The sequence below is a fragment of the Callospermophilus lateralis genome, unplaced genomic scaffold (assembly GCF_048772815.1).
Source record: "Callospermophilus lateralis isolate mCalLat2 unplaced genomic scaffold, mCalLat2.hap1 Scaffold_101, whole genome shotgun sequence".
NCBI classification, from domain to species: Eukaryota; Metazoa; Chordata; class Mammalia; order Rodentia; family Sciuridae; genus Callospermophilus; species Callospermophilus lateralis.
Window position 1 is genome coordinate 3,232,643 of NW_027510272.1, and position 72,089 is coordinate 3,304,731.

A 72,089-nucleotide genomic window follows, 5' to 3' on the forward strand; every position below is an offset into this window, starting at 1 on the left:
TAGCCAATACAGACTGCCAGATCATGAAGGACATACCATCTTATAAGGAAGCAGAAGAAATTGCCGAAAAGCAAGAGAAACCAAAGCAAGAATTTGTAAATGAAGGTGAAGGACTCAAAGAAGGCAAAGACATAAAGAAGCAAAAATCCTCAGAACCATCCATCCCTCCACCCCGAATAGCCTTGGGGGGCAGAGGAAATGCAGCCAAAGCTTTATTGGAAAACTTTGGTTTTGAATTAGTCATCCAGTATAACGAAAACAGGCAGAAGGTACAGAAGAATAACAAGAGTGGCGAAGGGGAAAACACTGACAAACTGGAATGTGGAACATGTGGTAAATTGTTTTCCAATGTTCTCATCCTGAAGAGTCACCAAGAGCATGTACATGGGCAATTTTTTCCCTACGGAGCACTAGAAAAATTTGCTCCTCAGTACAGGGAGGCCTATGACAAGCTTTATCCAAATTCTCCATCTTCCCCTGAAATGCCACCGCCACCTCTACCTCCACCTCCGCCTCCTCCCCTGCCACCAGCTCCCCCACAGCCTTCTCCCATGGGTCCCATGAAAATCCCAAGCACGGTTTCTACCCCTCTGCAAGCTCCACCACCCACTCCCCTGCCCCCTCCGCCACCACCTCCTCCTCCTCCCCCTCCCCCTCCACCCCCACCTTCTGCTACCCCCCAGGTCCAGCTGCCTGTTTCTCTGGACCTTCCACTCTTTTCTTCCATCATGATGCAACCAGTGCAACACCCCACACTCCCCCTACAGCTTGCCCTGCAGCTGCCACAGATGGACACTCTCTCAGCAGATCTCACTCAACTTTGCCAGCAGCAGCTCAGGTTAGATCCAAACTTCTTAAGGCATTCTCAGTTCAAACGCCCCCGGACAAGAATTACAGATGATCAACTAAAAATCCTGAGGGCTTATTTTGACATCAATAATTCTCCAAGTGAAGAACAGATCCAAGAAATGGCAGAGAAATCTGACCTTTCTCAAAAAGTTATCAAACACTGGTTTTGAAATACCCTTTTTAAGGAACGACAGAGAAATAAGGATTCACCATACAACTTCAGTAACCCTCCAGTCACTGTTTTGGAAGATATCCGAATTGACCCACAGCCCACCTCTTTAGAACATTACAAGTCAGATGCCTCCTTCAGCAAAAGGTCTTCGAGGACCAGGTTTACCAACTACCAGCTGAGGGTTCTACAAGACTTTTTTGACACCAATGCTTACCCAAAAGATGATGAAATAGAACAACTCTCTACCATTCTTAATCTACCCACTCCGGTTTTTGTTGTATGGTTCCAGAATGCCAGGCAGAAAGCACAAAAGAGCTATGAGAACCAAGCAAAAACTAAAGACAATGAAAAGAGAGAACTCACGAACGAATGCTACATTCGAACGAGCAACATGCAGTACCAATATAAAAAGTGCAATGTGGTTTTCCCCAGGATCTTTGACTTGATTACACATCAGATGACGATGCCCAAGATGAAAGCCAGATGGAAGACTCCATGGATGCCACAGATCAGGTGGTTTACAAGCATTGTGTGGTGTCTGGACAAACGGATGCAGCCAAAACCTCCACTGTCCCTGCAGCAAGTTCTGGCTCGGGGACTAGCACGCCCTTGATTTCGTCACCCAAACCAGAACCTGAGAAGGCTTCTCCAAAATCTGACTATCCCACAGAAAAGCCAAAGCAGAGTGACCCTTCACCCCCTTCTCAAGGCACCAAACCAGCCCCATCGTTAGCATCGACTTCAACAGACCCACCGCAGGCGCCCACCGCCCAGCCACAGCCGCAGCCACCCAAACAACCCCAACTTATTGGAAGACCTCCCTCGGCCTCTCAAAACCCAGTCCCTTCCAGTCCACTGCAAATTTCCATGACTTCTCTCCAGAACAGTCTACCTCCACAGTTACTCCAGTACCAATGTGATCAGTGTACCGTTGTCTTCCCAAGGCTGGAACTTTGGCAGGAGCACCAGCACATGCACTTCCTCGCTGCTCAAAACCAGTTCCTTCACTCTCCATTCTTGGAAAGGCCCTTGGACATGCCCTACATGATATTCGATCCCAACAACCCTCTGATGACTGGACAGCTGCTGGGTAGCTCTCTCACACAAATGCCACCTCAGACCAGTTCGTGCCACGACGCTACCACCCCATGCACTGTTGCTGCTTCCCTTAAAAGGAAACTGGATGACAAAGAAGATAATAATTGCAGCGAAAAGGAGGGTGGGAATAGCGGTGAAGACCAACACTGTGATAAGTGCTTGAGAACCACAATCACCCCCGAACAACTGGAAATACTCTATGAGTATTTGCTAGACTCCAATCCTACCCGCAAAATGCTCGATCATATTGCACGTGAAGTCGGGCTGAAAAAAAGAGTCGTGCAAGTCTGGTTCCAAAATACACGTGCACGAGAAAGGAAAGGCCAGTTCCGGGCAGTGGGTCCAGCACAGTCTCATAAACGGTGTCCATTCTGCCGAGCCCTGTTTAAGGCAAAGTCAGCTTTAGAAAGCCACATTTGCTCTCGGCACTGGAATGAAGGAAAGCAGGCAGGTTACAGCTTGCCACCAAGCCCTTTAATATCCACAGAGGATGGAGGAGAAAGCCCACAGAAATACAATTATTTTGATTATCCATCTTTGCCATTAACTAAAATTGATCTATCGAGTGAGAATGAATTGGCTTCTACAGTGTCAACACCTGTTAGTAAAACAGCAGAGCTGTCACCAAAGAATCTTTTAAGCCCTTCTTCTATTAAAGCAGAATGTCCTGAGGATGTAGAGAATTTAAACGCCCCTCCTGTCTGGATATGATCAAACTAAAGCTGAATTTGATGAGACTTCGTCCATCAATACAGCTATCAGCGATGGCACCACTGGAGATGAGGGAAACACTGAGATGGAAAGTACCACAGGAAGTTCTGCAGATGTGAAACCAGCACTCTCTCCTAAAGAGCCAAAAACTCTGGATGCTTTGCCAAAACCAGCAACCACACCCACAACTGAGGTCTGCGATGACAAATTTCTCTTTTCACTTACCAGTCCATCAATCCATTTCAATGAGAAAGATGGTGACCGCGACCAAAGCTTTTATATCACAGATGACCCTGATGACAACGCTGATCGCAGTGAAACCTCCAGCATAGCTGATCCCAGCTCACCGAATCCATTTGGGTCTAGCAACCCTTTTAAATCCAAAAGTAATGATCGGCCAGGTCATAAGCGTTTCAGGACCCAGATGAGCAATCTTCAACTCAATGTTCTCAAGGCTAGCTTCAGTGACTACCGAACGCCAACCATGAAAGAATGTGAAATGCTGGGCAATGAGATTGGTCTGCCCAAACGGGTGGTCCAGGTGTGGTTTCAAAATGCAAGGGTAAAAGAAAAGAAATTTAAAATCAACATAGGGAAGCCTTTCATGATCAATCAAAGTGGAACGGGAGGCACCAAACCAGAGTGTACTCTCTGCGGGGTGAAATACTCTGCCCGCTTGTCCATCAGAGATCATATTTTCTCCAAACAGCACATTTCAAAAGTGAGAGAGACCGTGGGCAGTCAGCTGGATAGGAAGAAAGATTATTTAGCTCCAACTACTGTTCGGCAGTTGATGGCACAGCAAGAATTTGATCGAATAAAGAAAGCTTCAGATGTTCTGGGTTTAACTGTACAGCAGCCAGGCATTATGGACAGCAGCTCCCTCCATGGTATCAGTTTGCCAGCAGCCTATCTGGGACTCCCTGGCCTTCCTCCAGTGCTTCTCCCCGGAATGAACAGTCCATCCTCCTTGCCCGGATTTCCACAAAATTCAAACAGTAAATCATTTAAAGGAAAGTCAGTTTAGTTAATAGATGGCACTAAGCAGTCAATCACAAGTGACCACGAATAGGGTAAATTTGGATTTCTTTTAATTTCAGTAAGTGAAACCAAATAAATTATAAATTATTTCTCACACACACACACACACACACACACACACATATATATATCTATATATCTATATATATATATATATATATATATATATAGAGAGAGAGAGAGAGAGAGAGAGAGAGAGAGAGAGAGAGGAGAGGAGAGAGAGAGTGCTCTAATAACCAAGAAGTACATCAACCTGCACATGAAGAAAAATAAAGACTAGATAGATCATAGCAGATTCTTAGCAATGTATTGATTAATTTATCATATTTTTACCTTAGAAATATTATTTGTATATATCAATTTCAAAACTCATTTCAAATGACCTTCCAACACAAACATGTTGCATAATATTTGATATACCTATTAAGAATGCAAAACATTAAATATTATATTCATCAGTCTTTTAACTTATGTTCTTTCCAAGGGGCAGAATTTTTGTTTTCTTTTTCTTTTTCAATTTGTCTGCCCGATAAGTGCAATTAAGATCAAAAGTTGAGGGCCCTCTAGCCATAGAAATCTACCTGTGTTGCACTTAGCACATAATAAAGTTCATACCTAAAGTTTAATAACTTTTAATAACTTTTAATAAGTCATTATTTAAAGTTTATGACTTCTATAATAATTGTACTTCAGTAGTACTATGAAATTTTGAATTTTGTAGCATCCATTGCTATTGGTTACTGTTATCCCATGCCTTGCTACTCATCTGACCTGCCATAGCTTAGTTTTATAATTAAGGCAAAACAAACTGGGCTGTTAAAACAAGTTAAAATTAGACCCTAGTATATAACTTAGTCATCCCATAAACCAGTTTACTATTATTAGGATCAAACAGGTGAGCTTCTATTTTGTGTGTTTATTCACACAATTATTAAAAAAGTATTTTAAAAATTAATTTTAGAATATTGTCAAAAGAAAGATATACAAAATTATTTGGAAGATTTAAAGAAAGTCAAAAACACATTTCATTACCAGTAACAGTCTTTAACTTATTCTGAATCAATCTAGTCCTCTGGGCAAATTTATTATCCAGGGTTCATTTGACAATATCTGGAGAAAATTTTGGTTGTCATGATTGGGTATGGGAGAGTAACTTTTTATTGGTATTTTGTGAATGAAAGTAAAGGATTCTGCTAAATATCGCACATGTTACAGGATAGTTGACCACAAGAAAAGTATGTAACCTGAAATGTCGTAGCCTACAGTTGAGAAATAGTGATCTACATAATAAGGAATGCCTTTCAAACAGGGAAATATCCAAGTTCCAGAAAAAATGCCATTTTTATATCTATGTTCACATTATCAGCACAATTAAAATATATTTTCATCACCTGTTGATGAGAGTCCTACACATATGACCTTTGGAAGCAGATGAATAATGATTACAGTTACAGATTCCCTTTGTATCTTAGTGGTTGTGAATTAGTATGGAAGTTTTGGATGGAAGTAACAGAATTCTGACTCAAATTGTATTAAACAATAAGGAAGATTAGTACTTTACGTGGAGGAATTGCAGTGGTAGTTTGAAACCAGAATTAGTTGATTTAGTATCAACAAGAACCACTTTGTTCCACACTCTTTATGGTTTGCCATCTACAATGAGAAAGCATTCTAAAACCTGTTCTCTTTTCAATCACGACATCCAGGATCTTTCTTTTGGCCTGAAAGCTAAAAGTTGTATGCTTTTATTATAAGCAACATGATGAGTTAAGTGGAATGATTATATTGCATTACCTAATATATTTATTGATTTTGTTCTAAAAGCATTTAAAACCTCTTTGCATTTTCAAGAATGCAATATGTTGTCAATAAGTGTAGTTGCCACGCAAAAAAATAAATCAATAAAAGATATCATGAACTTATTCCCCTTACCCAACTGTAATTACATATTGCCTGAGCAACTTTTCTCCACCCCAGCTCCTAGTAGCCAGTGTTACACACTCAATTTCTATGAGGTCGACTTCTTTAGATGAATTAGATAATTTTTTCTTAATTTTTAATTGTTTTCATTAGTACATTATATCTATACATAATAATGACACTCATTGTGACATATTCATAGATGACATAACATAATATGCTCCATTTTATCTCCACTAATCCCCTTTTCCTTTCCTCTTTTCTCCTCCTTATCCCCTTCTTATACTCTACAGGTCTCCCTTCTATTAATTTTTTTTTAATTTGTACATTATAAATACAAATAAAAATGGGATTCATTGTGATATCTTCATTCATGCACATTACATGATTTGAACAATTTAATTCCCCAGAACCTCCTCTGACAGTCCCCTCCTATCTCCCCCTTCTCTGCTGTACTATAACACCTTGTTTCCTGAGACTACCCCCATTGTTTTTTTTTTTTTAATTCTCTTTTCTCTCTAACTTTTGCATATGAGAGAAAACCTCCAACCCTTGAATTTCTGACATAGGCTTATTTCACTTAGCTTGGTGTTCTCCAGTTTCATCCATTTGCCAGAAAATGCAATAATTTAATTCTTCTTTATGACTAAGTGAAACACCATTGTGTTTATGTACTATGTTTTATTTACCCATTAATCTATTGATGGACACCTAAGCTAGCCTGGCTTATTTCACTTACCATAATATCCCCCAGATTCATCTATGTTGTCACAAATGACAAAAATTTCCTTCATTGTATGACTGTACAAAACTCTAGTGATATACATAATATATATATTAGAGGAAGAGAAATGCTTGGTGAACCAAAACCAATTCCATAGTCAAACTTTGTACACACTAACCCCAAAATCCAACTGTCCTTTTTTTTTTTTTTGTATAAACCAATGTAGTTAAAGTTTTGTCAGTTGTTATGAGTTATTATTCTTTCATAGATAATTACCTTGAATAACCATTCTGGTAGTTGGAACAGTGGTAAAATATTTCAGTATTTTTATTCAGTTTGTTATTATTATTTGTAGATCCATACTTGGAATATAATTATTATGTTAGCTTTTAATAAATAATGTTACTACAAAAATGAGTTTATAAGGTCCATTATTTTCTCATTCCTATGAAAATATTTATAGAAGAATTTGTCTATTTGTCTTCACAGCAGTCACTGAAATGTTAACAGGTATTTTATATTTTTTCCTAGTATGTATTTTAAATCATTGATCTTAATACTTTCACTGATCTAATCAAACATTTGTCTTATATGTTCTTTTTTTCTCAGAATATATAATTGTTGAAGTGTTTCCAGTTATTCTGTAACGGACATGTGAATCAGATGATTGGATGTTCTGGGACACAGTAATTGCCTGTCCTGATTTCACTTGAAAGTTGTGCAAAGTCTAGTTCTGAGAAATACCTTTTATAAAGGTAAAGATTAAATTGATTTTCTATATATTTTAAGATACTATTATTCATTTGCTGTCCATTTGTAACAGTTTGGTATGTACTTTTGTGTGGTTGTCATAGTGTTGACTCACCAATTCTGCTTTATGGAGTAGAAGAACAGATTTTAAAAGGTTTATTCACCTAAAGGTCAGAATTCTTGGTATCTTTTTTGTTCCTGGACAAATTTCTAATGCAAAGATAATTTTACACTGAGCAGAGACCTTCTTTCTGTCACACTCAACCTCTCTTAACCTTTACTTTCCATATACTGTAAAGAGTAGTTCTGAGCCAGAGAGTTTCAGAAGAGCTTTCGTTGCTCTGTGCCTCTTTGCTACTCAAATATATGCTAAATGAAAACATAAAAATGAGCCTGGTTCTGAAACTTTGAAGGGATTTGATTTTGAGTGTGTATTGGGATATTAAAATAAAAAGCATGAACATTATAATTACCAGGATTCTTGGTTCCAGACCTTCTATTATAAATAAATACCATACTATAGTTTTAGTTTACTTTTTTCCCTTTACTGACTGTTCTTTTTGTTAAATTTTGTAACAGCTTTTAAAATGTTCAAAAATCTGTAAACATGCCCCTTGTTATTTAAGTCACAGGTTGACAAATTGTGTCCCTCAGGGAAAATATGGCTTCTTGCCTGTTTTGGAAATAGAGTTTTATTGGAATGGAGTCATGCCATTTGTTAATGGTTCTTACCTCACTACAATAGCAGAATTTAGTAGTTGCAAAATAAACTGTATGGCTTATAAAACATAAAATATTTACTATTTGCTCCTATTCAGAGGAAAAAAACTGGTCAAAATATACTCCAGAATTACTGTCTCATTTCTGCAGGTGGCATGATGTTTTTATTTTTTCAGAAGCCATTTTGTTTTGTAACTTAAACACTGACTCCTTAATATACATGTTTGCATTAAAGAATTTATCAGAGAATTACTACCAGTAAGAAATCAGAAGCAAAATAAATACAATAGTGCTCCATTTTTATTTATGTTTTAAAGTCTTCAAGGTCAATAAAATTATATGTAAGATTGATTAATGCAGCTTAATCAGTTAATTAATATGGAAAATAAGTTTCTTAAAAATTAAAAAGTCTGTTCATTTATTCAGTGTTCTGAAAGATAAATTATATTTTACTCTAAGTTTTCCATGTTTATTTAAAACTCTAAAGCATTTATTGACTATAAAAAGGCAGAAGATTTTCAGAAATAGCATCAATATTTTCTAAGTATTATATTCATTATTTTCCAACTAGATTTTATATTGTCATAAGATGCATTTTTGAAATTTTAATGATGATTAATGGGAAAATGTTATTGGTTTTGCATATGAGAGTTTACAAATGCAAATAATATTTATGGAAAGGCCAAGCTGAATAATAAATAGCTGTCTATACAGATTTTTATTAATTGAGAAATTTTTTGTTAAAGTCCATGACTAGATTTAAATTAATGTTTATTAAAAGTTTAATCCAAATTCATTTGTATAATAGAAATAAACTACTTGTTTCCTCATACTATGTCTTCAGATTATATTCGGACTTAGATTATTTCTAGATTTTCTAAAATATATTATTACTACACAAATTTTGACATGAAGGCATATTCTTTGATTGATTTTTAATAAAATAGATATTGTTACTCAAAATTACTCAAATGAGCTAAACACTGTTATTCAAAATAGAATGATTATGACATTATTTGCATTATATGAAAAGGCAAATCCTAATTAATCTAGTCATAACTCAATTTTTCTTGATTGTTTTCTGTTAGAAAACTTGAAGCACTTTAAAAGTTACATTTCAATTCTTTGACATTACATATTTCTCATGATTATTGTAGGTTAAAGTATAACATTATTTCCTCTGTCTTTTCCAATATGTCATCAATATGGGCTTTTTTTTGTCCTGAATATCATCAGGTTCCCCATCACTTTCTATTCTCAGTGTGTATATCAACTAATTGACATACATATTCAGAAATTTTTGATAATCCAATTTCTGGTTTAGAGTTTAAAACTCATTATAAATTTATGTTTTTTAACATGAAAAATAAAATTGAATGACATGCAAACAAGATAATATTTTTGTTTCTATTTCACAATTAAAATATGTAAATTGCCAATAAACAAATCATTCATGTTGGTTTAAATTGATATATTGATGCACTCTCTTCTGATTGAATGCTCTTACTCAATATGATACTATTATTTATTTATTTTTTTATAGAGGGCTTTTATGCTTGAATTGTCCAAATAGAACTTTATAGCAATTAGGTGATAAATGGAGTTTTATTCTATGTAAAATTTCTAAGAAGCAGTCATTCACTCTGTGGTTAATTCCCCATGTTCTTTAGTAATAAGGGAAGTATACATTCTTAGTAACAGGCAAAATTCCCACATAGGTCCCTGAACCATCTGAGCCATGCAATGCTCAGATGCATAATGCTGGAAAGCACTAAGTGAAAGCTACATTGCTTTCCTAGGGGAACTGTAGAAATGGTTTATGAAGTGCTCAGTTCTCAGTGTTCATGCCTCTACAAATTCATATCTTGAAACTTAATCCAGAATGCCATAGAATGGAGAAATGGACCTTTAGTGCATGGTTGGCACATGAGAATTTCACTTTCATTAATAGACTTTTGTCCTCACAAAGGAGGACCAAAGGGTGTTGTTTTCTCCTTTTGCAATATGAAGATGTAGCAAGAAGGCAACATCAGTGAAGCAGGGGCCTCTCACCAAACCCAAATCTTCTCTTATATCGATTTGGACTTCTTAACCATAAGAACTAAGAGAAATAAAATTCTTATGTTTATAAATTACCCAGTCTAAGACTTGTTAATATGGTAGTTTGCACTGAAACAGAAGGAAATAATAGGGAGGGAGTGATTTTGACCACTATTCCCATTTTTGTTATGATTAGCCTGTGCAAAGAGTAGGTGAACCTTGAATAATTATGTACATTGATGCCAACTTCATTGGTCTACATTCCACTAAAGTTTCAGAACTGATATATTTAATGAAGCAAAACAATACCATTCTAGGTGTCTTATATACAGTTACTTACTTGGCAATGACTTCTATTTCTCTATACCTATTTATAAAAGAACACCAGAAGCAATCTTCTTGTACCTGGTAAGGTCAGCAATATACTTTTATGGGATTGTTTCTGCTCTTCTGTTCTCTGCCAAAAGGCAGTCTATGGTTAGTTGTTATTGTTTTTATTGTACTGGGTATTGAACCCAGGGACATTCCAGCACTGAGCCATTTTTATTTTTAAGTTTGAGACAGTGTCTTTCTAAGTTGCCCAGGCTGGTCTCAACCTTGTGAATCACTTTTCTGAGTCTTTTGACTCACTTGGATTATAAGCATGTGCCACCATGCCCAGAGGTCTATAGATATCTTAATTGTCTTTACAACTCACAATGTCATACTGTTCTATAATATTGATAATATTTTGATGATTAGACCTGTAGAGCAGAGAGTATCCTGGATGTCTTATTAAGGCACACAAAATAGGAAATGAGAGCCAAGAGGCTCAGAGAATGACATTTTACAAGTTTTGGGGAACTAACTTGCTTAAAATATATCCTCACCAAATAAGCTACAAATTTATATAAATTATGTCACATCCTATTAAGTCTTGGGTCTGATATTTGAAGAGAACATATAGCATTGTTGAAGTGTTACTAAAAACCATTCATTGAATAATGTTTAAGGCTGTCATGATGGAGGATTAAAGTTATATGCCAAAGTGTTCTGCATGAGTTTTGCAACCTTGAAGCTCTAATAATATTAACAGAATCTGTGGCAAGTAAAGATGTTTTATGCAGCATCAGAAAAACCCAAATTAGAGATTAGTGTCACCTCCTGCCAGGATTTAGAGAAAAGCCTTGAACTCTTTTACAAAAAGCCATCCTGTTTTGAAACAAATCTTGATTTCTTATTGGTCTCAATAAAGGCACTACACCTGACTATAGGATATCATGGGATCATACAATCTGAACTTCCCATGATAAAATGAATATTATCACATCTCTCTCAAATTTTCTTTCTCTCACATATAACCCTTTTGATTATGGGAGATGGCTTTTCAAAATAAGGAAAAAATGTTTGTAAGTATGAAGAATAGTAACACACACACACACACACACACACACACACACATCTTTCAGAACTGCTCAAGGTAATTTTTTAATTATTCCTGACCAATATATTGTTCTTACATGTATGTTATGTGTCTATTGACATTCATTTTCATAAATAGGAAATCTTTCTTGAGCACTTCTTAAAGTCAAACAATTCATATAAGCAGATAATGTTTAATTTTCTCCACATATCCTCTTCCTAAATCTGTACATATCGTCTCATAGGAATTTCATAATAACTTACCTGAAAAGGAATTTTTACTCAAGCAGATTTATAATTAGTATATAAAATATGCTAATTATATTGTTATGCATTATTGTAGGATTTCATTCCCAATATTAAATATTTCTGAAAAACACTAAAAAAGGGACACTCCTTCATAAGAAGACTTTATTAAGGATGTTGACTTGTTGAACTTGTAACCTTAAAAATTGCTGGAAGCATGAATTTCTCTTCATTTATGAGAAATCACCATTAGTTGATCTAATTTTTAGAAAACTGGAAAGAATAAAATTGGATTAAGAATGGTGGCAAGAAGAACTAGTCAGTGAGGTATGGATGGACCACATATACAAAGATATTTGTCTCAGGTAGAAGTTCACTAAAAGGCATTTACTAAAAATTAAGCTCTTCATAATCATATGCACAAGGAGATATGTTGTATGCATTTCAGTCAACCACTTCCTCAGATCCCCCTTTTTTTTCTCTAAGGGATTATGAACAAAATGTTCATCTCATAGTTCTAGTGATCATTATGTTCTCCATGAAATCAATTGCCCCTGAACATGATGGATCTACTTGCTACTCTTATGGTGTATCTATCTACCAAATGTATAGACCAGTGGTAAACATTCAAAATGACTTCACATGATGGAGGGGTCAGAACTAAGTGCTGGCAGGTTAATTATATTGGGACCCTTTCATTCATTTTCTCCTTTGAACAGAAAAAGGCAACTGACATATATTTTGTCATCTTGGCTTGACTTCTGCCATCATATGAGTCCATGGAGTCATAAACAAATTCATCACCAATAAAAATTCTTCAGACCAACTCACTTCATATATAAGAAATATTGCTATGAATTTATGTATACAGAAAGATTGGTCTTTCAAGAACCCCATTATCCCAACTCCATAGAATTATTAAACAATCTTTGAAAACATGGACTTGTAGTGTCAATTTGACAGCACCCTGAAAGGGTATCATCTAGCTTATCAAAGCAGGCAGTCATCATATATTCTTTTAATCACTGACCTACATATGTTGATATTTTTCCCGCGGCCAGAGTATGGAGGTCAAGGTGATAAAAATGGCAACGACTGTTCTCTCTACTCTATCTACAAATAACAAATAACTCTCTCATACTTATGAATCTTCTGTTTATTAAGACATCCATTTCCTCATATCTTGGTTATTTGTTGATTTAGGAATTTTGTTAGCTATGATAAAAGCATCATTACATATGGCTTTTCTTATTTAAGTTTTATCAATTTTGATAAAGACACAGCTGGTTTTTTCTTCTTTCTTTTTTTTTCCCTTATTACTTCTTCCCTTTACCATCTACCTAAACCCATTTCTTATTTCATTTTTTGTCCTTCTTGTACTTTACTTTTTCATAAACAGTGATTATTATATGAATAATAAATATTATATAGTATATATTAATAAATAATATTTATTTATTAATTATTAAATGTTTCAAATAATGTTTCAGAAAATCTAGGGTTGTATTTTTTTCTCTCACATGTGGAAACTAGATAATTGTAATTATCAAGAATGCTTTTGATATTTACTTGTCAAGTTGTTTCAATTACCATTTTAGAATTAAATAAAAAGTAAAGCAAAATAAATATATAGTTTTGCAAGATGAAATTACTTTTATCCTAAAACATAAAGCTAAATATTCTTAATAATCTTATGCTTAACTTTTTTAATATAAGAAAATTATTCATAAGTTGCTTTTCTCTATTACAATGAAAGAGTTTTGTTTTTTAATAAGATAATGCACTTTTGACTCTTCAACCATAACAATTGCAAATTATTTTAACATCACTTTTGTCAGGAATTGTAATGTTGAAGCAATTTTGCACTACATTTTATTATTCAATAAAAATCTTCAAACATTCAAATAAGGTCATAAAAATATTTTCTCTAGAACTACATTGAAACAGAAGCAGTCATTTGAGTCAGATTTTGAACTATACATTCCATCTAAAAGCCTTTTTCTTGTTTCACAAAAACTACTCCAAAAAGTTATTACTCAAGTTTCCTCCATGGAAATGTTCTTAAATTAGTCATTTGGCCATCAGAACATTGCTGAGAATCATCCAGGGAGATGCCATAATGATTTTTGTTAGGCTTCAACTGAATACAGTGATTGAGAAACATTCGCTACCAAATTATTTGCTTTAAATTAAGTCAAAGGTAAATTTCTTTTTAAATTGACTAAATGATGGAACTGTAAATCTGTATTAGGCTGTTTTTCTATCCAGTTATCAGTTTCTTGAAAGTGGCTTATCTTTTTGAGTTTATTGAATTACTTCCCTTTCCACTTATCTTTTGTTATGTGCAAGTTACTATTTTAAACACTTATAAATATTAGGACATTAAATAAACATACTATGTATAGGATAATTAGATGCAACACTTTTACAGATTAGGAAATTGAGGATTATACAGCTATTGTACCTTATCTAAGCTGGTAAGTGAAAGGAAGTGATAGATAATAGGTGGTAGAGTGAATCCAAGCTTAACCCTGAAGACTGTTCTCCTACCTCACATGATATGCTTTGTCAGTGAAATATAAAATTAAAACTTAATTCAATTTACTTTACTGTTTTATTTTTGGTAATATTTTATTAGTAGATATGTATGTTTGTTTATACATACAAACATGCACACAAATAAATACATACATACATATATATGAAGATATATATATATATATATATATATATATATATATAATAAATTATTCTGAAGTATTAGATAACACAACCAAAAAACCCTCTAAAAATTTTCTTTAAAGTACCTTCTGCAGCTGATGCCACTAGTGATTATTGTACAGTGTTTAATCATACTTAATTCAGCTTGAATTATTTTGATAATAACAGAGTTGCTATAGGAAATTCTGTTGCATTTCCTAAAGAAAATATGGTATAGTGCCAAGCATTTTGACTTATTTCACATCATTGACTAATTTGTAACCAAGCAGAATTTCTCAATTACATCCTTTTACTTCACCAGGATTTTGTAACTGCATTTTCCTGTTGCAAGATGCTTTTTATTAAGAGAATATACTTCTAGAAGTTATGCAAAAATTCAATCATTTGCATTATCAGTGGTGAGAGTTTGGACTGAAGCAATTACTCAGTTGAATTGCACGATGATTTCTTCTACATACATTTAATAGTATAAGCAATGATAAAACCTGACATTCACAGAGTGTTTTCTATGTTTTAGGCACTGTTCTCAGAGATTTTTCTTGGATGAACTCATATATATATATATATATATATATATATATATATATATATATATATATAATCATTTTGATGCTCAATATTATTAGTAAGTACTATTATTATCTGTTTCTCAAAAATTAATGAGTAAGGCAAGTCTTACAACTAGAAAATAAGGGCAATTATCTGTTCTCATGGATAGATTAAACTCAAATTAATCTGTTATCAACTGTTGAAAAAAAACTATTTTCATGCTATTAATTCAGTTTCATTTATTTCATTCATCCATTTAATATATAAATATTATGTGCCAAATACTAGAATACAGGATTCTAGTGGGGGGTACAACAACCAATCAATCAATTTTAAAAATTCTCTTCTCTCATGAACTTAATATTCTGAGGTTAAAAATAAATACCAAGCAAATAAATATATACTATGTCTGGTAGTCCTAAATGCTATGAAGAAACCAGTGTTAGGTTAAAATACAGAAAAATACATTTGGAGATTGTCTCTTATATGAGTAGGTCAGAAAAAGTACGAGATTCTCTCTAACTAGTCGACACATGTGCAGAGAATGGAGAGAGGCAGGAAAGGGAGCCAGGAGTCAACAGAATGTAAATACTCCAAGCAGAGGAAAAACTCATCCAATCCTGACATGGCATCATGTCTGACATGTTTGAAGAATAGCAAGGAGGCATGTAAGGAAGGAGGAGTTGGTTGAAGACATCAGGATATAGCCACTGTTCAGAGCTTGTGGCTGTATAGTTCATCAGATCAGTAGGGCACTAAATGACTTTGAATTTTACTCTGAGTGACATGTAAGGCACAAGAACATTTTCATCAGATCAATGTTTTTACTTGACTTTTATTTCAAATGGATTGCACTAGTTACTTTGTGGAGAATGGAATATAAAGGAATAAGAATGAAAACAAGGACATAAATTAGGCTACTATACTATCCCAGGGGGACCATATGGTGAGACTGGACCAGGAAGATATGATTGGAAGTAGTTAAATGGTATAGGTTTGTCTATGTTTTGATGATAGACACAGCATCATTTGTCGATGAAGGAGTGCAAGAAAGAGTGAATTACAGTGAATCACAGGTCTGAACAAACAGATGAATGAAAATTCATTCACTGAGATGGGAATAATTCTAGTAAAATAAGTTGTGAAAGAAAAAATTAATTATATCAGACATGCTACATTTAAGATATCTATTTAACATCCAAGTGCAGATGACACACAAGCAGTTAGACATATTAGTCCAAATCTGAACTGTACATAGAAAATTTTGAATTGAATTATTTCATCAAAACCTAATGAGAACACAGAATAACTGAGTGTAGATAAGAAAAAGAAGAAATCCAAGAACTTAAGATGAGAAGGGGTCCAGAGAGACTGAAATAATTTCCATTATGGAAGAAAAAGATGAAAGAGAGAATGGAACATTTTTTATGAAACTTTGAAAAGTAACTTTAAAAAGAAGAAATGATGTATTGATATAATAAAATTACTAAAAAAAGTGCCATTGGATTAATCTATATTGAGATCTTGGTGAATCTGATAGAAGGGGTCCCAGTAGAGAAGAGAACTCATTGAGGTGAAGTGAAAGTATAGACAGCAAGTTCAGATAACTGTATTTTTTTAGCAACTTTATCAATATGTTTTCTTTCATAAAATAGACAATAATTTTTAATTTTACTATAAAAAAGTGGTGCAGAATTGGAAAAGGACCTGAAACAGAGTATATATTGAAGAGAGGTGGGTTTTCAAAAACCAGTCAATTAATTATTATTTTTTAATATAAGAGATTTTGCACTATGTGCATATGAAAGCAATTGTGTAAGACATGTTTGCAAAAATGAAAACATTTAAGCCTCTAGAAGAGATAGCATACAAGGTAGAAGTTGAGAGGTTAGCTTTAGCCAAAAGGAAAGGTAATGTTTCTCTAATATTAAGAGAGAAGTTAGCATGCATAGAGAAGCAAGTAGGTTGTTACATTGGCTAGTGACATTTTATAAAGTCTACTGATTGGTTTCAGTTTTCTCAGTAAAGTCTACAAGAGGTCATCAACTAGCAATGCAAAGATAGGGGAGGATCTTTAAAAGTCTCACCTGAGGGGAACAATATGGAATAGTCCTTGGGAGAATGAACAGATTAGAAATTATGGTTTGGCTGCATAAAAGACCCATATGAAGTTAAAGGTAACACATTCAGAATAATACTAATCAGCATGATTGGCAATTTTTTAATGACAAAAGGAGGTATTAAAACAAATTCAGAGTGAATACTGAGTTGGATATAACCAAGTATTAATCGAGGGAGACTTTGCCAAGGTATGCCACAGGACCGGGGACAGCAGAGAAATTGAGGGCATTCTATGAAGTGAAATAAGCCAGACATAGAAAGACAAGTAAGATCTCACAGAGTAGAGAGTAGAATGGTGGTGCCATAGGCTGTTGTGGGTAGGTGCTGGTGAGAAGTTGGTCAAAAGAGACAAAGTTACAGTTGGAGATATAAATTCAAGAGATCTATTTCACAGCAAGGTGACTCTAATTAATGATGATATATTGTATGTGTGCAAAATGTTAAGAGAGAAATGTTGAATATTCTCACCACAAAAAAAGATACTTAAATGAAATCATGCCTCTTTTACTTAGCTCATTTAACCACTCGACAGTGTTGTATGTATACAATGAATATGTGCAATTTTATCTGCCAGTTAAAAATAAATACTTAATATTTTTTGAAAGAAGTAAAAAAGAAAGAAACCTTGAATGTCTACTAAGGAGTGAGTAAAGTGGTGATGTTATGAGGACTGTGAGCTCAGTAAGAATGGATGGAGATTCTACATCAGGGGAGGAACAGTGAATGCTGGGAGTAGCCATGTATAACTCAGAGATTCTGATAGGGTAAAATTATTTTATAATGGCCTTTATAAGTAGGGAAAATGTCACTTGCTGGCTTTTAGTTCAGACTCAAATGTACCTTTCTCTTTTGAAAATTTCTTTCTCCTAATATCTATGAGTACATAGATTTCAGTGATTAGTATTAAAATTACGAAATTTTAAAAAGTATTTTTAAAAATAGGTAAACATTAGGTATAAATTCTATTTCAATGTTACTTGGGGTGAATGAATCTGTTTAGGTTGTAGACAAGCAATCGGGTTTTGTGTGTGTGTTTATACATATATATGAGTATATACATATGCATGTTACATATACACAAAGAAACATGCATACATATGCATACATATACACATACATATATCAGTAAAAAATAAACAGACTTGGGAAAGCAGTAGGGTAACATGGAATTCAATGCAATTATTTTTAGTAGTTTCAAGTACCAGATTCAGAATTTATGCAGAGGAAACTTTTAGCTTGAATGAGTTAAAGCTTTTGGATTTGAAAACCTGTTTCTTAATATAATCAGATATGTGAGTCTCTGTAAACTTTCTTTGCTTTCAAAGGCAAACATAATTAATAATTTCTGTAAAGGTCTTTAATCGTTCCAACATCTGTTCTTGGTTTACTATAAAAACCATGTCTCTGATCTCATGTGTTGAACTACTGTATGTTTGCCACTGTCTATTTCCTGTGAAAAAATATATCAAACAATAATAGCTTTTGTTCCTAATGTTCCAACCACTAAAACAGCTGAACAAATAACATCCATGCTTTCATTTAGAATAATTTATTCCATGTACATGTTTATGCAGAGTCATTTGGCTTATTGGAAGTTTCATCATTTAAAAATCAAATCTCAGAATTTTAGACTACTGAAAACTCTGCTCTAATAGTTTCCTCATGCTTATAGTAATTCTCTTAATGGCATTTCCTTCCTAATTCATCATCTTATTTTGTGTATGATTTGGTATATATAAGTAGAAGTGGTTAAAAATCTCCTTTATTAACAAAGTTAGCGGAAATTTCCATTGGAGGCCACACATTTTGCAAATAACATTTAAAGATTAAATAATTTGGCATTTAAACCATAAAAAGTAACTATGTTTGCTCTTTTGTTGCCTAAAGAAATAATAACTATAGATTAGTAATGATCTAAATTATAATACATTTTTCTGAGCTCAACACACTCCAGATGACTTAATGGTAGGCCAGGCAACACACAGCTAGCCTAACTTCCATTCTGAAAAATATCTTATTACATGAACTTTGCTAGCCAGACATGGAATAAGCTGTGTGCTGATTAAATAAGACAAATACAAACACTTTTTTAAAATCAAGAAAACCAGTTACTTAAAAATCAGTTCTAAATCATGTGCAGTGGCAACAGTTTGAAATATTTTTTAGCATGCAGAACTCTTCCACTCTTTTTTAAAAAATTAAGAATTATTTTTAAAATCTTGGTCACCACAAATTCCGTTGGAAACCAAACCCTGCAGTCAGTCATTCAGCTAACCAGTAGACCCAGTGTCTAATAGACCATCTGAAAAGCTCAGGACACCTAACGTTTTCAGTTTAATTCAGATATTGTAATCTGTGAGTAAAGTGATATCAACTGTCAGTTTTAAGGTTTGAGTTTGGAACAAGGTCAATATTCCATCAGAATTCAGCTACTTTGAGGAGTAACCACTTTGTTGATTGTAGTATATTCTAATATAGGATATAATGAGCTGTTTGTTTCTAGGGTTGCTATAACAAAATACCACAAACTGAGTATCTTAGAAGATTAGCAATGTATTATCTCACCATTCCCTAGGTCAGAAGTTTGAAATCAAGGTGTCAGCCAGGCCATAATTATCCGAGGAAAAATTTATTTTGGCTTTCCTAGCTTTGGCGAGTTCCTTGACTTCTAGTAGCAATGACTACTGTCTTCACGTAGCATTCTCTTGTGTGCATGTCTCACTGTACCCAAAATGTTCCCTTCTCATAAGGACAGAACGTATAAAAAATTAGGACTTCATTTTAACTGAATTGCCTCTGTAGACATAATCTCCAAATAAGATGAAATTCTACAATACTAGTGGTTAGGTATCTTTTTGGGAGTAGGGGATTTTTGGGCAGGAGAATTTAACTCATAACAAAGTCTTTTTGTGTTGCCAGCCAGTTTTCTCATAGGTATGAGATAGGTGTGTTTTATGGCTCAAATTTTTTCAGCAATGTTACACTAAAATTTTATATGTTTGTGATTGGTAACATGTAATTAGTGTTTTTTAATAACCTTATATAAAAATGTTATTAACAACTAGAGTATTTCATAAAGAAAATTATGGCTTGGTAACTATTTCACAAATCTAGGGTTGTTTAGCTTGGAAGCTCTCAGAAGATACCACTTGTCTCACATCCAAGGGTGTGAATGGAATTCCTTCCACTCACCCTGACTCTCTGCTTGAGTCAAACCCTCAACCATAGTGGTGAGCACAGCTCTGGTTATTTATATCATTGTGACATCAAAAACTCTGATAGCTGCAAACAGCAATGTTTGATAGCTTCTCTGAAAGTGTGTACTTAAGTTAATTTCTTATCTTCTTTATAACTTGTCGAAGACCAAGAAGGACCTCAAATATTCAACGTGGTTTCATAATATCACATATTCTTTTTCCATTCTTTTCTCTACAATCAAAAGCTGGTTTTTACAAATACATTACTAATTTATTTTAAAACAGTCCACCAGAGATAGTTTAACTAACTGATGGCTTATATTCATTTAATTTGAAAATAATTGCTATGTTTACTTGCTACCAATTTCTCTAATTTTTTTCTAATTCTTAACTTTGTTCAGACACAGCTTTCTTTAAAACAATGACTTGCTCTATCATGTTCATTTTCAAGAACAATTTTTTTTTTACAAAAAGCTCTTTCATCTTCATGGAGGCATGTAACAAAAATGTATATATTTGCATTATGTAAACATGCTGTGAGACAACTTACACATTACTAAAAGATTATGCAAACTTAGATATTTAACAGATCCACCATTTCACATGGTTTGTTTTGTATTTAGGTGAGATAAGTTCACATCTGCACAGAAAAATTCAAATATGTAATTTGTATTGTTCACAAGATTCACCATAAAGTACACTAAAACTCCAAAAGGTATTTATACTGTATAATTAAAACATTGTACTCTTTGTTGAATACCTTTGACAGCCACTGTTTTATTCACTGAGTTCAACTTTTTTGGATTCCACCTGTAAGAGAGATCATACCATATTTGCCTTTTTGTACTTGACTTATTTTGCTTAGCTTAATCTCTGCCAGATTCATTCACATTCCTGCAAGTGACCAAAGAATTTTGTTCTTTTTTAAGTTGACTAGTAGAACATTTTCTTTATCCACTTGTCTGTCAATGGGCACTAAGGTTTATCCCATGTCTTTGCTATTGTGAATAATGCTGCACAGAACCTGCAAGTACAGATATCTTTTTGACAAATTTATTTCATTTTGTTTGCATATATGTACTCAGAAGAAAAATTGAATTTCAACATTTTTTTCATATTAAAGACTCTCAATAAATTAAGTGTAGGAGGAATATATGTTAACATAATAAAAATCATATGTGATATACCCACAGTAACATCATACTCAATGGTGAAAAGCTTAAAGCTTTTCTTCTAAGATCAGGAACAGGACAAGGATACCCAACTTCATCACTTTAATTCAATATAGTTCTGGAAGTCTTAGCTTAGCTAGAGCAATTAGACAAGAATCAAAATAAGCATCAAAATCATAAAGGAAATAAAATAGTTTGTTAATGACATGATCTAATGTATAGAAAATCCTAAACATACTATTAAAAAATGGTTAAGGATAATAAAGGTACTCAGTGAAATTAGAGGATATGCAATTAACATTAAAAATCTGTTATGTTTCTAAACACTAGTAACAAACCATATGAAAAATAAATTAATAAAATATCCCAATTATTATGCCATGAAAAAGTAAAATATTTAGAGTTGGGTGCATTCACACAGGCCTGTAATTTCAGAGGCTTGGGAGGCTGAGGCAGGAGGATTGCAAGTTCATAGCCAGCTGCAGCAACTTGGGGAGACCCTGTCTCTAAAAATAAGTCAGGGGTTGGGGATGTGGCTTAGTGATTAAGCACCCCTGGGCTCATTCCCTAATACCAAAGTAAAATAAAAAATTTAGGAATAAATTAAACAAAGGGGATGAAAGATCTATACAATAAATACCATAAAATATTGATAAAAGAAATTACATCAGATACAAATTAATGGATAGATCCTGTGTTCATGGATTGGAAGAATTAATATTGTTGAAATGTTTACACTATGCTAATGGGTCTTCAGATTCAATGCAATCCCTATCAAAATTCTAATATAATTTTTTATGTTAATAAGAAAATAATACTAAAATTTTATGGAGCCATAAAAGATATAGAATAGACAAGGCGATCATGAATGAAAAGAACAAAGCTAGATGGACAAAATTAAATGTAATAAAATACAATAAAACACTGTGCTGTTCTGTAAGGGATGTCAGAATGCCATATGTAAAACAATCAGTCTTTAAAGTGCTTGTCAGTGCATTCTGATATTTTCTATTCTTTTTCCAGCTTATGCATTTCTAATTTCTTTTAGATTGTGGTAGTCTCCCCTAATCTATGAACCATATGTTCCAATGACAGAAACTGTGGGTTGTACTGAACCTTTTGCATACTATGTTTTTACCTGTATGTACACACCTGTGATAAGCTTAATTCATGGTTCTAACACCATAAGAGATTATAGCAATAATAAAATAAAGCGATTAATTTAACAATATAAGTTATATAATGTGCTCTCTCTCTCTCTCTCTCTCTCTCTCTCTCTCTCTCTCTCTCTCTCTCTCAAATTATCTTACAGTTCTTTCAGCTTTAGCTGCACCCCCAGCTCTTTTTATCTTTTATTTTGAGACAGGGTCTCACTAAGTTGCATAGGACCTTGCTAAGTTTCTGAGGCTGACTTTGAACTTGTGATCCTTCTGCCTGGGCTTCCTGATCTGCTGGGATTACATGTGTTCACTACCACACCTGATGGGTTTATTCTTAAGTGTTACATGAACCCAAGTACTGTGATACTGCTACCATTAGTCTGATGACCAAGACAGCTATGAAGTGATTAACTGGATACCCTGTAAGTAATGGATACGCTGAAGGGATGATTCATATCCTGGGTGGGATGGTGTGTGACAGAGAGAGATTTCATTGCAATGCTCAGAATGGTCTGCATTTGAAAATATATGAATTGTTTCTTGCTTGAATTTTCCATTTCATATTTGACCATGGCTAACTGAAAATTGAAAAGCAAAATTGCAGGTAAGGGGAAATTACTCTATTTTGATTTCTTAAAAGTTCTAGACATGATGTATTAATGATAGTTTATAAATCACCACTGAGCAACTACTCATGGATTGAAAACCACACGATTAAATTATATGCTCTGAGAATGTTGGATTTGGTGACGTTATACACACACACACACACACACACACACACAAACACTGTGTTAGAGATACTGCTGTTCACCTGGTACTCTACTGGTCAGGAATGCACATTTGCTATTGTGCCTCATTACTTCTGCAACATAGTTCAGCATGGTTCTAGATTAATATTGCTTTCCTAGTGAAAAATATCCCCTTTGTGGAATAATGCATTCTATCTATGATCCTCAAAAGCATCTTGGAGAAGGGCTGAAATTCAGCTTCTCCATATTTTTCTCTCGACCATATTTCATTTCATTGACTCAAGAAATATTCATGGAACACTTTGTATATGCAGGATGCTATGCTAAACATTGACATTTCATCAGAAAGTCAATGCAGACTTGAGCTGTACCCTCACTGAGATTATAATTAGGTGAGGGAAATAAAAATATGTATTTACATTAAATAATGTAGAATTGTAGCATTTCATGGCATGGATAACAGAGATACTCTGGTTTCCAAAATTCCTCTCCCTGCTGTTTTCCCCTCCTCCCACCTTCCTTTTCCCACTATATGTTCTCTGTGTTAAAGTACCACAAGTGTACTGCCTACCACAGCTCCCCTCCAAAAAAAGGAAAAAAAAATCAATGTTCATCCCACAATATATACAGGCACACAGATAAAATATTACATTGTCTTTTGGTAGGGGGTAAGGTAGGAATGTAGGAATATTGGAAGAATGGAAGGAAGGAAGGAAGGAAGGAAGGAAGAAAGAAAGGAAGGAAGGAAGAAATTAGGAAGGAAGGAAGGAAGGAAGGAAGGAAGGAAGGAAGAAAAATTCTGACTTATTCCCTGCAAACTCATTTCCAAATACAGACTTGCAATATAATTAATTTGAATTTGAGGATTTCCAGCAATGCTATTTGATAAAGCAAAAGAACAGCCCCACAATTTTCATGAAATCAATTTTCTTTGATACATGAATTTTGTCACGGAGGGCAGAGATCTGCACCTTTACTTTTCCTGAGGCAGGTAGAGCCATGCAGATTCATAGGACAAAACAAATTTGCAACCTTTGTTCTTTCATTTGAACTGATTATTCCTTATTGAAATAGATTCTCTTTAAGTTTCACTCAGGCTTCCAGTCAGGGATGGTTTTCTTGAACAGTATTGGCAGGAGGCTTTTACTTTCATTTGGATTTTCAGCTTTAGTGTCAGGTTGAGTACAGAGTTGATTAAATTATTCTATTTCATTTCTAAGATACCATTTTTAAATGTCAAATCATTGCTAGATGCTAGACCTTTCTTTGTATTTTAAAAGTGTATTTCAGCCTGCTTTTAAAGAAAAAAATACCCCCTAAAATATTGAATCAATAGGGTCTAAATGATGGACGTTTATGCAGTTGCATCAGTTGTCTGAAAATAAAACCTATGATACAGATGTGTCTTGCAAGCTGTGAACCAGTGGTAAAAGGAAGGGAAGAGGAGGAGGAAACAGTGGTTACCATTTTATTTTTTTTAGCAGGTGCCATATGAATATCACCAGTAATTCTGATTTGCAGTGGTAATATCTTCAAAATGAGTTCTTAGGAGGAAAAGTGCATTTAGTGTTAGAGGTATAGATAGTTTGTAAAAACTAAAAGTTAGCCTAGTATCACATTTAATATATTGCTCTGAAGAGAGCACCCTGCCTAAATGGAAATAGAATCCAATGTATATTTTATTTCATATATATGTTTTTCAAATCAGTCAACAACAGTTTGATTACAGGGTTTCTTCTCTCCTTTAATTCATAAATTGTCTCCAAACAATTAGAAAATGTAAGATTAGGAGTTAAAACAAGACATTTTATACTCATTTTTATTATATTAACATAAAAGCTTTACTTAGGTACAAGGTTATATGGCATTAAACCTGTATGTAAACTGTTACTATTACTTACAGTTTTATACAGGATAGAAAAGATCTGGATTAGGTAATTGCAAATAAATTATTATTGGCACATAAATAACAAGGGTAACAACTGATAACTCATCAGTTAAACTTGTCAAATAATTACAGAATAATTGCAGCTCTCATCAGCAACTGTTATAAGCTGATGAAATTTGTTTCAATAGAACATGTATAAATTTGCACTTTGTTGAAACATCTGCAAACTGTGGTAAACACTTTTAGTGCATAGGGCTAGAGGCATTTTTGAAGTGACTTTGAAAATGTTCAAGCCAGTAGTTTTTTTCCTTCACATTTTGTTTCCAATAAACTTTTCCTTTTTGATTCTTCTCTCCTTTTTCTCTTTCTCTTCTCCTTATTTTTCCTCTTACTCTTCCAATCTATTTTTATAAGAATTTTAAACACAGTACATGTGGTTCACATCTTTAAACTCTGAACCTAAAGCTCTTATATCTTTGAATGTAGTTTTTATAATGCAATTGATTTTATACTTATGTAGTAAAAATGAATTCCCAAATCAAATCCAAATATGTAATGATGTTTTCTATTTGAACAGTTCTCTCATCTAAGATTCAGACATTCATCGACAAATATTTGTTGAACATAAGCTATATACAAAATACATGAGCTGTAGAATTGAAAAAGAGGTCAATTTGTATCCAGAAATAATTTAATTAGATGGACTGTGTTCAAACTCCAAGTGATTTAGTTAAATTTTTCATAGTTCTAGGTTATACTAATGGCATAACTAATACTTTATAATTGGATTAAGAATGCATAAGAAGAATAGAGATTTGGAATAGAAACCAACCTTGAAACCTGCCTTTTTCATAAACTCCTTAGGTAATCCCTGGCAAAATTTTCTTGGCTCTAAACTCTGAACAAATTATTCTTTCTTCCATCTCAACTTCTACCATGTGAGTTAAGGTGCTTTTATCCAGATGCTACCTCACAGCCTCCTTAACACAGTAGCTTCTGCCTCAGCCTCTGCCCATTACACTCCATTAAGCACAAAGTCAGAGTAATTTTTCAAAAAAACGCACAAGTCAGATTACATTGCAATCTTAAAACTCTCCAATGGTTAATGCACTGACAGTGAATGCTGAGCTCTCTACCTGTGAGGCTGCTATCTAATCTTCCAAATTCACATTATTGAACTCAAATTGAGCTTCACTAGTCCTTTATTTTGCTTGTGCAAATCCAATTATTTTGCAATTTAAACTCTATACATTTTCATTTTTATCTGTCTAAATGATATTTCACTAACTCCCTGTGCATTTGATTTCGTACCTGGGGTCAACTTCTTAGCTCTAGACTTAAGTTCTATCTCATCAGAGAACTCTGTCTTTTCCACACAGTCTATGATCATTCTTCATAAACTCAACAAATATTTATTGAGTACCTGTGAACTGAGTCCTGGCCAGTTAATATATATCATATCACTAAGCTATTAATTCCTTTATACATAAGATAATTGTTATTTATCTCATCTATGTATTTATTTACTTATGTATTCTGTCGTTTCACAAGTTTTAACACCCAAGAGGCAAATTTTTGTTGGTCTTATCCATAGACATGTCTACAGGGCTAAACATAGGATCTGGCATTTTATAAGCACTTAACAAATATTTTAAATAAATGAATGATTTCAGAATATTTTTTGAGAGGCATTATGTGTCAATCATTCAGAGTTGCTTAGCACACAGTTTTTGCCATCAAGATTGAAGGGAAGCAAATAAAAAAAGAATTTATTCATTCAAGAAATATTTTTTAAACATCAAATAAGCATCCTCTATGTCCTATGTGAGATACTAGCTGAGAAGTTATGAATAAAACATAACTTCAGTCACAAGAAATTGACATCAAGGAGAACAAAAATTTTTATGGGCATGCACTTAAAATAGGTAAGAGGGTAAATTTTATATTGTGTGTTTTTTGACAAAATTAAAATATTAAAAGATTTGTTACATTAATTATATTTGAGGCACATTCTTTGATAAAGAAATACAAGTGTCTATGAAATTGCTTAATAGAAAGATTTGAGAAGAAAAAAGAAACAGTGGAAATTTATTGTTTCACTGTTCTGGAAAACAGAAGGTTCAAAGGAGAGTTTTGTTGAAAAAGTTACCTTTATATGGGAAATGAAAGACAGGAATTGCCTGATTTAAGACAAGCATAAAAGTTCTAGGCATAGTTTCAGACTTTTAAAAATGGAGTCAGAGCAAAGGGCACATTAGAAGACTAAGATGAGTCTGAAGGAGTCACTAGTGATGGGATTGCATGATGCTTCAGGGTGGGGGATTCTGAAGACACAGTAAATTTAATTTGGGGTTTTAAAGGATTTTCTGAAGGAAAAGTTACAAAATCTGAGTTGAGCACTGAGTGTGATTAGGGAAGGTGAACAAAATTTACTTAATATTATCCCTGCCAATCCTCTGGAAGAAAAACATGCTTTAAAAAGTGTTTCAAAAATGGAGTTTAGTTGGAAGTAAAAACAAGGAAGGGAATTACTGTCAGAGAGAATCAATGGAATAAATACAGGTCTTTTAAAAAATCTAATAGTACACATTTCCTTCTTTCACTTAAATGAAAATAGCAATGAAAAACATGATGGACATATAATCATCAAATAAGATGGTGCATGTATCAGCTGACAATGTCTATCATAATCACAAACTGGATGGCTCAATCAGTGGAAATTTATCATTTTACTCTTCTGGAAAACACAAGTCCAAACTTCCAGGGTTGTTTCCTTCTGAGCATTGTAAGGAGAGAAAATGTTCCAGCATACTCCTTGGTGTGTAGGTTGACATTGTCTTCTTGTGTCTCTTTATATCATCTCCCAATGTCAATTTTTGTGTCTACAAGTTTTCCCTTCTTATAAGGACCCAAGACATATTGGAAAAGGTCCTACCTTAATGATCTTACTTTAAATTTATTATCTTCTTAAAGATCCTGTCTTCAAATAATATTTCATTCTAGAGGAGGAGCATGGGAGGATTAGATGAACTCTAGATAGGGCAAAGGGGTGGGAGGGGAAAGAAGGGGGTATGGGGGTAAAAAAGAAGATGGAATGAGATGGATATCATTACCCTAAGTACATGTATGAAGACACTAATGGTGTGAATGTATTTTGAGATATGAAAAATAGTGCTCTATATGTGTAATATGAATTGTATTGCATTCTGTTATTATGTATAACAAATTAGAATAAAATAACTTAAAAGAAAAAACTGTAAAAAAAAAAGTCAGATTGCATTCTAAGTTACTGGGAATTGGGATTTCAATATATAAATTACAGGGGAATACAGTCAGCTTATAACAGTTTGTCAAAGTGTTTTTGTGAACAGTAAACTATCAAAAACAAATCAGCATTCACAATACTACATATTCCACTGGGTAACTGCAAGGATCCAAAGGTATTGCTTATGAATACATAATTTCAAGGAAAAAAATGTATTCTTAAGACACTTAGGAATGTGAAAATACATTCATAGGTATGGATTAAGATTCTTAAAAGTTTTCAAAAGACATTGATCAGGTGCTCACTTTGGCAGCACATATACTAAAACTGGAATGATACAGAGAAGATTAGCATGGCCCCTATGCAAGGATGACATGCAAATTCATGAAGTATTCCATAATTTTTATCAGAGGAATTAAAATCAAGAAACAATGAATGGGATGGATTCAAACTCAAAATCTTCTTCTCAGCAAAAGAAATAATCAGTGAAGTGAATAGAGAGCCTACAGAATGGGAACAAATTTCTAGAACATGCACATGAGATAGCGCACTACTCTCTAGGTATTTAAAGAACTCAAAAATCTTAACACCAAAAAACAAACAAACAAACAAACATACAAAAAACTCAAATAAGTCAATCAATAAATGGGCCAAGGAAATGAAATACACTTCTCAGAAGATGATATACAATCAATCAACAAATATATGAAAAAATGCTCAATATCTCAAGCAATTAGAGAAATGCAAATCAAAACTAATCTAAGATTTTATCTCACTCCTGTCAGAATGGCAGCTATTAAGAATACAAACAACAATAAGTGTTGGCAAGGATGTGAGGAGAAGGGCACACTCATACATTGCTGGTGGGACTGCAAATTGTTGCAGTCAATATGGAAAGCAGTATGGAGATTCCTCAGAAAATTTGGAATGGAACCACCATTTGACCCAGTTATTCCACCCCTTGTTTTATACCCAAAGGACTTAAAAACAGTGTGCTACAGGGACACTACAACATCAGTGTTTATGGCAGCACAATTCACAATAACTAAATTGTGGAACCAACCTAGATGCCCTTAAGTAGATTAATGGATAAAGAAAATGTGGTATATATACACAATGGAATATTACTCAGCATTAAAAGAGAATATAATCATGACCTTTGCAGGTAAATGAATGGAGTTGGAGAATATAATGCTAATTGAAAAAAATCAAAAAATCAAATTCCAAATGTCTTCTCTGATACAAGGATCTGTAAACAAGTCAAGATGGCTCCTGGCATTTTGCCAGAGGGAGTGGTTTGTGAAGTAATGCCAGTGAGCTATTAAGTGTGGAGATTCCTTATTGGTTGACTGCTGTATCTAGTTTATCTTAATTAAGATAAGCTGTGTGTAATGTATATATACCCTTCCTGTCCTACAATAAATGGCTCCCACTCCAGCTGTATCAATCTACACAAGTTGCTCTTCATCCCCCCTGTTATTTTGCTGCAGCCAGACTGCAGCACTGAATCATAATGGTGATGGGTGGGGGGCAGAGCATGGGAGAAACAGAGGAACTTTAAATAGGGCAAAGGGGAGAGGAAGGAGAGGAAGGCATGGGGGTAAGAAAGATGGTAGAATGAGATGAACATCGTTACCTTAAATACTTGTATGAAAACATGAATGGCATGACTTTACTTTGTGTACAACCAAAGACATAAGAAATTGTGCTCTATTTGTGTAATATGAATTGAATTTCATTCTGCTGTCACATATATCAAATTAAAATAAATAAATTTAAAAAGAGGAAAAAAAGCCATTGATTAGGAAGTAAGAAACATTTATGGCTCTTGCCTAAATTTCAAAAAAAGAAATTGTATAATTAAAAGAGATAGCAAAAAGAAGACTCATATTTGAGTATAGGCTAAATATGTTTTATTTGAAATGTTTGAGAGCCTAAATGTGTTAGATGGTTTTGGATTTAGGAATATTCACAAAAACATTATGAGATGTCATGGAGGTGAGACCCAAGTTAAAATATGAAATTCATTTGTGTTTCACATGTCTTAAACACATAACCTGAAGATATTTTGTACAACCTTTTTTAATGCACCTGCATTTTGACTACAACCTATTACATGAGGCCAAGTGTGGCATTTCCCACTTGTGACATCTTACTGGCAATCAAAGAGTTTCAGATTTGGGTAAATGTCAGATTTCAGGTTTTTTTTTAATTAGGCATGTGCAAACTGAAGTACATGGAGGACAGCTGGAGTGAAAGATACAGAAGACTAGAATTAGAAGACAGAACCTAGGAAAAGATATGTCTAATGTGGAGAATACTATATTGTATTTTGTATATTGTACTATATTGTATTAGTACGTATAAAAATAATTTATTTTGTGTTATGTTGCCCCACTTTGTTCCTGAGCAAAATTAATGCCCAAAATCTTCATTTTGTTTTCAGTATAGACAAATTTTGGAAAGTTAGACTTATTAATCAGGATTTTCCAGGGAAACAGGCCAGTGATATAGAAGAGACAGAGAAATAATAGAGAATGAAACTTCTTATAAGGAATTGACCCACATGGTTATGGAAGCAGAGAGGTTTCATGATCTGCCATCTACTACCTGGAGACACAGGAAAACATTTTCATAGTTCAAAGGTTTGAGAACTAGAAAACTGATGGTGTAGACTCCAGTTCGAACCTAAAACCTGAGAACCAGGAGCACAGAGGGTAGGAGAAGACTGACATCCTAGCTAGAGCAGTTAAGAAAAGAGTGAATTTAATTTTCTTTGACCTTTTTATTCAGTTTGGGCCCTCAAGGAATCAGATGGGGAGGGCCATTTGTTTTCCTCAGTTCAATTCCTGTGATGAGCTCTGTCAGAAACACTATCACAGACCCATCTCCAAATAATACTCAACCACTTTTCTGGGTATTCCATGGTCTAATTAAGTTGAGGCAGAAGATTAATCATCATAGCTGGTGAAAGTGCTAAATAGTTCAACATCATTATGAAGATGTTCAGTGTTATAAGATAAAAAGTGAAGTTCCTAGCCATGGGCCATGGAGATAAATTTAAAAACAAAATATCTGCTCATTTCTATTAAAATTGAGCTATCAGAGTTGTACACCAACTAAGAATTATACACTGTAACTTTTGAGTTATCACTTTTCCCCCAGATAGTTATCAGTGTCAAAAACAATTATAGTCAATTTTCTAAAGACTCTAAATTTTAGGTTTGGGTCTTAAAAATATGTATGATTGCCTCTTCATTTCACCAAATTTAGTTTTGCCTAATATTTCTTTCAGCTCAAATTCCTTTCTTTCTATTTTCTTAACCCTCTAAAATAGACCCTTGTCCACTCAAACTATTTTTCTTATGTCTTAGCTTTTCACTATGCCTGTATTCTGTTTTAAAATAATTCATCTCTTTCATTGTGAAAAGCTGCATTCACTTTTAAATGTTTTTCAAGTAATTAATAGTATAGCAGGGCTCACAATTAAAACAAACAAACAAAAACTGATATTTCTTTGCATGTGGAAAAATAAACAGGTAACCATTAGTTCTCTCAACAAATATTTGTCATTTTATAAAGGCAGTCACTTGCTAATGATTAATATTTTAATTCTCCTACATTAAGCTTTATAGTGCTATTTTTTTAAATTTAATAACTATGTTTTAATTGAAATCTTGAAAAATTAAGTACTTAGCTTATTTTACCAACTCCCTCCTATTTCTTTTCTCATTTATTTCTGGTAGAGCTGGCTGTATTTTCATGTCTTAATTGGAAAACATTGTATTTAAATAATATGCACGGTATAGTCATTTTTGTATTTCTTCAACAGTTGACATTACCATTTGATTCTCAACTTTGAAGTATACAATAGCAATATCTACTTTTCTCTCCTTCATTGCTTAAAAAAACTAAATTCAATCTTATTTGCATGTACCTTTACATCTTCAGTATTTATTTTGTTACTAAAATTACCCAGGTTTATACATTCATTCAAAAAGCTGAAGATCAATAAATGTATTTGTTTTATTATAACTATTCAGTATTTCAAAATACTGCAATTCATTTTCTTTAATGTAATTTTTAAAAATTTTCCTGTGGTTCCTGTTGCATTATTTCTACATTCTCTCATCTTCTCTGGAACTTTTAAGGATCTTTCCTTTATTATTCTCTTTATTATATGAGAAATAAAGGATCACAAATTTGAATTGGCTAACACTGAAAACCACGAGAAGTTAAGTGGCTGCTGCCCTGTACAAGCTGAAATATAAAGGGAGCTTAAATGACAATAGAGGCAGTAGGATCAGTTCAAATCCATCATTATTATGAGTAAAACAGAAGTATATGCCCTCCACAGAGTGTGTCAGTAGCATTATTTTGCATAGAAAGTATTGCATAATAACATATTTTCTATCATGCAATTTCAAAGTTTAGAGATCATAAACCACTTTAAGTCACAGATATTTTACAGTTGACAAATGTGGTAAGCACACACACATAAACACACCTATATACACACTAATTCAATAGTTGTGAGTGTTGTGTCTCATTTCTATTGTATTTTTCATAGCTACACTAAGATTTTTTACTAGATTTTTAAAAAAGTTGTGGGGATTAAAAACTCACTGAATTATAGGAAAGTGAGTGCTTTTCATAGTACGTATACTTAATAGACAATAACTAATTGGGGCATGTATGTGTTGAGGATGTAGTGGTTAGTATTTGTATAGGATGACCTTGACATGGTTTGTGAGGCTTCCAAAGCAATTACTGGAGAAACTGAGATGGAAAACAATGGCAAAGGCAGGGAGAACTGCTTGAATTAGTCCAAATCACATTGCTCAGCAGCATTTGATGACAGTTAACTTTTAATGAGGGAAGACACAAGGTAAATAAATCTTGACATACAATTATGAAAGAAAATATCAGGTAACAATCTTGCTATGCAATATAAAAGAAGAAAAGACATTTTTTTTCTCAAAACTTGCCTGATGCTCTGTCATCTGAAACTATTCTTTATGAGTGCAGGGTGAAGGTCAAGGAGGTATCCCAACTCCATCAATCCTTTGGACAGTTACAAATGACCTTTCGCTTTCCATAAGACATTCAATATTCTGAATTGCAGGGATACATTTTTCTGTGTTTAGAAAATGGCAAAATTGAAACCTTTCCTATTGCAGGAGGCTCACTTTTGTTGACTCTTGGACCTTCTGTTCATTCCCAAAGCTTGTTGAGGTTATGATCTCATTTGCATTAACTATATATACTGGAGAATAATGCCGATTTTATACTGTGTGTCAGAAAGAACTTGTATGATAACTGAATAACTTTTACTCCGGCTCTGTTATTATTATTATTAGAGAGTGTTAATACTTCTTCTAAAATACTCTTATGATGTTTAACTTATGAGAAGTAATCCATGAGTTTTGCATTTACATTAACAGCTTATGTGGAAGATGCTAGCAAGATTTTAATTCCCGACTTTCTCTTGTTTGATATTCCTTAAAATAGTTATTTTTAGTAATAATTAAAATACAGGAGAAAACAGTCAATTCAGAACTAAGATGTTTCTTTGCTGTAACAAATGACAATTTTTACTTTTTCTTAGTTTTCCATATAAAAGGGCATGGTAATCAAGTTGTCACCAACTTATGAAATATGTAGCGAAACTGGTACTGGCTAAAATTACACTTATAGTTACGATAAGACAAGATGTATACCATATTTATGAATAAATGCATTGTGATATGTATTTGCAAAGCTTATAAGCATTAAAAATGCATCTGGCCCCAGTTCAAAGAGTAAGAAATTATCTTTTTCTCTTATTTATTTAATATGAAAACATTGAGTCTCTGTTATGTGTTAGAGAGTACTCTATACACTGAGAATACAATCTGGGAACAAGTTGGAAAATATCCTTGTCTTTGTGAATTTTCCACGGGGGATAGATAAATAATCATGCAAGTAAATAAATAAATAAATATTAATAGTTGTTAATCCCTTGGAAAAATGAGAGAGTGATGGCATAAGTAGTGATATGTTGGAGCAGCGAGTACATTTTCTAGTGTGGAAAGGCAAACTTTGAATAAAGTGTGTATTTTTGCCTATGAGGCAACCAGAATTGAGAAACAAATATATGTCATTTAGTGAGTAATTGATTGAGGTTTTGGTCAGTGATTGCATTCTTCCCAAAGCCATTTCCCCAGCTGTAGCAATCATACTGATTTTTACTTCATTTCATTATTTATTCTTCTAAAAAGGAAAGGTAGTAAGTATTGCATCAAAAACAAATCTTGCAGAGATTACAGTATATACTTACCACTTTAAATTTGTTATAATGACTGCAATACAACTATAAATAAATCATTATTTTCCTTGGGATAATTTTCTAAGCTTAATTTTGAAAGAAATTAATATTATATATAAGCCATTTTCATTTCCTAAAAGTTGACTTTATGTTTTTTGAGCACTATAAAATCTGGTACAAAATTATTATAAAATTATTCAAAATTCTATCATATATTGTTCAAAGAATCTTATGGTTTGGAAGTAAGGTATCCACCAGAAGCTCACATGTAAGACAATGCAAGAAGGTTTAGAGGATAAATGATTGGGTTGTGAGAGTCTTAACCCAATCATGGAGTTAATCCCCTGATGGATTAACTGAGTGGTAGTCAGTTAAGTGGTAGGGTGTGGCTGGAAGTTGTAATTGGGTTGTGGCTTTGGGGGTATATATTTGTATCTGGAAAGTGGAGACCTCTCTCTCTCCTTCTGATCCATGGGAGCTGCTTCTCTCTGCCACACCCTTCCACCATGATGTCCTGCCTCACCTTGAGCCTGTAGTAATGGAGGCAGCCACTTATGGACTGAGACCTCTGAAACTGTGAGCCCCTAAATAAACCTTTCCTCCTCTAAAATTGTTCTAATCAGATCTTTTGGTTGCAAAAGTGAAAAAGCTGACTAAAACAAAGGAGCATGAATGACTTTTAAAAGTGCTCTTTTTTTTAACATTACGTGATAGTTGTATCCTCACTCTTGCATTTCTATTGTGTTATAAACTCATTTCCATCAGGTAGAGAATAATTTTTGTTGGCCAATAAACAGATAGGAAAAAACAAGAACTAATGGTAATATATTACTTAGAAGATAAAAAATAGTTTTGAAACTTAAGGTAGAAAAAATGAGTTTATCATACGATAAGTTATGATAGAGTACAGTTGCTTTTATACTAGTTAGCCTGAAGGTTTTGTGGGAATGTGAATGCACTATTGTTTGTCTCATCAAAAGCAAAGTTTCAATGGCAACTTAAATCTGGTTAATAAAATAATAAACTTGAGGAAATAAATCTAGTTGCAGCAAGATCCTCTATTATTAACAGAAAAAATCAATTTACTCTTTAAACTTAAAAATTCTACTAGCAAAGTTAATTGACTTCCAAACTATGTATAATGATTTTGATATTGCACTCCATGATCTGAGATGTTATATATCCTATTGTCAAATCAGACTCATGAGGTGAAGAGATGTGAGTGAATATCAAGTTTTCCCATTAGGTTTAAGGATAAACATCATGAGGTTCAAGAAAAGCAGAAAGAGGTCTGGGATCTCCAGTGTCTCTCTGTGGGTTTTGTTTAGCCATTATCAATACACTCTGACCTGAATTGACCTGTGAGATTTTAATGATGTTGGAGGCTACATTACTTAACACAGACGGAACCTTTTTGGGCATGAAATATCCCCATTTTTCACTAAGTCACATAATTATGTATTTATGGAACATTTTTCAGGATCCATGCAGATTCATGCTCCACCATTCCATAGCTCATGGTTTGTTCATCAGCAACAAATCTGGTCAAGCAGGTGTGCCTCATTATATCCACAGAAAGGATTCTCCTGTTAGAAAATTACATCAGAGCTCTATCATCAGCTTATTTGAAGATTTGACTGTGTTAATTTCTATTTCTGAAACATCATCCTCCCTCACTCTCTTGTCATGAAGAAAATAGGCAAAAGAGCTCCTGGTTAACCAATCACTTCTCATAAGCAAAAATGTTAAAATCACTTCAAATTATTCATTTCACATTCACATATATTGATAGAGAAACCATTCTCACCTGGAGTATTTCCACCACAAACACTTAGGAGAGGCTGGTGATAACTTTATCCTACCACCCTTTGCGGGGCTGGTAAACAGAAAATCCTAACTCTGTCTCAAAATAACAAGGATTGTTTACAACAGATCATTGTCACTAAATCATTAAGATAAACCACAGAAACTATAGTTTTATTGCTACCTTCGCATGTCCAGCTTGAAATTAATGAAAAGTAAATAGTTGAATAAAATCTAAGAGTGCATATTTATTGAGGATTCAACTCCACAGTCACACTGTTCATATGATCTGATTTTACACTTAACACTTCTGAGATATTGGAAAAATTATTCAATCTCTGCCTTCCTTCTTTCTAGTATAAATTGGGGCTTATAATTACACTTTCTTCATAATATTGTTGTAAGTATTAATAAAAACTTTTAGAAGTAGCTGATCTCAGAAAGAGCATCATCTTAAATTGTCTTCTGAATTATTACTATGCTGTAACAGTGAGATTTTCTGCTTTAATGCATAATTATGAAGATATAAATATACTCAGTTAACATATTTTTATGGTACTTGCAAACTACTATTTATGTTCTTAAAATATTTTTGAGTTCCTATAATGCTGAAGTATAGCAACAATTAAAACTAAGGTATTGACTGACATCATTAATTGATACATAACACTAGTGATGGCAACACTAATAGCAATACCAAAATTTAGAATAACAGTATAAAGTTCAATGAGAACAGACTTTAGAAAAACCGTAGATTATGAATGTTTGTAATGCATTTGTAGTGAACATAACACTAACTATTTTGAACAAATAGCTGGAAGAGGAAAAATTCTCATAGAAAATATAAAATATTGTATGTTACTAAATGAGTAGTTAATTCCAGTGTTCAGTATGTTTTGGGCAAAACTCTCTTTACTTTGTTTAATCTTCATCTTCAAAGTTCTCTTTCTGGTAAACTGAGACAAAATAATTGAAAATTTTTTTTTCTATATTGAATTAATATCATCCAAAAAGGGACAAAAGACACCAACACTGTAGAACTACTGCTGAAAATTACACATCTTGTTGCAAAGACAGAATCATTATTTCTAAGAAGCTTGTAAAACTGTGCAAAATGAATGACAAGTATGCTCAGAGTCAGGAGTATTTGTTATTGGCAAATTCCCTTTATCGAGTACTATGGTTGAATGTCCTCTTTCAACTTGGGTTGAAATTCAATTACCATTTTCATAATATTAAAAGGTGGGACCTTTAATAGGTGATTCTGTCTTCATGAATTTGCTATTACAAATGGATTAGTGCCATAATTGCTCTTGTGGATTGTTTTTAATTATATGAGTGGCTCCTGATGAAAGGACTAAATTCAGCACCCAACTTTTGTCTTGCTTATGCTCTCTTGCCACATGATGCTGTTTTGTGATTCAATAAGAAGGTCTTCACCAGATGTGATGAACCCTTGATCTTGAACTTCCTAGCCTCCAGAACAGTGAGCTAAATAAATACCTTTTCTTTATAAATTGTCCAGTCTGGTTTTCCATTATACCAGCAGAAAATGGACTCAGACATCAAATAAAAGAGTTGGGCACTGTAAAATACACATAGTGTAACAGCAGAAGGGAACCATTGAGTAGATAGGATGGCAGATATTTATCTTCACAGTTGGATGAGTCCACTGACAAACAGAATATAAATCTCTCTTTGCAAAAGTGTATGAGAGAAAAATAGGAAAGATAATTTGTTCTATATAAATGAAAAGTCATGATCTAAAACAGCTTTGCCATTTTATTTTGGTATTTAATTATTAATAATGATATTTTATTTCTGAATTCATGATGCTGACTGAGAAAAGTGCTTGAAATAAGTTCTAATGATTTTTTCAGCCATCACTGGAAAAGGACCTGCCTCTAAGTGGATTTTCCAAATTGCCCTACATCTGAAAGACGCTAGTAGAACTTTAAGCTTGATTTTAGTGTTAAAAAAATTAGTAAAGATAGTGTATAAGAAATGGACTAACCTCTAGTTAAGATAAAAATAGTATATATTTCAGCTTCTGTTGAGTTCAAAATGTTGCTTTCCTGTTCTGAAGTATATGTCCAGTGAAAAATTCTTATGCTGGTTTGTAAAACAGATAAAATGTAAACATCTTATTATGGCATTGATATTGACATGAAATTCCATTTCTATGACATTACATCAAAATAACATGATTTAGTAATACATTATCTTAAAATGCCTGAATCTATTATTTGGTGGTCAATATATTATGATTTTAATGTTGGCAATTATACATCAAAGTTTATTAGGAGATAAGCAAATAAATGGTTTGATCAATGACAATTTTCCCAATACATTGATTCTACTTCCCACTCTCTGGGAAAAAAAATACTCTGACATACATGTATCCGTTATCTATTATAACTGTATAAGAGATTACAAATATATAGCCCCTTTAAATAACATTCATTTCTTATCTCCAAGATTCTGTACATCAGAATTCTAGGCAATGCTTAGCTGGCATTTCTGCTTAGGGTTTCATAGGGTGGCAATCAAGTCCCCTGCCAACCTTTTTTTCCTATAGGGAGGCTTTTTTGAGGGAGAATCTAATTCAGGTTATTAGAAGAATTTATTTTCTTGCAGATATATGATTGAGGTCTCAGTTTTGTTTCCTTCCTTCCTTCCTTCTTTCTTTCTTTCTCTTTCTTTCTTTCTTTCTTTCTTTCTTTCTTTCTTTCTTTCTTTCTTTTTTCTTTCTTTCTATCATGCAGGGTATTGAACTCAGGGGCACTCTACTATGGAGCCACATTCCCAGCCCTATTTTATATTTTATTCAGAGACAGGGTCTCACTGAGTTGTTTAGCACCTTGCTTTTGCTGAGGCTGGCTTTGAACTTGCAATCCTCCTGCCCTAACCTCCTGAGCCACAGGGATTACAGGTGTGTACCACTGCACCCAGCTGTGGTCTCAGTTTTCTTGCTTGCTGTCATTCAGGAACTGATCTCAGCTTTTGGAGCCCACAATCAGGCCTTCGGCATGTTCTCTCCTTCATAGGTAATCTCACAAACGGAGCTCACTGTTTAAAGGATATAAGGAGAATCTCTCTTTTAATTATCTTCAAATCTACTTATCATGGGCTTTAGTTATATTTTTAGTAATATTTTTAAAACCCCTCCCCTTATAATATAACAGAATATAATCATAAGTGATACCGTGACCATCTTTTTCATATGCTGTTAGATCTCAGATTCTGCCTTGACTCAAAGGGAGATTACACAAAAGTGTGGATAGTGAGGTGGGAGCTATTAAAATTTAATCTACCCATACATCACTTGGTATTTGAAAGCCATACGTTTTAATATTTCAAAGTCATGAATTCAGGACATAGTATTATCATCTCGGTATGTCTCCATAGTTTCAGGACCCACTTTCCTTCTCAATATCTTTGCTCTTTGGCAGAATTATTAATGGTGAACTGCTGCTATGTTTTGTTGTGACATAAAATTGTAAATTGGAATTTCTAACTCTAATATCAGAGAATATGGTTAATAATGAGCAAGTTAGAATAAGGTAGCACTAAAGTTTATCAACTTTCCAACCTAGCAAGGTTGAAAGATATCAAAAACATTCAAAAGTTTTAAAACAGAAAATGATAAACATATTTAAAAACACATAGAGAAAATAAACATCCATAAGTAGATAAGTGGCTTTTTCCCCAGGTACATTTTCTATAAACACAAGAAAATGTGTTTATATTCTTAAAATTTTTAAAAAATTGGTATTATAATTGTTTTTTTCAGATTTGATTATGACAAATCTATACTCACAGACTAATAGCCCATCTTTTATTTACTTTTTTATTGTCATTTGTCTACACATTTTCATGGACTTTTTCTTGAGCATCATAAAATTTTCAATTTTAAAATCATTAAATTTATGTGCATAATTTAAGAAATAATACCAGTTAAACAAAGTTAATGACCCTGAATCAGATCTCACACATCACCGTTAATGAATGGAAAAAATATTGTAAGAAAACAAAACATGAAATAATATTTTTCAATAAAAGATGTTGGGAAAATTAGCCATTTGGAAAATAAAAGTCAAGAAATATTTGCAACTTATTCCATGCAATAAAACATTTCTCATAAAAGGGGAACTAAGCACTTAAAATTAAGCACTAAAGAAAAATCTAGGAATAATTATTTACCTACAGAAACTTCTGAAGAACAAAAATGATGCAAATAGGTATATAAAGGATCAACAAATTTGACTAAATAAAAAAATTAAAGTTTCCTGAGTTCAAAATGCAGTACTTATGGAATTAAAATAACAATAAAAAGATGAGCTAATTGCCTTCATATGTCTAGATTTCTTGTACTATTACAAAAACATTTTTAATAGTACTATAAAATTGTAGTAAAGATCACAGATGTTCAAATTGTTTGTCACTAAATTTCTGTAATTTTTTCACATGTCAGATAAGTTACTATTTTTCCCCAGCATTTATTTTTTGTTTTATCCATTTATTTGTCAGCAATAAAATAAACAAGATTTTGGGGAAGTAATATCCTTAATATATATTTTTATTTCTTCCAACTTTTTTCTGTGGTCTTCTTAAGTAATGAATAAAACCTTCCATTTTAGGTTAATTTTCATATTTATTAGCACAATACCAAACAATTAATGCTCTTTTAATTCATTTACTAACTTTTGTGACTAGTATTCTCTTTTAAATGATAATTTGTTAAATATAAAGTTGTTCCTTTATAATGTTCCTGCAATAGTTAATAACTATATATTTGCATTTATTTTTGTTTCTTAAGTAGTTTTTTGTGGTGCTAGGGATTGAACACAGAGCCTGGCACATGAAAAGCAAGCACTCTCCCAACTGCGCTATATTTTCAGCCCCTTTAAATGGTTTTTGTATTACTATAATGCTGAAGTATTGTTCGTTTTAACAATAATGAGTTTATTCTAATGTCATTAATTGAAACAATATTAATGATGAAATAGTAATATAAAGATCAAAATTTAGAACAATAGCATAAAATGACAACAGACTGATTAAAATTGTGGATCCTGAGTCTTGAATTCATTACAACCAGCCTATTATTCAAACCTTAGAATTCAAAAAATGTTACGCTTCTGAACTGTTCTGCCTAAACCATTAAATTTCAGAACCATTCAACACTCCAATTTTTCTCTTCTAAAGTAAGACATTTTTATCACCTCACACTTCTTTGTCAACTTTCTGTTTTTGAGAAACTTAAGAATTCCTTCATGTTTTCAAGGCTTCTGACTCTGTATATGTTCTTTAATTAATAATAATTTTAAAAAGGGTTTGCTTCATTTGAAGTTTTATATATGTTAAAACCACATATGACACAAAGACCACTGAGGGAAAAGAGTCAGGGATTTTCAGTTTAAAAAGGGGAACCCATATATTCATGTTATTTAAGGATTGAAAACCAATCCTATAGATTTCATAAAATGTATGTATGGATAGTTGGTTTTTTTTAAAAAAGCTTCACTGTGTGGTATGGTGGTACACACATGTAAGCCCAATTACGTGGAAGGCTAAGGAAGTTTGGAAGTTCAAGGCCAGCCTCAGCAACTTAGTGAGACTATTATCAATTTAACAAGGTCTTATCTCTAAATAAATGAGGTTAGGGATGTAATTCAGTGGTAATATATCCCTGAGTTCAATCCTCAGTACCAAACAAACAAACAAAAAAAAAAAAACAACAAAAAACCCAGTAACAAAACAAAAGACTCATTTTTCTTTTTCAGGACAGATAATTTTCCTCAGTTAGTTTTAATATGAGTAGTACACCAGGGTCAAACAAATTCAGCTTTCTACAACTTGCACTAAAAATTTATCAGCTTTGATATATGTGGAATCAAGTTGTGCTGAAAATGAAATTTTTTTTTCTCTTAACAAAAAGTCTTAATTTTCTGTTAGTGAAATAATTTTTTAATCATGTACTTTAAAAAGAATATTTCTGTGGCAAACTGCTAGTTGTCTTTAATGTATTTCTTCCTTCTTTTCATGTAGAGCTATAGGGTCTAGCCTCCCTTTTAGCAAATTTTAATCTATTATCAGGCCCACAGGATAGGAGAAGAAGAGATAAAGGTATCTCTTGAGTTTTTTTCCAGTTTAAAGTAAATTTATTTCTTTGAAGTTTGTCCTGCTTTCTTATTCTCTTATTCTGCAACACACATGATAGTAATGTCCTTCAATCAAGCAGATGAGGGCAATATCCCAGGTAGCAATTAAGGAGCACCATGGAAGGACCAGGGTCTTTGGATCACTGCATGGATCAGGGTTGCCATACCAACCTGCAGTGCCTACCTCCAAAATATGTAGAGAGAGATAGGAATATTTAGGCCAGTGTATCTTGTATTCTCTCTTGCAGTATGTTAGCCTTATCCATCCCTATTTCAATTAATATAATCTTCAAAATGAAATAAACTGTGTCCATCCTGACCATGCTTACCCACCTCTTCCTCAGAGATTGTCACTATCTGAATGAACTGTGTGATTACCATCATCTTATTTTTCTCTCTAGTTTCTCTGTATATGCATAAAAACAATTACCAACACTTGTTATTCTCAGACATTTTCCCCCTGAAATCTGTGAGTACAAAGTGGAATTGCATTGTATTTTTTAAATTTAAATTTCTCTGCTAAGGAAATTGAGTATCTTTTCATTTAATTAATCATTTTTCCCATTTTCTACATGAAGAAATACCATTCACAAATCTTGTGCTGTGTGTCTTGCTCTTATTTATAAGCATTTTAATATATTTTGGAATGTATTTTTAGTTTATTAGTTATATGCATATATACATTATAATTACACATTTTTTAAAGTTTGGGCTTACTTTCACTTTCTTTAAGCTTTTTTTTTGAGATAAACAAAAATGATATGGTTTACTTCTGGGTAAAGTTCTAAGAGACATCACATACTTCCTTATACTCCTTTCTTTGATTCCATCAACTTGTATTCAGAATAAAATTGATATAAAGTAGAGCTACATTTGTTCCAATGAGGACATGTAGAGTGAAAAAAAATAAACCCTCACATTCATCACTGAATTTGGGGATTGTGTTTTTCCATAGAATGCTCTAGCCTATCTCTTGTAGATATTTTTTTGACTTAACTTTAGCTATTTTTTTTACTGTTACTATGATAAGCTGGTATAGATTCTTGCTCTTTAATACAATCTATCAATCTGAGCATTTAGACCATTTATCTTGATTATTGATATATTCAAAATTTAAATCTACCATCTTGTTCACTAGTTTCCATTTTTACTTACTACTGAGCCAACATCCATCTGATTATTCTACGAATGTCCACTGAATTCTGAGGCTCTCCACTTGGTTTTGGAGCAGGCTCTATTTCTGGCCCAAAGTGAATCTTGAGCACTATTTGTTCTAATCCTTTTGTCACCTTTAGGGGGTTTGAGGAAGTCTCTTCAGAGGCATAAGAGGCCTCTTTTATTAATTTACTTACTCTTGACATGTTGCAGAAAATAATCTAAGGATGCAAAAGGTTTCAACAAAGATAGTAAAAGCTACATTAAAAAGGAAAATGTGAAGATATTAATTCTCAGAGCACAATACAGGCTAATTCCAGAAAAAGACCTGCCAAAAGGGCTTATGGTCAGATTTTTTGTTTTTTAATTTTAATTAAGGTAGAATATTTATAATCCAAAGGGCCTGGATTTTCCTCAGGATTGGGAAATATTGAGCAAGACCATGTTTCCCCATTAGGGGCCTGGTCTGGCATGTTGGCTTTAGCTTACATGAATGTCTGTGGCCATCACGTGGTCAATCAGATTATCTAGCCAAAGGGGCATGGTCTCTTAGCTTGATTAGGTTAATGGTCACTTTCTATGTCTAGTTTATGCTTTGCTGTATTCCAGAATACTTAGAGAAAATTGAAAAGTTGCAAAGTAATTTATGGGCTGTTCAGTGTGTTCATACCTCCTAGTTACTTTGTGACACTTAGTTAATTTATCTGGCTCATGACTCACAAATAGTCCCAAACCCCCCATTCCACACCCCAAGATGAATGTTTCTCCTTTACAGACTCAGAGTTGTTGTTGTTTTTGTTTTGTTTTGTTTTGTTTTGTTTTATTTTTGTATATTCCTAGATTTCTTTCTCGTTTTAATTAGACATTCCTTTAGTTCACAGTAGTGTCTTTACCTGCCTATTCCTGTAAGGACTCAATGGTATAGTCCAGTGCGACTTTCTGAAGGTCTCTAAAGCAATTACTGTGCAGCTCTCTCCTCCCAGGCACCCTTTCCTGTCTATCCTATCAGCTTTGGCCTTTCAGACTCCCAGATTTGTCTCCTCTATTCAGGGTGAATATTGGACTGTGCTTGAGTTTCTACTTTCTGATTTCTAGTGAGAAACTTCAACAGAAAATCATCTGGTAGAACTCTGTGTCCAACTTATTTGTTTTTCATCTCTTGGGGATAATTTACTTCTGTTATCCAATGTCTTGAGAGTCATGTTCAAAATGTATTTTTCCAATTAATTTTAACATAAAAATTTCTATGGCTTTGAATTCAGGTTTAGTGGAACAGATATAAAGCAAGCAATGAAAATGTAACATTTTCATGCTTTACTGTAATATATGATTTAGAAATATTTGGCTGTGAAATCTGGATTTGCAAAACTTTTCTTGAATTTTAATTCAGAATCATGATTTTAGCACTTCACCTTGAGGTGATTAGACTTTGGAAATCAATTAATAAATCAACAAATTCAAGAGATACCAATGTTTGAATCAGAGAGAAAATTCACTTGCAATTTTAGGTATAATAGAGCAACAATAATTAGAATGAATTGTTTCCATGGGAATTCCATAAATTACTTAGTGAATGCTGAAGCTCTGCGGATGTACAGGTTAAAATTGACATAGTTTTTAAAGGTTTTTGTTTTGTTTTTGAAGGAAAGCTAGAAGAATATTATAATAACCTGACTAATTGACTAGTCAAGCATAATACATGGTCCTGTATCCAAAATGAACCTAAAACCACACTAACAAATTGTTGTATTACTAGTTTAAGCAGATGATTATTCTATAATAATAATATTGTCATATGCATATTATAAATTGATTATACTTTAGAATGTTATCTTCCTGGCTGAAACCATAAAGCTTTCCAGTACCTTAACTGAAACTGGAGATATATTTTATCTCTCAAATGATATTTTTTTCTGGGGAAAAAACCATAGATTTTATTGAAAGTGAATTTGTAAATTTGCTTTCCAATGGCAAGGTCCAATGGATCTTTTATATAGATTTCTATTATGCTGGTTGTAACCATTTTTAATATTTCCAACCATGTGACTGACTAATTAGAATATACCCCATTTTCCAAATTATCTTATAGGATATATAATTATTTCAGTGTTTTTAAGAGAAAGATGTTTCACTTGTTAAATATATTTGGGAAATATTGTATTTTATTAATTCTTCTTGAAGATTCATATTGAACCCTTAAAATATCAGGGAAATTTTCCAAAAAAATAAACAAAATTTAATTTTTTTAACTATAATCTGCCAAACATATGTGACTGTCATTTTAACATCCAACATGTATCTTTTTATTTAACTCCCATAATTATTTTGTCCAGTTAATTTAAAAATAATGACAAGTAAGCACACTACTTTTGCCATGGACTATATTTAATTTTATTTGTATTTTGGTTGGTCATTTTATTTTGTAGTATTTAAAATGTTTTCTTATCTTTCAGGATTTTTTCCCTGTGAATTCTAGTACCAAAAAATTAAGAAGATGCCTATTTAAAATTCAAATGTGACCCTGTTACTCTCATTCTTAGGAATGACAAAAAAAAGTCAACCATTTTAAACAGAATGTTGTCTAAAATTTTCTGCATGACATATGTGATTCTTATCCAACCTCCTGAGACTTGGTTCTTTTTATGTATTCCCATACATTAAGTACTAATAATTAACTTACTTCTAAATTTATATTTACTTCTATATTTACTTTTCTTTCTGAGCAAATGTATTATTATGGATACAGGATATACTCTGTTCTCTCTTCTTTGTACCTTTGTACATGTTTACTTGAATTCCTCTAAAACTCCTTTTATTACAGAGCTTCTGGGCCAGAACTTGTTAAGTAAGCTACCTATATTCAGAATGTAAATGAGATACTCTTCAAAGCATAATATCTTTTCAAGACATGTTAACTGTCAGTGACCTAGTCCCTGGATGTTCTAGGTATATATTCAGGGCAATGTTTACTCTCAACAAAGTTCTGACCTAAAATTTCATCACTCATTTTTTTATGAAATTTATAAGTTGTTGATAAATATAAAGCTAGACTCAATAATAATATTAACATATGAGTAAGTGAAGGGTTTTATAAATGAAGCAAATACACATACAAAATATTTGCAATACATTGAAAATAATGAATTTAAATAGTTTCTAATATGTAATTATAAATACAATTATTTTGTAGCACCCTCTCTGCATATTGCAGTTAATCTATGCATCATTTAAAAAGGTGATGTCTTTCAAAGAAATATAAAACTAATTAATAATCAAATAATGTTATTGTGCATAGCTTGTCCTTACTATTGCAAAAAATGTCCCCTTCTTATTTTCTGCCCATTCACCTTGGTATGCACAGTGCCTGAGAGAATGTCTGGTACAGAGAAAGCATTAAATAGATGTTCATTGAATTAATGTATAGCTGAATAATGGATGATTCAAGGTTTGAAAATCACTACGTTTCAAGATGACCTGTCCTTTAAAGCTTTTCTTCTTTACATTTTCTAAAACAGAGAGATTTTTAGTTGTATTCAGCAAAATAAGTTTTGACCAAATCTTCACTAGTTGAGTTCTTTTCAAGTATAGTCCCTACATTCTAATTATTGTATTCAAATAAATTAGACATATTTATTATAGGAAGAATATTCTAGAAGTGAACAATTCAATTGATATAGTAACGATGAATATTATACTTGATATTTCAGGATTCCTCTTGAATAATAATGTTCAACTAATTAGATGAAGAAACACCATTAATGAGTAAACAGGTATTTTTTCTGTATGTTTTATTGTTTTGTATAAGTCAGAAAGTATGTTAATTATTTTATCAATATTACTTCTTTTAATCCATGCAACAGACAAAGGGGTTGCAGAAATTCAAGTTTGGAACTGTTAAGTAAGTGATGCAATAATTTAGTCTAATGAGTGGCCGACTGACTTAGTATTTGGACTGGTGACATCTGTCTCCAGAGGCTGAGCCTTTATCTATTAAAGTAGGCTTTTTCCCTCAGGGAAGATATTTCATATTAGTGCTCATAGTAATCAGAGACATTCCATAGTATCTGGCAGAGAGTAAGTGCTCAAATAATTTGTTAGAATAGAATGATCAATCTAAGTTCAAGCCTGTTATGATAACAAATACCATGAATATAAATTTACTTTTCGTAATCATAAGGATATGGAAATTCTGTATCCAAAGAGCTCCATATATTCTTTTTACTTGTTCAAAGCTATATGATGTATAAATGGACTTATTATCATGAAACTTTTTGAGTCTGTTCCTATCTCAATAGGTCATGTAAGCACTCAATTTTTAATATTTTTAAATATATTTTTAAATATAAATAATTATTAAACACTTAGAATTTAAGGATACTGATCTGTTTTTTAGTGTTCTTATCACAAAAAATCCTAGATATATAATATTTTTATATACATATAAAATAAATTACATAGGAAAATAATGCAAAGCTCTCAACTTGCTGAGTCTCTAAGATATTATAATATTAAAATATTTATTATTGCATAATTGTATGATCTAAAATTTACAGGATTCCAATTCTATGCATTCTTACCAAAATTTGTAACAATTTTAACATCAATTAGAGGCAAAAAAAAGTCTTAAGAGGCAATCTAAACCTCTTTATGCTCATTTGTTCTTACATTATTTAACAAGTTTAATTTTAGTATTCTTAATGATTTTAAATTATATACTTTTTCTGTTCAAAAATGGTTCTTGCTTTTCAATAGCTTTTAAATTTTTTCTTTACTTACACTGATAGTAGCATTTTTTTTCCACAAATATTTGAAAATATTCCACTCTGTTTTATCTTCTTTTCATAGACTCATTTCAAATTCAATTATGACAAGTAAACATGCTATTATTCATGTTTTTATTGTCTATTTAAAATTTGCCTGTGTTCCATCTAACATGGACAACTCACCCTTCTGCCCCTAATACACTCCTGAAGCTGGGATACTAATCTTCCTTAGTCATGGTAACTTCTTCAACTATAGATGCAGAAACTTTATATTATTACTATGTAAATGTTTAGAAGTTGTTCTTAAAAGTAATTATTAAAAATTAAATTTAAAGCAAACTCCATCACCCATTACCAGCTTCACAGCATTCATCTTTTTAATCACTTAACATAAAATATAAAAATCTTTAAATGAACCCAAGTCAAGTGGTTAAAAGAACTACCATATAGATTGAATGTACAATTAAGAGAATATACTAATAGCTCTTACAATACTGATCATTTTCTAGAAACTTCAAGTGAAATAAATTGGTCTAAATTAAGTAGCACTATTTGAAATATAGGTTTTCTTTTGAGAAGAAAAACAAAAATAACATCAGTGCATTTAAATTTTTCTCAACTTAAATTTTTCTTTCCCCATCCTCATCTCATTTTATTTTTAATTCAAGAGTTATAAAAAATGTAATTTGTCTCTGTCTTAGGTCAATAGTCCCATTAAAAAATAGCCCAGGGTGGAAAGTTATATGTCTCTATGGGGGAACTATTCAATCAAAAGAAAAGTATTTGAGTCATGTTAAAAGCTCTACAAACAAATAAAAAAGGAATGAAGTACTGATACTAGTTACAACATGCTTAAAACTCACAAATGTTATGTTCAATGAAAGAAGCTAGTCATAAAACAATATATGTTGAAAATTCCATTGAAATTAGGTGTTCCAAAAGGCAAACCTATAGAGAGAAAATTTTAGAAAAGTGTTTCCCAAATATTGGTTTCAAACTTTCTTCTAGGTTTAGAAAAATATCAAAATTTAGATTGTGGAAGTAGTTGTACAACTCTATAAATAAATTAAAATTCATTTAAGTGTGAGCTTGAAATAGATCAGTTTCAATATATGTAGCTTATGTCTCAATTAAAAGCATAGGAGCTCCCATACACAAACACCATATGTGCAATGCCTTAGAATCCAAGAAACTGTGTAAATAGCTATTGAGGTAGAAGAATGCCGAAGAGACTGGTAGGTGCCTATCATCCTCTGTAACCATCAGTTTTCTCCTTGATTCATGCTTGATCATATTCTTGGCTGAAAATGGTCATGTTGAAATATAGGTGAGCATCTTGAAGGTATTAAGAGCCTGAGTGTCAACATTTTTAAGTCAAAACCTCAATACTTAATACAAAAATCAAACAGCTACATAATAATCTTTTAAAAAACCCTATTTTTAAATGGTCGTGATTTTCTATTTTTTATTGATGAAAAATCTTTTAAAACTTAGTAATATTATGATTGTGGGTTCAAAAACATATGTTTTCTGCTGAGAACTAACTCAGCATTTAAGGGTAGATAGATGAATTGATTGTTATTGCAATGGGTTGAATTCTACTACTTTGTGAAAGTTCAGATACTAGTTTGCTCAGGGAGGTTAATATAAAATTAGTTAATGTATGAATAGATTACAGAATGGGGCAATAACTAATGCAGTATTTAGAGTTGTGGAGGTAGATAAAATAATGTTTTTGAAGTACCTTAAATTTCTTAAACCAGGTGTCCCATAAATATAGAGTACTGGATCTGATTATATAGTAATTCAACTCTACAGTGAGAAAATTGCTCACTAAAATGGGGTGAATTATCTCTTCTCCAAATATGAAGGTTCTAGTGCACTAATGTACTGGAAGTGATTATTTACCAAATGTCATTCGCATCTTTTGAAGTTAATCCAATTCACATGGTTAAAATGTGCATCTCTAGTGTCTATTTACATTGGATAATACCATCTTTTCATGTAAAACTTATATTTAAAATATTTGTGCTAGTAGATTTGTGTAGTCACTATTTTATAACCTCTGAACATATATATTCACAGTCAAAAATGGAAAAATTTAAGTAAGCTTTTGTTTTTAATATTATTAAAATAAAAATTTTATAATAAATCTTGAAATTATTAATTGTTACACTGATAGAGAGAAAAGAAATGTGAAAAGTAAAACAATTTTAAAAGATCTTCCTTAGAAAATATCTAGTTACTTGATCTTCTATAAAATTGGCTAGTTGAGCATGTTAATTGTGTTAATGGAAAGAGCAATTTTAAGTTGTAATCAGGATTAAGCCAACATAAGAGTCTTCGTTTTTCTCTTCCATATGATGACAATTTTCTGTAATTAATATTAGTTCTTTTTTACATCAACTAACTGCCTTGACATTACAAATAGAACATTGTGCTGTAGCTTTAGGTAAGGATTACATTGAAAATTTGTGAATTCTTATTAACAGTCTTCTGTCATAAAATGTCTATAATTATAAAACAATATGAGTAAATAGTTACTGAAAATGTGAAAATGCATAAGAAAAAGCTAATCTTAAAAATGGGGATATTTCTAAAGTTATATCAATTTAAATTCATCTAGGCTTATGAATTTGCATGGATGTCTAAGAATCTAAAAAATGAATTGCAATATTTAAGAGTCAGACATTTGTTCATTTAGAGCTGAACATAGATCTACTTTAATTCTAGAAATGAGGTTAAAAGTAGACAACCAAAATCAATTGAATTTTTAGATTTAAATGTGATTATTCTTTAAGATCTGTAAAGTGATATCCAGATTGTAACATTACAGTGAACTACACATTAATCCAATGGAAGTTTTGGGTTTTGTGTTCTAGTTGTTGCAGGGGGAGAAAGTTGAAGATAATATGCATATCCACTCGCATTGACTTTTCTTTTTACTCATTAATGGTTTCTATTTTGTTTTAGTGTCACACAGATTTTTCTTATGTACTAATATATATTATATATATATATATATATATATATATATAGAGAGAGAGAGAGAGAGAGAGAGAGAGAGAGAGAGACTTAAAATCTTTGTGATCATGTATATTTTGAGAACTATGACAACTTTCGGTGACACAAAATAATAAAAGTTTTCCTTTTATCTCAAATCAAGTATCTAATGATTCTTAAAGGCTTTCAACTGATCTAAACAATTCTTCATATGGGACATAGTAAGTCTAGCCATTAGTGAATGAATGAAAATAATGCCATTTAAATGTTAAGTACGAGCCAGGCATGGTGGCTCACTCTTATAATCCCAGGGACTTGGGAGATCACAAGTTTGAGGCTAGCCTCAGGAATGTAGTGAGGCCATATGTGAGTTAATGAGAACCTGTCTTAAAATTAAAAAAACAAATAAAAGGGTTGGGAGGTAGCCCAAAGTAAAACACTCCTAAATTGAATACCTAGTATGAATACACACACACACACACACACACACACACACACACACACACATATACATATACTATGATAAAACAAAAGAATAAAAACAGAAATATTATATGATGCAAATATAAAATATGTCATTATATAATTCTAATTAACAGGTAGAATATGAGTATTCTGTTTCAGGATTTTCTTTTAGCAAAATAAGGGCATCAATCCTGATTATTGGCTGAGTGAACATTATACACATTACTAAAAATAATAGAGTAATAACCTTGCTGCTGTATGGTGAGTTCTCCTTGGCATTACAGATGGAGCCAACTCATGTATAATGAATGATGAGCTCCCTGGGAAATTCAATTTTTCCTACTGTGTATAAATATGAAACTAAGTTGTTTCCATTAAAAATAAGAAAAAAAATCACTTTAAGAAAGTCTTCCTTTAAAAACCAATTCTTTCCCTTCCATAGAGAAAATAACTTCATTGTTTTCACATATAAAATTAATAATCTCAAAAATGTGTCTTATTATGTATTTATTAAATAAGAATGATAAACCAAAAGACCAAGTATGATAGGGTTGTTTCAAAAAATCCACAAATATATTTTATATGGAGACAAACCATTAGAAAAAAACATACATGTGACCACAACTTAATCTCTTCATTGAAGTTGTACATCCTTTTGAAAGTGCTAATGATTAGCCAAAAAAATCTGTTCATGAATTTGTTTTATTTTTTATGCTTTTATCTAGTCATGAGTAACAATTATAAGCACTATATTTTAAATATTATTTACTAACATTATGAAAATATTGGCAAGCTTTTTGTTTAAAGTATGAAGAGATTGTTAAGTTTTAGGTTTTTAGAATTCCTGAAGGACTGCAAAAGAGAAAGAAAATTCTGAACCTTCCAGTTTATGAAACATTGAAATTTATGGGGTACCTATATTTAGGGCAGACTCAGTGGAAATGTTTCAGGTAACTGACTGAGCTTACTAGAATAACAAAATATTGCTACTGCAGAAATAAGTTACTCTGTCACTTGGGAAAGCCAGGGGAATCTACTTACATTTGAAGGAATGTCAAAGAAATGAAACTCACAGTTGAAGTAAAACCCAAACAAAACACCAAGTTTCTTCATAAAAAAAGAAAGAAATAGATGAAAGAAAATAATTTAACTGCAGTGTTAAATTGCATTCATTTTTTTACAATAAATACACATAAAATAAAATATTTGTATAAAATTCATTTCAAACAATGTTTATTTAAGTCAGAGAAATACATGATACCAAATGAGCTAAATATTGGAGTTGAATTCCGACACTTTTTTTTTCTTTAGGTGGAATTTGGTAAGCTTTTAGAAGCATTAAGTTCGCTCATTATTATATCAAAGCTTTGTTTAACAAATGATAAATCTGCTATATAAAGCAAGTATGAATAAAATGATTGTACATTCAGTTTTACATTACCCTTTAAAAATAATTTCAAAGCCCAGCATTTAAATTTTAAGACTTTATATTTAAAGTTCTGAAGTAGTACCTAAGATCATAAATGTCACATGCCTAACTTATTAATTTCTCAGATTTTTTTAAATCAAAGTGCATTTCCTGTGACTATGAACTTTATTACTGAGTAAATGCTGTTTTTGTTTTTGTATCTGATATACTCATGTTTCATAAAGAAAATATTTACATTTCTATGTTTATGCAATTATGGCTGATTCCCTTTCTGAGTTAAATAACAAACATTTCAGAAGAAATTGGAGTTGATAAAGGTATTTGAGTCATCATTCACATGAATGCATGCATATTTGTTTTACATTATTATTTCTCTCAAGACAACATTTTGACATTTGCATTCTTTTGTGTAACCACATTTACAATAATTATTTAGGGAGTACTTCCATGCTTGACTGATTTCAGTATTCATGATGAGTTCTTCTGAATGATGGATTTTTCCATTCATTGGTTCATTATTTTATTAGTATCTGAATATAAGTATACAAATTTGCTAGGACTATCATAATGAAACCGCTGTTGACCGGTGACGAGTTCTTGCTTCCCCAATGTTGAAGAATAACACCAGAAAGCACACGCCGAGGCAAGGTCAGAGTAGAAATTAGAAATTTATTAAAGGACAGCAGAAAAGACTTCTCCCGGAGGAAGAAGGGGACCCAAAAGGTGGGAATCCATGGAAGGGCTGTTCTTTCCCCTTTTTACAGTTCTTTCAGTGATGGAATGTAGGTTGGAGGCCTACAGGTGGGCTTAATTATCACCTTTTGGGATGGGCTATCTCCAAGTCTGTTGGGGCTGTTTTCCTCGGCTCCATTAACATTTCTTTGAGGTGGACTTTGGCCTAGGGCCTTTTCAGTACTTCATTAACATTCCATGAGTTGTCCTGCGTTTTCCCTGAGTCAATCCCAGCATGGCCTCCATTTTAGATTTCACTCGATATTAGACCCGATTTACCTAACTACACTGACTACCTAACTTTAAATCTGGCTTCATTAACATAGTACCATATTGCCGCAGTCTCCGGCTGGGCACAAATCATGAATCTCCACACAGCTTGTAGATTCAAACAGCAATTCTTTATTCCCGAACTCACACCGGCCTTCTACAAACACGTTCTGGGGAAATCCATGTTCTCTGCCCAAATCCACACTCTGCCCAAATCCACTCTCTGCCCAAATATATTGTCTGACCCTCAGAACTCAAGAGGAAACCAGGCAGCAGGATACGCCCTATTCTAAAGGGGGAACACCCTAATCTCCTATTATGCTAAACCAGCCTATTCTAAAGGGGGAACACCCTAATCTCCTATTATGCTAAACCGCCCTATTCTAAAGGGGGAACACCCTTAACACGGATCCGCCCTGGTCCTTGAGCAAGGTCACCTTACATGCAATGTCCTGCAAAATGTCCTATTTCCATGAGTCCTTCCACTAAAGAAACATGGGGGTACGCTGGCAAGGAAATTGTCATACCTACTTGGCTGATGGCTCCCAGCACCATATAGTGGGCGTCTTAAACAATAGGAACATGTGCCATAGTTCTGGAGACTAGGATTCTGAGATCAATATGGTCACAGGTATGGATCCTTTGGTGTACTCTGAAGAATATGGTTTCTGGTGGTTTGCTGGCAAATTTTGATACTCTTTGGCTTCTCCTGCATCACTCAGTCTGCCTTCATCTTCATGTGACATTCTCTGTCTGCACATCTGTGTTTAAATGTCCCCTCTTAATAAGAACACAAGCCATATTGAATTAGGAGCCTTATTTTAGTATGACTTCATCTTAATAATTACATTTTCAATGACGTCAATCACAAATATGATCACATTCTGGGGTTATAATTTTAGCATGCATTTTTGGAGTGACATAATTCAACACATAACAGTAAACATATTTTAATTTTTTAATTTGGGGAATATGTTTAACAGTCCTTTCCCATCTGGCATGTGTTACAGTTCTCTTCATATACAACCAACAATATTGTTGGCTATAAAAAATTTGAATCTTCCTTTTGATTTAAAAAAATGATGGAAATGCTCTATAATCAACTCATTTTAAAGTAAGATTAATTGTATTTCTTTTGGTAATGACATTTATCCCTTATTTTTTCTTTAGTACAGATATTATTTTCAAGTAATTTTATCTGCCACATGTTAAGCCAATTTAATCTTTAAAATCTTAAGTTACTAATTAGAATGATGACTTTGTTATTGAGACATATAGCCATTGCCCAAAAGAGCTTAAACATTATAAACATTCTCTTCTTTCTCATAAAAAAATTTGTCCATTGTCAATGTTTCTCTCTATGAAGTCAATAGAGTTCTAGGTTTAATCTGCCTTGCAGTAGTTAACATCATTTCTGTTAGGAAATGTTTATCCAATTGCTGCCATAATATTACTCTAACTACAGGAATAAAAAAAATAGAAAGTCACAGTTATTTATAATAAGGACACTGACCAGAAATTGGACATATTATTTCCAATTCTAATCAATAGAACAGAAGTTAGACATTTGACAACATTGAGCTCAGGCAATATAGAGAAATATAGTCTGTTATTTTGGATCCTTGTGATAAACTAAAAATTCTGTTAATAGGGAAGAAAGAGACTAGATATTAAAAACATCTTGGCGGCTTGGCTATAATCCTCATTTTGTTTCTCTTAAATATATACTTATTCTCATGCATTTGATATACTTTTCTGTTTCAAGGGAAGTAACCTTAATGTCCCTTGCACTCACTGCATTGTACTCAAAGTCTAGGATATTTGAAAAATGTGTAGTCTAACGTATTAGATCTGAATTTGGATTATTATGGCACAGTACTTTTTCATTAAAAGAGCAACTCTCTGTATTTTGCTTCTTCAATGCCACTACAATCCAATAGGTAATAGTAGAATAAAGGCATACCAGCAAAAGTCTTTCTTTTTAGACTACTGAAGAATGAGATCACATAACAGTCTCTGTTTTTTAAAATTTTTTTTTAGTTGTTAGACATTTATATTATTTATTTATATGCAGTGCTGAGAATCGTACCCAGTGCCTCACACATGCCAGGCAAGTGCACTCCTGCTGAGCCCCAGCCCCAGCCCCCAGTTTCTGTTTTAATTGTTAAGTCACAGTTTCTATAAAGAAATGTATATATCCAAGGGATATATCATGTGAAAAACAGACCCATATGCATGATAGTTCTGCAGTGTATATCAATTCAAAAATTTCCCTTAGATACTAAATGCAGAAGAAGTGACATAAGGCAGTCTCAAGAATAACCATATTATCAGTGTAGCTGCATTCGCTTAGCAATTGTCACCTGAAGCATAATCAGTATTCCAAATTTAAATGAACCAATACATATTTTTTCAAAGTAAAGAGATTAAAAAAATTACAAATATTGCTCACAGAGTTACTTGATAATCAGTGTAAATAATAATTTATTTTTAAAAATTATAACAACTGGAAGCAGACTAAAAATGGTATTGAATTGTATTTCTCAGTTGAATACTTGGAATGATTTACCTCTAAAAAGAAAAACTATTTTTAGATTAAAATAGTACTAAAGTAATACTGTTTTAGAATTAGGCTTTTTAAAATTTTACTTAAGGTTACTATACTCCCTCAGAATGTATACTTTCAAATATTTTTATTAGTAAGTAGTTTTTGTTCAGCTATCCTTTTGATACTTAATGTCTTCATGGTTAAGGATCATCTACAGAGAGAGGCAGAACAGTATAGAACTCTAGAGTGCTTATTCTTTAGTTAGTTTTTGTACCTATAGGCTTATTTATTTATTTATTTTACAGTAGAATGTATTTTGACATACTGTATACAAATGGAGCACAACTTCTCATTCTTCTGGATGTGCAAGGTGCAGAATCACATGAGAAGTAGAATCATACATACCTATAGGGTAATAAAGTCTGTCTCATTCTACCATCCTCCCATCCCCACAGCTCCATCCCTCACCTCACTCCCCCCTACACAAAACAAAGTTCCTTCAATATTCCCAACCCCATCCCCACCCCACTATGAATCAGCACCCAATTATCAGAGAAAAACGTTTCTCATTTGTTTGGTATTATAGATATTTACATTAAAAATAATTTCATTTATTTAACTCCTTTTATGATTTGAATATTTGTGCTTCTTCCAAAATTGATTTGAAATTTAATCCCTGATACAATGATATTAAATGAAGGCTTTAGGGGGTGATTAAGCATGACTGCTCCATTATCATGGATAGGATTACCACCTTAGAAAGGAGCTAGAAGGAAATAGCTGTGACCTTTTCCCCTTTTGCCCTCCTATGTTCCACCATGTGAGGATAAAACATTTGTTTCCTCAGAATGGCACATAATTCAGGCACCATCTTGGAAGCAGAAACCAGGTACTTACTAGACACTAAATGTGATGTTGTTTTTATCCTGGACTTCCCAACCTTCTGAACAGCGAGGAATAATTTTTTCTTGTTTATAGGTTACCTAGTCTCAGGTAATTTATCATAGTGACAGAAACAGATTGATAACTCTTAACCATATTCAAATATCTTTTGGACTCCTAATCTTTGAATGCCAGGTGACATTTTTCTCTCTAAAATCATATACTGACAGAAATTATTTGAATCTCTTCTTTCCTCTTTTGATTTTAGAGTGCCATACATTTTATATATATATATTTCATGTATATATTTATATATATAATTAAATGATGAGCATAACAAGATAATTTATTATATATAAAGTTTAATAACATGATTATATATCAAGATAAGTTATATATATATATATATATATATATATATATATATATATGAGTTTATATATATATGTAATTTTATAGCTTTCCCATTATTTAAAAAGCATGTGATAGAAATCTTTATTTACCAATGAATTATTTTGTTTTTTATATATGTAAAGTTTATTGAAGTTTTTTAATTTGTTGAAAAAATTTAGCACTTTAATAGGTTACTTTACTTTTTTGATAATTTTATCAATAAAATATTATTACCTTCTTTGATTTAGAGTGTGGGAAGTAGGGCTCCAGTTTACACAGTTGGAAAATGGAAAAAAAAACCATTCTCTCACATATTTCAGCATTGAAGCTATCTATGTTTAAACTAGCAACAACTTGGTGTTTCCTACCCTATGGTACCCTAGAAAGTAGAGAAGGGTCAAAACAATGCTATGCTATTTCAAAGAGATGCCCAGTAGCATAATGCCACCACTTGAGTTCTCCATGGGGAAGCTCTGTGTACATGGCTATTTGTATGTAGCTCTGGGCTTTCTAGTGGATCAGATAGCCAAAATCTGCTAAAAAAAAATCAAGTGACATGGAGGACTTGACTTTGAGGTTTATACTTTGTCACTGGTAAGCAAAGCTCTCTGTTTCCTGGTTTTCATGTCCTAAAGTACTCTCCTCCATGATGTCCTTTCACCATGATTTTCTGCTTCACTTTGGGACAGAGCTATGGAGTTGGCTCACCATGGACTGAACCTGTGAGCCCATGAGTCACACACACACACACAAAAAAAAACAACAACCAGAAACTACTTTAATTCTTCTCAGGTCTTTTGATCACATTGACACAAACTTGACTAAAACAGAAATTGATAACAAGAAGGAGGGTCCTTGCTGCATCTAATATCACTCTGTGGTCCAGAAGCCCTTGGAGCTGGTTTGTGGTAGGAATTTTGAAAAGTTGAGAGATGTAGGCTGGAAACACTTTAGGATATTGTAAGTGGAGCTTAATGGGTAATTCTGGTGGAATCTCAGAAGACCAGAACACTGATAGGACTATAGCTAAAGACTGAATACAGGACATTTGGTGTGTGATAAGCACTTCAGGGTATAGTCATTATAAATATTAGTGCCCTCATAAAAGTAGCTTCTCACCCTCTGCCATGTAAGGGAACCATGAGAGGATGTCCTTTGCAAATACAACAGTGAGCCCTTACAGATTTGCTGACACCTTGATCTTGGACTTTCTAATCCTCACAACTGAGAAAAATAGATTCTTATTCTTTATAAGCTGCTTCATATGCAGTATTTGTTACAGTGACGCAAAGAGCCTAAAGTAAAAATGAAAACAAGAACAATCTAATAGAAACACACAAAAAAGAAAGCAAGTAGACAAATTCCCATACAGAGATAAATACATATAAACATTCACATAAATATACACCTCTATATATTTTTTCTTGTGTGTCTGTATGTGTGTGTATTACTTGTCTCTATTCTTTATAAAATTTTATGAGATTTCTCCATTTGTGGTAATTTGTTATAGGGCAATGGAAAACAAATATATCAACTATATAAATATGTATATGCGTGTATATGTGCATGTATATATGCAAAATATATGTATACATATAATGTGGAGGACATATAAATTGAGATTGAAGATGTTTTTTGGTAGGAATAAGAAATGACTTGTAGCCGACACCATGGAGCTTCTGGAGTGTTATATTTCTTGATTTTGGAGCACTTTAAGATGATATGCTCATTTTGTGAAAATTTATAACTGTGCATTTATGATTTTTACTTTTAGATATGTTTTCCTTTGCTAAAATTTACTAAAGTTTAAATTTTATGAATCTCATTTTCTTATGAAAAATGATTTTCTTATCGTTAAAATAATTGGCAGTATCTAAGGCTTTGGGATTATGTTTTCATAGATGCTTGGTGGATCATATTTTAATAATACAGACAGCATCACTGCATTCATTTGAATTTCCAAACTTTTCATTTTCTTTTATTCAATATCAAGTCTTTTAAACTTCATATAAATAGTATTGAATACTGCTGAATACATTTAAAGTCCATTGTATATAGTTTTATGTTTTTGGTAACTGATATGGAGGATATTTTTAGTAAACTATAGTGATATCTGCTAATGTATTTTTAGAGAATACTATTTGTATATTAAATTTTGAGGTATTATGGATAAACAACATTCAATACTTTTAAAATAATAATGATGCATATGATCCATTTATCACTAGGAAAATTTTTTTTATATTTATCGCATGCACGTGCGTGTGTGTACACACACACACACACACACACACACACACACATATACACACACATTCTATTATTGGATAGAAGAGTCCCTGAAAAAAAATTTTTTTCTATCCTCTTAGGATAATTTTCTATGATGTGACTGGTGTACGATTGCCCAATGTCACCACCATGTAAAATTGTATCCTATATATATTCTTTAATTTCCCCAATTTGAAGAGTACATTTGAAAAAATAAAACAGAGTAAAACATGGAATTTCACAATACTAGCTTCTAAAAATATATTATTTTACATTCCAATTACTATTCCAATTCCATATAATAATAGCAAGATAAAATATAAATTAAATGTAAAATTACATTCTTTAGATACCATATTTTGACAATGGACCACTGGTCTTATATTTACCTTATGTTGCTCCAAAACATCAAGTAATTTTGCCTAGAAGGAGATTCACAATTGAATATGCTACTAATTTAAAAAAAAATTAATCAGTTTGCTCTCTGTTTGTGATGCTAAATAAAATAAACAATTGCTATTTTCTCTATAAAAGCTTAGAGTGTGATTATAAAAATAATGTAGTGTAACTATATAGTTAAATAGCTAATTCCCATAGTTCTAGAATCTAATCAGTTTTATTGTGTTCTAGTTATTATTTTTCTGTATTTGAAGAGCAAAATAGTAATCCAAGTTATCTGTTACAAATAGTAAGAATAGTTGTGAAAATTTTGCAGATTTTAAGTATAACCCTTGCATTTCAAAAGACAGGAGTTGTTTAATCCTGACTGTGTACAAATAGCACAAATCATGAAGATATAACCAAAAGGGCTCAGAAGGTGACAAGTGAATTAATGCCAGAATAACTATATATTTAAAGGTATAAAATTGTGCATGGTGAAGCACTGTATTGAGAACTGGGTGCCACAAAATTGAACCAACCTGGAATCCTGAGCTACTACATAAAGAAGAGCAGCTTCAGAGGGTTGCCTAGATCACAAAGCAGTTTGTTCATCACGAAATATTAGAACTTTCTTGTGATCAGTCATTGAAATGCTACATTCTTTTTTTTTCTTTTTGGTGTAACCTTCTTTGTCCTGATTTAGACAAATTATGCAGTGGTTGAGAAATATGTGCAAAAGTAAGTCAACAGACTCTATCTAAAAGATTTAGATAATTAGGACTACTACCAAGAGTAATAGGTATGCTAAAGAAAAAACTTAAAAAATGAGAACTGTGTGAACATTCCATATTATCAAGTATACTGCACAAAACCTATGTGAAAGGAAACAAACACTGCTTATATTGGGAAAGATCTAAAAGAGGCAATAGGAAAAAATAAATGACATAATTAAAAAAATAATTAAAAAATATAAATGGTCTTAAAATTTAAATAAAGCCTTATAATTAAAACTCTCACAAAAATCTAATAAAATAAAGTATGAAAAAATACACCATAAAAATTACCATAAAAGAGTCAAATACAGAAAAAAATAGATATAGTCACTCTGGATATATGCAGTGAATAAAAATTCAAAGGTGGCATTAGCCATTTTTAATGAGAAAAGTTGAAATTCAGTGCAAAATATAAATATATAATATATAATCTATTTTTAAAGAAAATTAAAGAGAATTTAATGCACCAAATAATGTAGTATTGTCACAGAGCCAAATCATTAAAAAATGTAAGGAGAAATAAGAACATGTTTGTAACAGAAGACATTAATTTTTATTTTATATTATATGTTGTGAAAAAATCAATAGTTGATAATAATAATAATGATAATACTATGTGGGTATACGTTTTCAAATTCTGTACATTGAAAGTAATAAATACACTTTTATTACCACATACTTTTCATACATGCATTGTATATTAAGTCACAAAACACTTCAGTCAATTCTGAAAAGTTTAGCTAAAAGTGGCTACATCCTCTAATTCAATAAACACAGAAGTGGTAGGAAAATATGAAGAGTAACAATGTATAAATTTTAAAATTATGGGTGTGTAAAAACTACATTTGTATGTATATAGATATATACATATGTGTATTTAGCAACTTCATTAGGCATATTTTGAATATCATAAAATGAACCTATTTCAAGTAACTTCATTTACTGGTGCAACAGCTAGCATTAAGTCAGTTTTAAAAATTTCCATTTTCCTTAGTAAAATCCTGTACGTCCAATGAAATTTCATTCCATTCTCACCTCCAACCACAATCATCTGTATTCTGTAAAATTGCCCTTGTTGAACATCAAATGTTTTCTCTCATATGGTTAACTGGTCTAAAGAGAGAGAAAGAGAGGGAGAGAGAAAAAAGAAGGAAGGAAGGAAGGAAGGAAGGAAGGAAGGAAGGAAGGAAGAAAGGGGAGGGGAGGGGAGGGGAGGGGAGGGAAAGGGAAGGGAGGGAGGGAGGGAGGAAGGAAGGAAGGAAGGAAGGGGAGGGGAGGGGAGGGGAGGGGAAGGGAAGGGAAGAAAAGGAGGAAGGAAGGAAGGAAGGAAGGAAGGAAGGAAGGAAGGAAGGGTGGGCAGGAAGATTTCATACAAATAGAACAAAGATCAATGGAGTAGAGGAATGGAATTGAGGAAAGAGAGGAGGGACAGGATAAGGAAAAAACGGAATGAATCTGACCTAAATTATATATATATATATATATATATATATATATATATATATATATATATATATATGAAATTACAGTATACATATATGTACAATATATGATTACAGTATACATATATATTTGTAATTTCATATATATATGAAATTACAATGAATATAACCTTTATGTGTAGCCATAAGACACTGATTTTAATATATATGTATATAAGTGAATACCTGAAAGATCAGTAGATAAAAAAGAAACAGGACGAGGGAGGAAGGAAGGGAAAGGGGCAGTACTGGGGACTGTATTAGAGCAAGTTATAGTCCATACATTTATAATGATGTCAAAATAAAGGCCACTGTTATGTATAACTAATACAAACCAATACAAAATGGAAAAAAGTGTTTGTATTGTACCTTTAATTAACTGAGCTCATGCAACACATAATCTCCTCTGTCTAGCTGCCTACTCTTAAATAATATTTCAGAATTTTATCCATGATGTAACACAGTCTATAGTTCCTATTTTAAATTGCTGAGTAATATTTTATTGTGTGTTTACACCACATATTGTCTACCCACTCCTCAGCTGATTGACATTTAATTTGTTTCCACTTTGCATATTGTGAATAACACTTCTGTGAACATTCATGTGAAAGTCCTTGCATGGATATGTTTTAATTCATCCTGGGCATACACTCTGAAGTACTGGATCCTATGGCAGTTTTATGTTCATCTTTTTAAGAGAACACCATTCTGTTTTCCAAAGTAGCTATACCACTTACACTTTCCCAGCACTTTACGAGAGGTCCCATTTTCCCACAGAGTTGCCAGTATTTGTTAGCATTAGTCTTATTTTCTATTGTTAATGTGGTGGGTATAAAATCTTATCTCATTCTAGTTTTAATTTGCATTTCCTAATGAGCTCTTTGCATGTACTTATTAGCCATTTGCATATATTATTTATAAAATCTGTTAATATCTTTTACCCATTTTGAAAATTTATATACAGTATATATGTAATAAAATGTTATTATGTATATAATGAATGCATGGAAAATAACTAAAATTTCTATATCTAAGTTTATGGAAAAAAGCTAAAGTTATTTTAGGAAGCAAATTCATGGATATTTATATTAATGGAAAGAATAGAGTGAAAGTAAATGAATCATTAGGTAATAAATTAGAAATTACAAAATCAACATAAGAATTAATACAAACCTAAACATAAATCAATAAATTAGAATAAATAGAACTAAATGAATTAATAAAACAATAAGACAAATTATTTTCTAAACTAATCAAGGAAAAATTTATTAAAATCAAATGCACATACACATTAATAATAGATGAAATAATAGATAAATGGGATATTAACTAAATAATGTAAGGCTACATTTTCTACTTTATATCAATACATTTTAGATCTGAATAACATAAATAATTTTTAAGAAAAATATATATTGCTACAACCAACCACAAAACAGAAAGATACCTTGATCAGAGTAGTGCAAAGAAACCAAATTTTTAAAAAGATTTATGATAAAAAATGAACTGTTTACCCAAGCAATTAATTAAGAGATGATTGAAATATTTTTGCTCATATATTCTGTGGGGAATATATTCTGAGACCTCCTCCCCCACTGGGTTCCTGAAAAACAGACCATACTGAATCCTATAACTGAATCTGACATATTCTATGTTTTTTCCTATGCTTACACTTCCATGACAAAGTTTAATTTATATATTTGATGCAATGAAAGGATAATAACAATAATAATGAAATAAATCATTTATAACATTATATTATCATAAGTTTATGAGAGGTCCTTTCTCTTCTTTCTTATTTACAAAATGGTATCTTATAGTTTAACCATTTCACTTAAAGAAAGCATTTTGTAGCTTCTCCTTAGCATACCTGAATTGCCAGCATTACTATTACTGTACTTTGGTGCCATTATGAAAAAAAATAATTAAATAAAGGTTATTTGAACATAAGCAACAATGTTCTGCCACAGTTGATTTGATTATTGAGACAGCTACTGAGTTACTAATATGTGGGCAGTCTATAGAGTATAAATACACTGTACAAAGGAATAATTATTTTCCAGGGCAGAAGGAGCAGGACAGCATGAAATTTCAGCATGCTAATCAGGATGATTCACTATTTAAAACTTATAAACTGTTTATTTCTGAATTTTTTCCTTTTGTATTTTTAGACCATGGTTTGCTGTGGTTAATTAACACTGCAGAAAGCAAAACTGCAGACAAGGGCAGAGGGGTCCATAATTTCAAAGCTATTAAAAATCCTCTAAAATACAGAAAAAAAGAAAAGATGATAGCCAAATATTAACCTAAAACAGCGATAAAAGATATATTCAATATGCTTTGTTGTCCCCCAAAATAAAGAGAACTCCAGGTCAATTACAACTGTGAATACCAGCTTTAAAAACAAAAACAAAATCATTAAATAGGGGCTGGGGTTGTAACTCAATGGTTGAGGGCTCACACAGCATGCACAAGGTGCTGGGTTCAATCTTCAGCACCACATAATATGTATTTTAAAAAAATAAGCACTAAATAGCCAGGTGCAGTGGTGCACACCTGTAATCCCAGTGGCTTGGGAGGCTGAGGCAGGAGGATCACAAGTTAAAAGTCAGCCTCAGCAATTTAGCAAGGCCCTAAGCAACTTAGTGAGACCCTGTCTCAAACAAACAAACAAACAAAAATTCTGGGGATGTGCTTCAGTGCTTAAGTGCCACTGGGTTCAAGCCTTGGTACAAAAACCAACCAAATAAAAAGTATTAAATAGAATATCAGCAAACATTACCCTGAAGTTAATTAATCCAGACTAAAAGACTCTTATTCCATGGGTACACTTGGTGTGTTATTTCCTTAAATCTGACTGCTCCATTACCAGCATCCACATTTAGCATTTAAATACTACTTGGCAATATTTGATGTTGATGCACTCATCATCCTGGAGTGTCTAATATGCACAGGTGACTCTTAGGTGTCTCACATTACTGTTAGTCTTCAGTAAATTATCTCATAAAGAATGACTGATTCTCTAGGTCTTCTTGCAAGAAGTCCCAGGACTTCCCTCTGCTACAATCTTCCTTTGCATTTCTCTAAATAGTTCACATCAATTTTCTTTTTTGTTTGCAAAAGAGGAAGAAGTATTCCTAGACCAGACATAGTTATTAGATACTGCAGTTCTACACTTAATTACTTAATTTTATGCATAACTCACTTAATCAGATAGAGATAGAGTGGTTCTTTTGCATACAGTACAAGCACTGATAATTTTGCATTTAAAACAGCAAATCAAACAAAACACTAACATAATATGTACACATAACATTTAATAACATTTTTCAAATTTCAAGAATAAACTTCTTAAAAACTCATTAAATTAATGGTCAAATCCAGAGCAACACACATTAAAACCACAACATCCAGGGCAGGGAAATGACTTTTTATTTCTGACTCTTTTTTTCCCCCCTGTTCTTATCTTAATCAATCCATATTCTAATCAATCTGCTATATTTGTCTGTCTGTTATAGGGCTATTATTCAACTGTTTCCTGGAATTTTCTTAAAATTCTGCTCTCTTATAAGACTTAAACATGCTTTTAGGATAAGCTGGGCATTCAGATTCCTTTTGAGGACAATAGAAAGCCTCGGATTATCTACTAATGAAAGTAAATGTCTGGCCTGATTGGGAGGAAAGTGCTACAGCATTGTAAATTTTCTGTTCCTACTGAAAGAAGGAATGAGATTGGAATAAGTGCTATGGGGGGAAACTAGAAATAAGGTAATTTCCTCAGGTCTTGCCTGGACGAGCATAAAGAGGCCTAGATAAGGTGTGAGACAGGGTATTGAGAAAGTACCTAATTAAGGGTAGGCTGCCAGGAGGGAGCAGAAGGAACACTATGGTTTTAGAGCAGTGAAGTAGCAAGTCCAGACTTACAGGAATTCATATACCTGAGGTCTGGAACAGTCAAACCAGCTTGAGGCCATCTATTACCAAAGCAGTTATTGGCTGCGGGGCTGTTTGAACCCTAGATTCCTAGAGAGAGTACAATACCAGAGTGACTACATCACAGAGCTCCTGACCCTGAGATCCAGTAAGTAGATGTTCATAAAGCAAGGATCAAGAGGTTTGGTTCTCCCTAGGCACTTAGCTCTGTTGGGGAACAGGCATTCATTAGAGAGATAAGGCTGAAGTTTAAGAGATAGGTCTTAAGTATTATCTAGAGCCTATCTGAGGCCTCCTAAAGTAAAACAGCAGGCCACCCACCATAGTAGTGAGGGCTCAGAGAAGACACAGCTGTGGCTGTCGAAGAAGGCTAGGAACAAGGAAGTAATTTTATTATAAATGATAGTGTTACCAATAACAGCAAAATGTACTAGGTGTGATAAATACTTTTCCTATTCATAAATATATATTTTTGTCGATTCTAACTCACTTGAACATTTTTTTCATTTCTGATACCTATAAAGAATTAGTATGAAAATTTTAAAGTTAGGTTTTGAAAAACTTTGGAATTAGAAAAGACTGTGGAGATAATTTTTTTTTTCTGCCACTTTTCCTTGAAAAAAAAATTCAAATGAGAAAGACAATGGGGAGATTCTCTGACTTGCTTAGTAGTCATTCAACTATTGAAAGGTAATGAAACAATTAATAATATACCTGTTGCTTATTCACACGTATTTTAATTATGTAATAGATAATCCTGTTGCTAACAAAGAGTTAATTTGCCAACTATATTTTAAAATTTCTTTCTACATTTAAAAAAATAATTTTAAATGTTTGTGGCTTGATTTAAGCTTATAGAAATACAAGTCCTTTACTCCTCACTAAATAAAAGAAAAAGCTACTTATAACTCATTTACAGCAATAGGCATTGGTACATTCTATATGAATACACAAAATATAGAATGTCACTATGCATACATTTATAGATAAGTAAAATTTATGCATTTATATATAAATACACATAAGGATATATGTGCGCATATATCCTTGTGTATATGTAACATTAACATCTGTTCTTTGAAGATGTAATTTATAGATACATGATGTTTTAGTTCATTTTCTATTGCTACAACAAAATATCTGAGGCTGAGCACTTTTTAAGGAAAAGAAAACATTTATTTAGCTTACACTTCCAGGTTGAAATTTCAAACAGCATGGTGTCAGCTCTGATTCAAACCCACCTAGGTGCCGGACATCATGGTAGATGACTTTCTGGTGGGAGCATGTGTAAGAGTGAGAGATAACATCATGGCAAGGTAGAGATCCAGAGAAAGATTCAGAAGTCAAAGCAAGAGTTCTAGGAAAACCAGCTTACATAGGGAGTGACATTATGTAATTATTTTACTAATATCTCATGAAGAAAGTCATAATGGTTATGGGGCTAGCTTGAAACTAGTTTTAGGGAGTTCGATTCTTTCCTTTCTTGATTTAAGCTTTAATATAAGTAGGCTCTTCAAATGTGTGATAGGGCGGAGGACATCCATGTAGTCATTCTAAGTTGGTTGGTGTAAGTTCTACAGTGAGGACTTCACGTTTTGATGCAAATGCTTCCCAGATTATAAAAATTATAATTATAACAGCTGTAAGAGAGATAAATGAACCTATTGAAGATACAGTGTTTCATGCTGTATAGGCATCTGGATAGTCAGAGTATCGACGTGGTATGCCTGATAGTCCTAAGAAATGTTGAGGAAAGAAAGTTAAATTTACTCCAACAAATATTACAGTAAAATGAATTTTAGCTCATATATCATTTAGTGTATAACCAGAAAAAAGGGGGAATCAGTGAACGAATCCTCCTATGATGGCAAATACAGCTCCTATTGATAAAACGTAGTGGAAATGGGCTACGACATAATATGTGTCATGTAAAACAATATCTAATGAAAAATTAACTAAGACAATTCCTGTTAGGCCTCCTACAGTGAACAGGAAAATGAAGCCAAGTGCTCATAGTATTGCTGGCGATCATTTAATATTTCCCCCATGCAGGGTTGCTAGTCAGCTGAAAACTTTTACTCCTGTAGGAATAGCAATGATTATGGTTGCAGATGTAAAATAAGCTCGGGTGTCTACGTCTATCCCGACAGTGAATATATGATGGGCTCACACGATAAATCCAAGGAAACCAATGGATATTATAGCTCACACTATTCCTATATAACTGAATGGTTCCTTTTTACCTGAGTAATATGTTACGATGTGGGAAATTATACCAAATCCTGGGAGGATAAGAATATAAACTTCGGGATGTCCAAAGAATCAAAATAGATGTTGGTAAAGGATAGGATCTCCACCTCCAGCGGGGTCAAAAAATGTAGTATTAAGGTTACGATCTGTAAGAAGTATAGTAATTCCTGCTGCAAGAACTGGAAGGGACAAGAGTAGAAGTACTGCTGTAATTAGCACAGATCATACGAATAAAGGGGTTTGATATTGAGATATAGCGGGCGGTTTTATATTGATAATTGTTGTAATAAAATTAATTGCTCCTAAGATTGATGATACCCCTGCTAAGTGAAGGGAGAAGATGGTCAGGTCTACTGAGGCTCCTGCGTGAGCAAGATTTCCAGCTAGTGGGGGATATATGGTTCAACCTGTTCCTGCACCTGCTTCAACCATAGAGGAAGCAAGTAAGAGGAGAAATGAAGGGGGAAGAAGTCAGAAGCTTATAAGCCACTCGCTACAAATTTGGGACTAGAGTCTTAGCCTTTTATGAAGGTGCAAAATGAAAATCTTGGTTCCAGCTTGTCTCAGGAGTCATCTTATTTATATCATTAAAGATACCTACTTCTGCTTTTACTTAGAAATACGTGTTTGATAAATGGGTAGGTGGTTGGATACAGAGGTGGATAGACAGATGAGAGAGAAGGGAAAGAGAGAAAAAGAGAAAATGAAAGAGAAAGAGAGAGATTGAGTGGAGAAAAAGAGTGGGAGAAACACGAAATAAAATTATTTCCCAAGAACATGGTAAAGTGGATGCCATTGGGTAATTGACAGGAGAAAAGAATTGTTACAGAGGAAGCAGAAGTTGCAATTTTCTCAGCCTCACAAGCTGAGAAAGGCATGGTGTGGGGTTATATCCTATTCCCCAGAATGATAGCTGAGAAGATGGCAACTTTGCTCTCAACACTGCTTTACCTGACACAGAATATTTTAATGATTATAATAGAAATAACTTGGAAAATATAAGACTGATTTCAATTGTTCTCTTATGTATGCCATCTAAGAATTGAGTGATTTGGAAATTTATCTCAACTACTTAACAATCCATTTTTTGTTGCATGTTACTAGCATGACATTCTTTTGATGTGTGATTTTATTATATCATTATATTTACTTTTATGTGTCCTTTTTTTTCTGTTTTAACATTTTTTTTCCTCAGGCTTTGGAACAACAAAGTGCTTGGCACATAATGTGCATAGCATGCATATTTGTTGAATAAAATGTATATAATTACTAAAATACATTGCATAATGAATAATAAAGAAGCAATTAAGGAATAAAACAAGTTCTTGAACTTTTTATTTTCATAGAAACCACATTCTTTCCCTAGGCCTTATTCTTGACCAGGAATCAAGGATAGGACCATAATTAAACCACTCTCCATTGTTCTTAATTCTACAGCTTCTCAAAACAGAAAAATACAATAACATGAAAACTAAAGAATATATTGAAATAATAAATTTTGGAGACTTTTAGCTTGAGCTAGAATAAAACAACCTCTTTCTTCCCTTGGCATACTTATAATTCAAAAACTTGAACAGAATAAAATAGCACACATAGGAAGACTCTAAATGAGAGAATGAAAATGATGACCTGGCTGAAGCCTATGGGACTTGAAGAATAAAAATATGTTGAGTTTCTTGAGTTTATTCTTTGCCTCCCATCTCTCTAGGATGGGACACAAGACAAGGTTGCAACCTAAAAACACCAAAAGAAGCAGGGGGAAAAAAAAAACGGGAAAAACCCACTTCTTCCACCAAAGAATTAGGAAAAGGGAGTCTTAGTAGTATAGCATTAAAAAAAATACCAGCCCACCTCCAACTAACACTAGTGGAAAACTGTCTTCTGCCTATACCTGGTGTTAGTGGAATCAAGCATGGAGCCAAATTTTCACCCTTTACTTGGCAGCAACTGACAGTATTTTGATTATTTCACAAGAATAGTTTTCATGAGTCTGAACTTTTACTCCATAGGCAGAAATAGGGAAGAATAATATGGTATTATTCAGTACCCTACTTCCCCATATCTCTCAGTTAGTAACAGACAATCAAGAGGATAGTGAATCTCCAGTCTTACTGTGCTCCACTCCTCCCATCAGCAGTGAGGTTGCAAGAGGTGGTATGAGTTGACATTATGTTATCCTTCCTGGGAATCAGTAGAGTTGAGTTCATATCTTCACTGAGCAACAACAAGGTGGTGCAATTCCAGGCTCTATCATTTGGGGAACAATGTCAGTGATGCCTCATAAAAAACTGAACATTGATCTTCACCCAGATCTGTGTGGTAGAGATAAATGGGGTGATTGCTGAAAAAAACGATTAAATAGGATTCTTACAACATATCCCAGAAATCCGGGACACAATCCAAAATCACACAACATTTTTAGAGCCAGGACTATTATACTTAAATGAGAAAAGACAAACAACAGATGCCAACACTCATATGACTCAGATATTAGAATCATTCGACAAAGATGAAATTTGCTTTGGTATGCAATTATGAACTCTAGTAACAAGTGAAAAAATAGAAAACCTAGAAAAAAATTTCAAAAAACAA

At 32.7% G+C, this 72,089-nt stretch overlaps 1 protein-coding gene and 1 non-coding gene across 2 annotated transcripts in view; both read left to right on the plus strand.

The window, feature by feature from the left end:
* The window catches only part of LOC143388197 (zinc finger homeobox protein 4-like), a 95,242-nt gene extending 91,385 nt beyond the window's left edge, over window positions 1–3,857 (plus strand). Inside the window, 3 exon segments of the mRNA XM_077107966.1 lie at window positions 1–1,473; window positions 1,476–2,817; window positions 2,819–3,857. The exon segment at window positions 1–1,473 is cut by the window's left edge and continues 1,485 nt beyond it. Coding sequence (XP_076964081.1) covers window positions 1–1,473; window positions 1,476–2,817; window positions 2,819–3,857 — 3,854 coding nt within the window.
* A 24,937-nt stretch (window positions 3,858–28,794) lies between these two features.
* Window positions 28,795–28,901, plus strand: LOC143411160 (U6 spliceosomal RNA). Its single transcript, XR_013092851.2, has one exon. It is a non-coding gene; the product is annotated as a U6 spliceosomal RNA (small nuclear RNA).
* The last annotated feature ends 43,188 nt before the right edge of the window (window positions 28,902–72,089 follow it).